At 55.7% G+C, this 66,887-nt stretch overlaps 5 protein-coding genes across 7 annotated transcripts; 4 read left to right on the forward strand and 1 right to left on the reverse strand.

Annotated features, from left to right (window-relative positions):
• Window positions 1-8,212: 8,212 nt before the first annotated feature.
• Window positions 8,213-9,522, reverse strand: CLDN2 (claudin 2). The gene has a single exon (XM_050310499.1). It carries the CDS (start codon window positions 9,359-9,361, stop codon window positions 8,672-8,674), a length of 690 nt encoding a protein of 229 aa, XP_050166456.1. The 5' UTR covers window positions 9,362-9,522; the 3' UTR covers window positions 8,213-8,671.
• Window positions 9,523-12,218: 2,696 nt separating this feature from the next.
• RIPPLY1 (ripply transcriptional repressor 1) lies at window positions 12,219-13,562 on the forward strand. The gene is made up of 4 exons (XM_050310502.1): window positions 12,219-12,364; window positions 12,594-12,669; window positions 13,188-13,258; window positions 13,337-13,562. Exons 1-4 carry the CDS (start codon window positions 12,219-12,221, stop codon window positions 13,560-13,562), a joined length of 519 nt encoding a protein of 172 aa, XP_050166459.1.
• A 308-nt stretch (window positions 13,563-13,870) lies between these two features.
• PRRG3 (proline rich and Gla domain 3) lies at window positions 13,871-24,296 on the forward strand. Its single transcript, XM_050310497.1, has 4 exons — window positions 13,871-13,929; window positions 17,094-17,135; window positions 20,960-21,120; window positions 21,639-24,296. Exons 2-4 carry the CDS (start codon window positions 17,129-17,131, stop codon window positions 22,176-22,178), a joined length of 708 nt encoding a protein of 235 aa, XP_050166454.1. The 5' UTR covers window positions 13,871-13,929; window positions 17,094-17,128; the 3' UTR covers window positions 22,179-24,296.
• An 877-nt stretch (window positions 24,297-25,173) lies between these two features.
• Window positions 25,174-35,939, forward strand: FATE1 (fetal and adult testis expressed 1). Of its 3 annotated transcripts, XM_050310496.1 has the most exons (8): window positions 25,176-25,235; window positions 27,225-27,520; window positions 28,058-28,224; window positions 28,980-29,068; window positions 29,956-30,111; window positions 32,477-32,555; window positions 33,031-33,198; window positions 34,671-35,939. In XM_050310496.1, the coding sequence occupies exons 2-7, from the start codon at window positions 27,325-27,327 to the stop codon at window positions 33,160-33,162; spliced, it is 819 nt and encodes a 272-aa protein (XP_050166453.1). In that variant the 5' UTR covers window positions 25,176-25,235; window positions 27,225-27,324; the 3' UTR covers window positions 33,163-33,198; window positions 34,671-35,939. The 3 variants fall into 3 exon arrangements, with proteins under 3 accessions (XP_050166452.1, XP_050166453.1, XP_050166451.1); XM_050310495.1 differs by lacking the exon at window positions 34,671-35,939 and having other exon boundaries at window positions 25,174-25,235; window positions 27,296-27,520; window positions 33,031-34,664; XM_050310494.1 differs by lacking the exon at window positions 34,671-35,939 and having other exon boundaries at window positions 33,031-34,664.
• Window positions 35,940-36,048: 109 nt separating this feature from the next.
• CNGA2 (cyclic nucleotide gated channel subunit alpha 2) lies at window positions 36,049-44,857 on the forward strand. Its single transcript, XM_050310504.1, has 7 exons — window positions 36,049-36,439; window positions 37,183-37,321; window positions 37,518-37,628; window positions 38,134-38,304; window positions 40,561-40,668; window positions 41,104-41,210; window positions 41,911-44,857. Exons 1-7 carry the CDS (start codon window positions 36,121-36,123, stop codon window positions 43,332-43,334), a joined length of 2,379 nt encoding a protein of 792 aa, XP_050166461.1. The 5' UTR covers window positions 36,049-36,120; the 3' UTR covers window positions 43,335-44,857.
• Window positions 44,858-66,887: the final 22,030 nt, after the last annotated feature.

Raw genomic sequence — 66,887 nt, forward strand, 5'->3', positions numbered from 1 at the left:
ACAGCATTGCTCCTTTGACCCAAACACTTCATTTTACCTGGAAAGGCACAAGACCATGAGACAGAAACTAGTGGCTCAGGTGGTATCACTGAACACGTGTAGAATATGTTGCCTGAGAGTCAGAGTTGAGCAACACAGTGATGTGAACAGAGAGTGCCCCATCCTGCGTGGGGAGGACTTTGCCACCCTCCAGGGCTGCACTTACACGTGTTACTGCAGAAGGGACCTGCACAGTTGCTAGTGGAAGTAGAAAGGATGTGTCTCTACAACTGTGTTTTTTTCTGCAGTCTGTAGGTGCTGTCTCTTTGTCTGCCATTTCTAATGTCCTGTCTGGTTGAATCCTGTTTCATTTTCAGCTCGTGTTTCTGGATCTCAGAGCTGTTTCTGTGACCTCTCTTGACATTTTCACATTGTGTGGTTTAGTGTGTTTTCAGGCCACTGCTGCAGGTGTTAAGACTTGAGCTTGAAGGCAGCTCCCTTATCGCCCTCCGTTCATGGTTTTCATTCATGTTTGGTTTTTTGCTTTGACATCTCTCCAACTGGTCCTCAAACCACAGGCCTACACCTCCACCTTATTTAGTTTTCAATAGAGCTGTTGAGGAGATTGAATCTGCACCAGGATGTCACAGCAAGACCAAGTTTTCCTTCATTCCTACATGCTTGCATGAGTTTTTATGGTCGCATGAAATACGGTTTCTGAAGTACAAAATAGCCAATGATCTCAGGGAGCAACCAGGATTCTGATCATTCTAGGAAGTTTCATCCCAAAAGCAAGTCATCCTTTGAAGCATCTCCCCTGGGTGGGTGAAGAGACAGACCTTTATTTTCTCCTCCAAAGCTGTTTCTAAAGCAGGAAATGTCCACACCTCCTTCAGACTCGGTCTCGGTGTTTTTCACGGCACATATGTGTTGAGCCAGTAATCTTAGCTGCTGCTCCTCCTCCTCCTTGCACCTTGTTTATTCCCTATTAGCTATTCTAGTTAGCTATTCTAGCTAGTTATAGCTATAATATAGCTGTTCAAGCAGTAACTATAATAGCTATCTATTCTAACTAGCTCTGGTTTCTGAACTTTATCCCTAATATACTTTACCTTACTTTTTTTAGGTTATTCACAGATATCCCTAATGTTTTTTCTGGTGTATGTGGAGCCCTTGGGCTGGAACCTGTCTCTGTGAGGGAGCTGTGGCACAGCCTGTACAACTCAGAGCTCCTCCTGGTTTATTCCTGCCACCCAGAGAAAGGAGAACATGTTTGTGTGATTGTCATGGTTAAACCCCATGGTTTAACCCTGGCAACTCAGCCCTACACAGCCCCTCACTCTCTCCCCCCACAGTGGGATGGGAGAGAGAACTGGAAAAGTAAGAGTGAGAAAACTTGTGGGTGAAGACAATTTATTAAGTAAAGCAAAAGCTGACCCAGCCCCATACCAGCCACTGTGAAGAAAATTAACTCTGGCCCAGCCAAACCCAGCCCAGTGATGTACAGAAAACAGACATTCAGACATTAGTGACAGGAAGGGGCTTTGCTGAATGAGGAGGTGTGAGCAAAGGGCAGCTTTGATGCAAGCATCCATCAGCACAGATCCAAGAACCTATGGAAGCATTCAACAGCCTGTGAACAGCTAGCAGGCTTCATATTCTCACCTTTCTGTGTCTGACATCACCAACAAGACAAAAATATGTGCTCCTAACAGCAATACATGGGTCTTTTGGCATTTCTTGTGCTGATTTGTTTTCCTCAGTGTGAGGAAATAACACACAAAGCAGTTCTGTGGTGGAGCATTTCCTAAATGGATGTAGCTTGGCAAACTGCACCTATTAATTTTCCTTAGATAAGCTGGTACCAGAGTACCTGGTTTCAAAACCTGGCACTTTTCTCCTGCATCTTTCCAAGCTCTCTCAACAGTGCCCGTGCCAGAAGGCTGCTGCCAGAGTAGTTTGGGGGGGGATTAAGTTGTGTAGTGGAGATAAACACTTATTGCAGGTGAGGAGGTCAGAAAAGCATCTTCAGAGATAAGGCTGTTTGGCAAAGCTTTCTCCTCCCAGAGCTCTCTGTATCCACCCTGCTGGTATCACGCTGTGCCCCCTGAAGTCCTGGGGCTGTAGCCAGCAGCCCTGGCAAGACTTGGTGGGGAACCCTTCGTGCCCAGCACTGTGTGAAGGGTGTGCAGGAGCAGGCAGCGGTGCAAGGAGCCAGGGAGGAGGAACATTGTGTTTCTCCTCAGCTCATGCTGCCGAAGGCATTGTGGTTCTCTTCATCCCACTGGCGAGCTGGAAGCTTTTGTCCTGCGTTTTGTGGGCAGCCTCTCTCTGCTTTGCAAAGATCTCCCATGGGAAAGGGCAGCTGCACTCAGGGACAGCTGAGGATAAACTTGTCTCTTCACATAAGACCAGGCTGCCTTTACACTGTGTTTTGCTCTGGTTATTTCCTTTTATACCTCATGAGGTTTTTGCTCAGTACTGAAGTTGGGTGGATTAGCTGCATCTGCCTGTGACCTGTGTGGTAATACTTACCTGTTTTCACTTGCAGAGTTACAAGGCACAAATCAGCCTGTGGGGCCCTAGTCACTCCAGCACACCTGGGAGATGGGATGTTTCAGCTTTGGGACAGGTCTGCCTGGGGAGGTGGGAGTTTAACGTGTGTTAGCAGGGTCCTGGCAGCTCCCTGGGCTGGGCTGTGGGGGCTTTGTGCTGGGAGCTGCTTTCCCCTTCCAGGGGCTTTGCTTTGCAGAGTGGTCCTTTCCTTGCCGAGGATGTCCCTGGTCCCGAAGCTCCTGCCTTCCTTGCCTTGAAAACAAGGAGTGGATTGTTTTTGCCCCGAAGTCTGTTCCCTGCCGCCTCCTCGGGGCAGTCTGTGCCTGCAGGGAGGTGGAGCGAGCAGCCTCGCACTGGCCAGCGGCCAGGCCTGGGGTGGAACACCCTGCCTGTTCACAGCCTGGAAACACCACGAAAATAAAGGGTGTTTGGGAAGAGCAGAAGGCTGATGAGAAGGTATTCAGTCGTGGGGGCGGTCAGATGATTCCCTGTGCTTTGTGAGATGTGTGCCTGGCTCCTGCGGCAGCTGGGGGAAAACCAGAGGCAAGCAGCCCAGCTCTCATCCATGTAAAAGTGTGCTGGAATAGCTCAAATGGCTCAGGAGTGTGATTGATGGCTGAGGACCCAGCCTGCCCTTAGCCCTGTAATGCCTGCAGACTCCCGGAGCTTTTCTACTCCTTGAGAAATACTAAAGGCTGGAATTGTGACCACCTCCTCAAAGGAAAGGACTAAAACTTTGGGTAATGGAAATACACCTCTCGGAGCAATCTTGGGAGCACCTGCCAGGTAGAGCTTGTGGTGAGGGACTTTGCTCCAGTGACCTGAGAAACCTAGGGAGACAGCTTTTCTGGGAAAGTGAGTTCAAGGCAGTCACGCTATTTGTGACGTGGGTCTTGTCCTGCTTTTAGCCTTTTTTAGCAGGCTGGACATCCCAGAAATACAGGGTGTTGCAAGTTCTGTGAAAAAAAGCAGCTGCCTTGAGAAAAGATTAGTTTGCCTGTGTGGGAAAAGCTTCATCAAAGCACACCCTGAAATCTGAGCAGAGATAAGAGGCAACCCCAGAGCTTCTTAAGCCCCCCTGGTTTCTCTGCTTAGGCCGTGACTTATTTCTTCCAGATTCCTGGTGCTTAGCAGAAAGCTTGGAGGGGCTCTGCTGTGTTTTTTTGGGGGTCTGTGTTTTCGGGGGTCTGAGTATCTTATAGGTATGACCTTAGGTTAGCATCTACCAAAATCTTGGTGCCTCCCAGTGTACCTGAAGCATGGAGATTAAAAGGCTGGCAGATTGGATTTCTTGGGGTGACTCTGTAGACTGGCTGTTGAGGCTGCAGATCCATTTGTCCATGTAAAGGTGTTTGGGATCCTCTGGTCTTCCTCTCTCCTGTCCAGTGTGGTGCTGTGTAACCCTCAGTTGGCACTGGAGCTGCCAAGGGTGCAGGACAATTTCTCTGCAGTTCCCTAGGCCAGTTCTTCAAGGCAGATCTTAGCTAGAGATGGAGTCTGTTTTCACCAATACTTCTGTAAAATCCCTGGAAGAGCTTCTGTTTATATAATTATAAAAGTGTGTCTTGCTCATGAAGCTCATTTTGCTCACTGAATTGGTGTAAGTTCTGCTACAAAGCCTGCTCTCTCTTCTACATTGAGTGTACTTGAGGTTTGCTAAGATCACTAACCTGAAGCTCCTCCAGTAGAGACTAGATTCAAATTACGGAACAATCTGACTGTGGTGTTAATATAATGCCTGGAAGATCAAAACTCCATGTCCTCTTCAGGGCTATCAGGTTTTCCGAGATAAACACCTTTTACAACCCTTCTGATAGATTTCTGAGCTGGTGTTCAAAGAGGAAGGTACCTTCCAGCAATCTCCTTCGGTGCAACCAAAGGCCTCTGTCCCCTGCACTGCCATGGAGTTCATTCCACCCTGTTTCCCTCATATCTTTCTCTAAAGACCAAAAGATCCTTTAACATGCCTTTAAACAGGTCTCTTCCAGGAGGCTGTGGAAAGCCAGGAGTTTGTGCACCGGTTTTTCCTGTGACTTGAAGGCATTTTCCGAGGAGGAGCTCGTTCCTCACCACCCCTCACCTCCACTGCAACGTCTCCCATGAAGAGCAGAGGAGCCAGGCACTGACAGTCCCATGGCAGTGTGCTGCCTGCTCTGACTGCAGACAGGGCCATCCCAAGGATTCAGGAGGGCAGGAAGCCTTTGGAGTGCAATTGCCAGCCGAGCATCGCGGGTGCCCTGAGGTGAATCCGGGAGGCTGTTTTTCGGGCTAGAGCGTGACCACCAGCAGGGATATCAGGTGGGGTCTGACACATGGCTGGGGCATGGCTAGGGCAGGGAGTGCATCTCCCATTCCCACTGGTGGGATTCAGGATTTGAAGTGCCTGAGAGCAGCCCCTCTTCACAGTGCATCCTCTGCTGCTCCTGAAAAGGCTGCTGTGAGGCCACGGGCAGTTTCCCACACCAGCCCTGCCCTGCTGCTGGACCAGGAGGCTCTGGCATGGCGTGGGAGGCAGCTGGGAGTGCTGGGAGTGTGCTGCAGCTGGGGACAGGGTGGAGGAATGTGCAGGCCCTTTCCAAGTGCCTTGGCCCATTAGGAACTTGGCCTGAATTTTCTTCCCCCTCCCGTCTCTCCTATACGAGCAATTCCCTGGGGCTGTGGGCAGAGACAGCCTCTCCCAGCACCTGGTCTGATACTCCTCAGAGGGCTTGCATGGATTCTTTGTTGCTGCCAGGCAGAAACAAGAAGCAGGCTGGGGATGCTGGGGGGAGCTGTGCTCTGCTTGCCTGGAGGGCTCCAGGGAGGCAGGAGGTGTGTGATCCCGATGGGTTTGAGACAAACCCGTGCCCTTCCACCCCTGGGCATCCCTTCCCAGTGCTCTGCATGAGAAGAGGCTCCATTTGCACAGGACAGTGGCCAGGCTCTGCTGGCTCCCTTGCCTGGTGGGCAAGGGATCGGTGATGGGCTGTGTCCTTCCCTCTTCAGAAGAAGCAGTCGTGACTTTTTGCATGTTCCTCATGACCAGCTGATGAGGTTGTAGGCCCTGACCCAAATTGGGGTGCTGGGCATTTATAGTGCCTCTAATTGCTTTTGAAGATAAGGGCACATTAGTATTTTATTGCTCCCTTTCTTCATCCCGGGCATCATCCAGAGCGAGAAGAAGAGAGGGGAAGGACTCTCTTCCTTGTGACAGGGGATTAGTCACTGCAGCCTGGCCTCTGGTGAGGGGCTGCAGGGCTCCCCACTCCACTGCACCATCCTACAAGGCGAGGGTTCCAGCCCAGGGTCTTGGCACAGCCCTTCCCCATCCAGCCCTCTTCCCACCCCTGCTTTCCCCTGGCTGCCCCTTCCCCTTGCATCCTGCCCGTTCCCTGAGGTGGGCTGTGCTCCTCTGTGGCTTTCCCGCAGGAAATCCTGGAGCACCCTCAGCTTTTCCCACTGAGCTGGTGAGGGGCAGGAGGCACTCTGAGGGGCTGGCTCTGTGCTGTGCTGCCTGGCTTGGAGCTGACCTGGGCCAGCCTGGGCTGCTGTCCTCTCTGGCCCTGGGCTGGGCCACATCCAGAGTACCCTCGAGGACCCGGTTTATCGATAACGGGGAGCGTGGCTATTGCGCGAGGCAGAGATAACCACTGCTACTGCATCCCTGCACACTCCCTTCCCCTCCCCATCCTCCCCTCCTGCTGCTTAAAGAAGTGGAAAATCCTTGTCAACCTGCCTTGCCCTGTAGCCAAGGTTCACATCTCTGAGTGCATTCACATTGAAGGCCAGGACAGCCGGAGGGGAGAGATGTTCCTCTCCCTGAGCCCACCCATGCCTAATGCAGGGGCTCCCCCTCGGCGGGGCTGGCAGCACGGGGACCTGGGGAAAAGCTCATCCCAGTTCCTGGAGCTCTTCAGCTCCTCTCCTGCTGTGCCACAGCCAGAGCTGACACGCTGCACCCACAGAACAGGGGTCTGGCATTGCACAGTTGAGAAAGAAACCTGAGGGGCTGTTGGGGACACCGGGGCCCGTTGCCCTGCACTCATCTATCCAAACCATGGGTGTTTCTGTACCTGAGCTCTGAGCTCTGCCTGCCTTTGCCTGTGCCTTTCCCCTTCAGGGAAGGCTGTGCAACTCCTTTGGAACCAGAAATCTTCCCTTCTGCTGCTTGAATTGAAATGTTAATAAACCCAGCACCAATCAAACTATGAACTGAGCATTTCAAATGCCCCTTTGTTTAATTAACGCAGCCTCTCCCTGCAGACAGAGGTGGGAGGCGAGGGCCAAGGACACAGTGCCCAGGAATTCCTCCTCTTCAAAGTGTGACCCCTCATACCAAGTATTTTCTTGCCTCCTCCCTGCGTCAGCTGCCCAGAAACAAAACCTTTATGGATGAAGGACCCTTAGAACTTGCAGCATCTCCTGGGAGGGCTGCAGCCCACAGGTTAAGCCCTTTGTGTGCCCCAGGACCCCCCTTTCCCCAGGGCAGCAATAAATAACCCTTGGTAATGGAAATGGGGTGATGGCCTTTGCCTTGAGATCCAGCCTGGTCCCCTCCAGTGAGCATCAGTGAGTCCCTGTGTGGCTCCCTGCTCACTGGGGAGGGGAGAAAGCATGACCCCCGTTATCAGGAGCGTGCTAAGCCCACAGCAAACATGATTTCACTGGTGCAAGGGTAACGGTGGTGACGTTTGAGTGGGGAACATGGTCCCTTCCTCTCTGGGACCTAATCTAAATTGCTTTATGAGGGGTCAGTAGGTAGACCGAAGCTTTTTCCTGGAAGACAGGGAGCCAGGGCAAGGGGTCCCTTCTGTGGCATGGCAGAGCAGGGTGCATCTGGCAGGGTACATTAGATATGTTAAAATGTCCTTGGTGGGCTGTGGGGCTGGGCTTCCCTGCACCTCCTCTCCCCTGGCACATGCCCATTATCCGCCAGTGCCACTGGCAGCCTGTGTGAACTGTTCTGCTGCTGCTCCTGGGCAGGGCTGCAGCCACAGGGCATTGTCCCACTGCTGCAGAAGGGTTGTGAGGAGCAGCCCTGGCTCCTGCCTGCCCATCCCTTGCACCTTTCTGATGTCTCACTGGTGGCATTTTCCTTCTAAAAACAGCCCCTGGAAGGACTTCAGGGCTTAGGAGCTGCCTGTGAGACCCCTCTGCAGCTGTGTTGGGGTGCTCAGTCTCCACCATGGCCAGCAGCTGCCTCTGGTGATTGCGTCCTGGGTGCCAGTGCTCATCCTGGGATGGAGATGTGGGAATGCCAGGGCTCTCCCACCTCCTGTGGCCTTCCATGTGCCACATGTGTCCAGGGGCAGGGAATCCCCCTGTGGGCACCCCAGTACCAGTGACACCTGCACCTTAGAAGCAAGAAGAGCGGAGCGGTGGGGGGAAGGCGTTGCCTGCCATTAGCCCTTAGGGAGTTCTGCTTGCCCCTGCTGATACCCTCACAGCAGTGGCACATGGCATGGTGCCCAGGGACAAACTCTGCAGGGCAGTGAACCTCCTCCCTCCCAACAGTGCTCCCACCTGCCTGGATTCCTGGGGGACAAATCCATGAGGTGTGGGGTGGGGGGAGGCAGGCAGGCCAGAGCAAGGGCCAGAAGCTCCAGGCAGGCAAGCATAGCCCCCACAGTCCACCCTGCTGGGGGAACTGCCAGGGCCCCTCCGTGCCAGAGCAAAGCTCAGATACAGTCTGGCTAGAAAGACAAATTTATTGCGACATCAGTTTGCAACCAGCACTCAACCCCCACCCCCCAGCAGCGACTCTGTGATGCCCTTGACCCTGCTGTGATGCCTCCACAGCCATGGGGCTGGTCCCTGGGGACACAAGCCCACCCCTCCCATCCAGATAGGTTCACTGGGGCTGCAGGCTGGGGTCCTGCTGTAGCAGGGGCTGTCTGCGGGCTGGCAGCATGGAGCAGGAAACAGAAGCCGGATTCAGGGTCCTTCAAAAACATAAGCCACCAGCTGGGATCTCCAAGCAGTCACAAGGCTCTGAGGATCCCCAGGGAGAGAGCAGGGTCGACCCCCCCCCAGCACGTGAGAGGGCTGAGCGCGGGTGATGCCGCCGTGTCCTCTCCTCTCACTGCGCTCCCTCGGTGCCAGCCCGGGCGCTCTGGGGAGCCGGGAGAGGTGCCAGCCTGGTTCCCACCTGCAGCCGCTACACGTATCCCGTCAGGTTGTAGGAGTTGACCTCACTCTTGGTCTTCTGCACCTGGCTGACAGAGGGCTGGGGGGTCTTGCTCACCAGCAGCTGAGGCTGGTAGGTGTAGGTGGCCGCTGGGTCCCGGGCAGGACAGGAGGTGCAGAGGATGAAGCCGCCGACGAGGGAGAGGAGGGAGGAGATGATGCCCAGGTAAAGAGCCTCCCCGAGCTCGAACTTCATGCTGTCGGGGAGCACGGGGTTGCGGAAATCCCGCAGCACCACGTGGATGTTCCACACCAGCGGGATGAAGCAGAGCAGCCCCCCGAGGATGAAGACGGCGCCGCCCGCCACCGCCACCCGGTCCTTGCCCGGCGAGCCCTGGTTGAAGACGGTGCACCTCATGCCCACCATGGCGAGCAGGCAGGCGAGGGAGGACACGGCGCAGGAGCTCACCATCAGGGCTTGGGCCGCCTGGATGTCGGCAGGCAGGTTGAGCAGGGAGCTGTAGATGTCGCACTGGGTGATGCCCGTGCTGTACGTGGCGCACTCCATCCACAGCCCCTTGGTGAAGCTCACGGCTGTCACGATGCTGGAGCCGATGTAGGAGCTGGTCTTCCAGCTGGGCAGCAGCGTGGCCGTCAGCGTGCCGACGTAGCCCAGGAAGGCCAAGGCGTAGCCCAGCAGCTGCAGCCCCATGGACACCATGGTGGGGGCCGGCTGTCACCTACCCGGGGCTCGCAGTTCCCTCCCCAGTTGCCTTCTGTGGGCTCACGTTCCCATGGCCCTGCGAGGAGCTCCGCTCGCAGCGCTGCAGCTCCACCCCGCTCCTGGGACCGCTGGTTTTGTGCAGGGTGGGAGCTGTGGGGAGTTACCTGCAGGAGTGGAAAGCAATCCCTCACAGATTAACGATTGACCCAAGCCTGTGGAGGAGTGCCAAGCGCCCTTTCACCTCCGCTATCTCCCCAGCCGGGCTTCAGACACAGAGCAGCGCTGCCCAGGAAGGGCGCCAAAGCCCTCCCCTGCGCTGACGCTGCGGGCAGGGATGGAGAGCCAGCTGCTGGTGGGGGAAAGTGCCCACACTCTTCCTGGAGGTCCCTTGCCTCCTGTGATGTCCCCAGCCGAGGAAGCCAAACACTGTTCTTTGGGACTTCAGGTGGTGACCCTGAGGCTTCCCCAGCTGAGGAAGTGGGATGGCACCTCGTCCCCATCTGCAGGGGCTCACCCAAGGCATCTGCAGTCACCCACAACCCACCCCAAGCTGCTGAGGCTCCACTGGGACGCTGGCATGTGGCCATCTGAGGTTGAACCATGGATATCAGCCTTTCCATGCTGCTGGGGACAACGATGGAGAGAAATGCATATGACAGTGACATGACACCTGCATCCCCGGGACAGCCTGGAGGTCCACGGAGGGCAGAATCACACCAGGGCAAAGCAGGCTGCCATTGCCTTGGGGATACTTCCAGGAAGCACCCCAGCTGAGCAGAGTGACCTGTCCCACGGAGGGGTGAGCACACCGGGGTGCAGCTCACGCTGGGTTTTTCCTGCCTGTGCCACCTCCTGCCCACAGCCCTGCACGCAGGTGTAGGTGTTGGTGGAGGTGGTGGAGCAGGTTGGTTTGTTTTTCCCTCTGCTTTGTTTCAAAATTCCTCCTCCTTTGGTGCCTTGCGAAACCAGACTGAGCCCACGCCGCCCTGGCACCACCGAGGCCAGTGGCCTCCCTGTCACCCCAGGAATGCTCCTGGCTGAGCGTGCTGCCACCCCCCAGGGCCTCTGCTCCGCTCCCCGTCCCCCCGCTGCCACCTCCGATGCTCGGCACCACCGTTTCCCAACTTTCTGCCTCCCCTCCTCTGCACTAACCGAGCCTTCCCACGCCATCCCAGGGGTGTTGCTGGAAAAGAAACACCTGGGGTGCCCAGGGTGCCAGGAAAAGGCCCAGGAGGGCTGTGCCAGGGCTCTGTGGTACTTACGGAGGTGCTGGAGGAGCAGTGCGGGACCGAGGGCGGCTGCAGCCGGGGGTCACCCAGGACTGGAGGCGACTGCTCAGAGCAGGGTGAGCAGCCGGGGAAGGGGGGGGAATCAGAGGCTGCAAGTTGTTTAGCTACAGCTTTGCAAAATCCACCTGCAAATCTCCGCCTGGATCAGAGGCTTATTGCAGATTGGAATTAAACCCTTTTGGCGTCGGGAAGGACTGGGGAGCTGGGATGCCTTGTTTTGCTTGTTGTTCGTGAATTATGAGGGTAGGTTTTGAGTGATTGGCTCGGGACTGACGCTTGCTGACACACTCCTGGCCAGCCTTAGTGGTTGGCAGGTGACTGTGTGCCACCATCCACGTGCCTGCTCTGGGCAGGGCTGCCCTTGTGGGGTTGGAGGGGCAGTGAAACACCAGCAGGTTCAACTTCACATGCCTCAGAGCAGGCCTGGGCTGTTGGTTCACTCTGCCTGGCCCTGCTTGTCCTCCACGGGGTTTGTTGTTGTAAGACTACTGGCCCAAATGAGGAGCAAATGGAGAAGGTAATGAGGGCTGTGCTGGCCCCATGCCCCCTCCTGCTCACCGGCTGCCACAGATGGAGAGGGGCAGGGAGGGCCCCTGGCGACAAATTGTGCTCAGAGCCAAGCAGGGTCCGGCCGGCGTTTGGACAGGGGTGTTTGGATGCTGATAGCAGAGCTACAACAGGGACCATTTGCTATTTTCTTTCCTCGTCCCAAACTGAAACACTGCCAGGAGCAGGAGGTGACCTGTCTGTCAGTGGCACTTTGCCTTGAGCGCTTGGGCAGGAGCAGTGGGCAGGGAGGGGATGTGGGGCAGTGCTGGGGGCAGGGAGTGGGGGACATCAGCCTTCCACCCTCATGTCGAGAAGCTTTTCTCTACCTCCCAGTGTGGTCTCAAAGCACCAAAGGAGAGGGCAGGAAGAATTCCCCACTGCCAACAGTGTGGGAATGGGACCTGGCAGCTCCTTGAGACAGTGGGCCATGGATGCCTGAGCAAGACCACTGCCCTGCCTCTGCCTGGGGTCCAGCCCTGCCACCTGTCTTCCCTCCCTGTCCTCTCTTGATTATCCCACCACCTGCCTCCTGGTTGCTCTGTTCTTGCCTCCAGTGCAGCCCATCCCACTGTCCTCATCATGCCCGTTTTAGTGTCCCCATCCCATGCCCACTGCACTGTCCCCATCTCATGCCCAACATGCAGTCCCATCCCATGCCCATTGCACCGTCCCCATCTCATGCCCATCATGCTGCCCCAACGCTCTCCATGCCTTCTCCACACCCCCTCCCTTAATGTAAATGGCTACAAAGAACACTTAATCATCCTTGTTAATTGTCTCTGCCCTCCCCTGTTCCCCCCCTGGGGATTTTCTCACAAATGGTGTCTAACTTTTCCCTTCTGTGTTTTGCTTTTCCACCAGAGATCGCAGCCCCTCCGCCCCCAGCCCCCCCTCAGTCCTCTGTTTACACAACTGGGACAAATTTCACACCGCAGGGACTGCTGTCCCCACACCCCCGAGTCCTTTGCTCCCCTGCCCCAAAGAATTTGTGAGTCACCGCCGAGGCAGGGCTATAAATGCGTCCTCACCGAGGGTCTGCAGCATCAGGAGGGACAGTGTCGCCTGCCATCATGCAAGCTGCTGCCTCTTGCCTGCCTCCCCACGGGCTCCGGGTGCCTGTGGCCACTGCTTGCCCAGCTCTGGGGCTGGAGCAAGGGGGAAGGTACTGCGCTGCCCGGGGGAGGGCAGGGGCTGGGTGGAAGGTGGGACGGTTCAGGCTCCAGCTGGGTTCGGGTGAAAGCTGCTCTGGTGGGGACCCCTCTGATCGCAGCGGCCACGGGTGGGACAGAGGGTGCTGGCACCCGGGCAGGAGCCGATCGGGTGGGTGGGACACTCTGGGGCGAAGCGGAGCAGGGTGGGCGGCTGTCGTGCTGAACGTGCTGTCTCCCCAGAGCCCTTCCTCTCTGGAGACCGTGGCTGCCCCGAGCCCAGGAGGGACCCGGGAGGTGGCAGGAGCAGACGGACCCTGTGAGTTGATTTCGACACTTCCCTGCTGTGTCTGTCCCCGTGTCCCACAGGCTGGGGTCCCTGTTAGACAAAAACCAGCCTCTCTCCCCGGAGTCCTTCCCCCCAGAGTCCCTGGCCCCCGGCACTGTTGCGCGATGGTGGTACCGTGCCCACCTCCCCGGTGCATCACCCCGATGCAGGGCCAGGCTGATCCCCCGGGGGGCCACAGCCAGCACAGCCTCCCCGCATCCTGAAAGGGCCGGCTGTTCCCAGCCCGGGCGGGCATTCCTCAAGGGGTTAGCGGGATGCCTGGGCACGAGCTCCGAGCACGGGGGGGAGATTACCCTGGCACAAAGCCTGCCTGGAGGCGGGGGAGGTAGATGCCAGCTTCCTTGGCGGGGGGGTGAGCGCCCCAACTCAGGGGGGATCTGCCGGGTCTGCGGGGTGTGGGGGAGAGCGCAGCCCCTGGTGCCAGCTGGGGGCGGGGCGAGCAGGCGCCCCCGGACAGGGACAGGGACCACCCGGCTGTGTGTCCGCAGGCTCAGAATCGGGACGCAGCGAGGGATGGCGGCCCCGACAAAGCGCTGTCTTTCTTCCGGCACCCGGTCAGGTAGGAGCCCGGCGCGGTGCCGCGGGGGGCGCGGGGGCGGCGGCGGGCGGGGGGCTCAGCCCGGCTCTCCCCGCACAGGCTCCTCTGGCCCAAGTCCAAGGCCTTTGACCACCTGTACGCCGTCGGGGAGAAGCTGCTGCAGAACTTCCCCGTGCAGGCCACCCTCTGCTTTTATGAGGACTCGGGCAGCGAGGAGGAGGAGGAGGAGGAGGAGGAAGAAGAAGAGGAGGAGGAGAAGGCAGGGGATGTGACAGCGGGTCGCTCGTCGCAGGCTGGCAGTTCCAGCCCCGGCAAGCCGTTGTGAGGCAGCAGGCAGGGGCAGGCGGACCCTGCAGCGAGCGCAGCGGGCACAGACCCCGCCCGGGGCTCTCCGCCCGCCCCCGGGGCCGAACCGGGGGCTGTGCGGGGACGGCGGATCGGCGATGGGACTACAGCTCCCAGCGGCCACCGCGGCACCGCCCCGCAGCCGCAGCGCCTTCTGATTGGCTGTCGGTACGAGCTGGGCGGGGACAGGAGCGTAGAGCCCCGCCCACCGCCAGCACCGGGGCTCCTATCGCAGGAGGGAGGCGGGGCGCGATTGGCCGAGGGGCGGCGAGGGGCGTGTCGGGGGCGGGGCCTCCCTGCCCGTCGGCGGGAGGGAGCGGCTGCGGCGCGCGCGGGGCCGCCATGAGGTACCGGCGGGGCGGGGGGGGCGGCACCGGGCACGGGAACCGGGCACGGGAACCGGGCATGGGGCGGCAGGGAACGGGCTGAGGCTGCCGAGGGTCTCTGGGCGCTCGGGGACGAGCAGAGCGGCGGAGCCGGGGGGAGACGTGTCGGTGGGGCGGCGGGGGTGTGGTGGGGCAGGGGCTCGCCCGGGGCTGGAAAGCCCCTGGGCAGGTGACCTGGGGGTCCCGTGTTGTGGGGTGACAGGTGAGCTGGGGGTCCCTGTTTTGGGGTGACAGGTGAGCTGGGGGTCCCGGCTGTGGGGTGACAGGTGAGCTGGGGGTCCCTGTTTTTGGGTGACAGGTGAGCTGGGGGTCCCTGTTTTGGGGTGACAGGTGAGCTGGGGGTCCGTGTTTTGGGGTGACAGGGGCGGCTCTGGAAGCCGAGGGCGATGGGAATAATTTGGGGCTGGGTTTGGGCACGCAGGGGCCGGGGCTGCCGGGGCAGCGGGCGCGGGGAGCGCGGTGGGATCTGGAGGCTGTTTTGGGAGGGCGAGGCTTCCCGTGGGGGATCCCACGGTGCCTGTCTGGTGTAGCTGGTGCTGCCTGTTCTCACGGTGGATCCTGGCACGGAAATCCCGCGGTGCTGGATCCAGCTGAGCCGCTGGCACCGCGGCTACGTGATGCCGGCGGAGTCAGCATCCTCCCTGCGCCGCGCGGCTCTGGGGGCTGTGGGTCCCCCTGCCCTGGACCTGTGCCCCCCCAGCCTGTCGAGGAGCTGCCATCCCGCAGTGGGGGGACCCCCAGCCCCTCTCGGGGGTCGGCACCACGCGTTGCACCGTGTTTTCCCGGCACGGTTTCCTCCTCTGGCGCCGGTGACGGGAGCGGGGGCGGAGATGGGGGAGCCTGGGGGAGACACAAATGTGCGACTGCAGCATCCTCGCTCCCGTGGCCGCATCCCTCGCGCCTCCTCACGGTTGCCTTGGCAACCTCCTATCGATGGGGTATTTATAGAGGATGGGAAGCCGGAGGGGGGGACCGGGAATGGGTGGGCGTCTGCCGGGTCAGCCTCCAGCTTCAGGCTTCTCTCAGCCTGCGTGGCTGTGTGGGGGCGGGAGGAATGCTGCTCCCCTTGGCGTCAGCGTGTGTGGTGCTCCAGCTTTTCCTGCTCGCAGGAGCCGGGGGAGGTGGTTAAGGAATTTGCACGTGGAAATAAAAATAAGTGTCTGGGGTGTGTGCCCTTCTCACCGGCATCGATTCTGCTTCTGGGCTTGTGTGGACCTGCCTTATTGTTTGCACACTGAGCTCTGACACTGGGACCATTGGCACAGATGCTTGGAAAAAAATGAAAGACTGTAAATTAAATGAAACAACGTTAAATTTGTTGCCTGATGAATGATGTGGGTTATGGAGCGGGGGATCCTGACAGATCCGGTCTTGAATATCCTCATTTCTGTGTCTCTGTCCTCCTGTCCATCAGAGGGGGGGAATGCCCATAACAATGCATGTTTGTGTGGGAACTGTGGCCAGTTCTCTGTGCTGTCCCTTCTTTTATCCAAAACCCTGGGGGTTTGGGTCTCTTTGCAAAAACTGGTGACAGTAAAAGCGGGTCAGGTGGTCCCTGCTCAGAGCTGACACAGCCTGCCAGGGAATGCATGGATCCAGGGGGGAATCCATGGATCCCGAGGTCAGTGGGAGAATGCATGGATCTGGGGACCTCTCCCATCCTCCAGAAGGGCTCAGAGAAGCAGGGCTGGGCTGTGGGGCACAGGGGGCAGCAGACCCCTCCTGTGTAGTCCTGGTGCTCTGCTGCTTTCCCTCGTTCTTTGCTTCAGCTCCAGACTGAAGTTTGCAATCTGAGCTTTTGCAAACTGTTGGGAGGAAGCTGCTTTCTCCCTCTGGAGACAGGTCCAGGCTTGCTTGCCCTCGTGCCACTTATGGTGTAGGAGCCCTGGAAACCATGGGAAAGCTGATGTTGGCAGAGAGAGGTGCTCCATTTACTGGAGGGTGGCTGTTGTGAGGTGTGGTGCTGCCTGCTGTGATGGTGTTTGGCACCAGCCCTTCTGTGTGTCTGGGTGCCTGACTTTTGTGTGGGAGGAGAGCTGTGTTTCCAGCCCTGCTGACCCATGGAGGGCTCTGTGCTGCCCCTGAACTCGCTCCAGCTGAGCAAACCCAAGGGCTTTTGGAATAACTGAGTGTCTGAAGTCCTGGACCTGAGACCAGCATGTGGTTTAGTTCCTGCTGTTTCTAACTGTGTTTGCTCCTTCATCCACAACAGATCACTGCAGGAGCTGGGGACTCCTGTCCCTCTGTCTCGTAACAGAGTTGTGGCTTTGCCACAGCAAGATGTCACACGAAGTGAGAGTTAGCCCAGGGTAGTCTGATCCATGGGGAACTGAGCACAGGGAGAAGGCAAAGCATGAAAAACAAGTAGGTGAAACTCCTGCAAGCAGAGAGGAGCATCCTCTCCTTCTGAAGGGCTTTGCTTCACCCTTGTGGGGTTTTGTTTACTATAGTTTTGCTCTTTTAAGCACAAAAGGTGCTTTTTCCAGCTGGAGAGCTGCTGTCCTGGGTGTGCAGGGAGCTCTGTCACTCTTACTGCTGCCCTTACAGAGGCCCAACAACCTTTAGGAGATGCATGTCCTTTTCTTCCATCTGTATAGTCAGCTTTATGGCAGTGGAGCAAACTGTATGGTCCTATTTATTGCAGAGTGTGGGTGGGAGTTGCAGAAGTGAGAACTGGCACGGCTGTGACATTGCTCTAAAACAGGATGACTGCTTTACCTGTATCCATCCATCTCTTGTGGAAGGGAAGAGCACCAGGCTGTTCCCAGCAGCTCCTGACACACAGGCCATCTTGTCTGCTGATGAGAAATGTGGTCTCTCCTTTGTCCAGTCCTTCCCTTCCTGCTTTGCACTGGGCTGCTTGGGCAGGGCCGGTGGGCAGGGCTGTGCCCCTCCCTGGGCTCCCAGCACTCCAGGAGCTGAGGGTCCCTGAGCCCCCCCAGCCATGCAATGAGTGGGGAGGCAGCTGGAGCCCTTGGCTCTCTGCTGGGGCACTGCTTGGCTGGGATCTGTCCTGGGTCCACCAGTCAGCACCCCGCTTTCTGCATGAATTCTGGGGGATGGAGGTCTTGGGCTTTAGGGGGTGATTTAATCTGTCAGTGACTGTCCTGTTTTCTCCCCTGCAGGTAGGCAGGAGCCCCCCGTGGCCGAGTGAGGCAGCATGGCAAGTAAGTGCTCCCCAGGCAAGATGGAGAGGTGGCAGTGGTGCTGGAGAGTTGAAGGGGGATGTTTGGCAGCCATCTCTCTGGGAGGGGGGGGCCTGTGCTTTTTTGGGGGGGTGTTATCCTCTATGGGGAGCTGTTAGCCCTGGATGAGGTCTGAGGTCCGGCCTGACTTGCGCTTCTCTCTCCCCTCTGCAAGGTGGGAGTCGAGAGGAGGTGCTGACGGTCTGACCCCTCTGGGAGCACCCGGAGGCCACAGCATTTCTTTGTGTGTGTGGTGCTTGCTGTGCAGGACGGGCCTCCCCGAGCGGCCCCTCCGCGGGGGCTGCCGGTCTGCGCTCACACCTCCCACCCAGCAGAGCTCCCCGTGGCCCACAGCTGCCACCCCCCAGTGCCCACCCAGGGGGACAGGCTGCCCTGGGGGCCCGGGTGCTGGTGGCACTGGGGCTCTGTGTTCCTGTGGACGGGCGGCTGCCGAGCTCGGCCCCAGCGGGAGCTCCCCGTGGCACCCCGGAGGAGTGCCCGGACAGCGGGCTGAGGGGGCAGGGTGGAGGATGGCGTGCGGTCTGTTCAGAGCCGGGCTCAACCCTCCCTCCTCGCTCTCCTGAGCAGCCTGTGCCGAGGCTGCGTGCAGAGGTGTGCTGGGAGCTCAAGGAGCACGGCTGTAGTGAGTGGAGAGACAGAGATCTGTCTGGGATCTCGGGATTTGCTCGGAGCGTCGCCGGAGCCAGCCGTGAAGGTGGAGGCAGTGTCCACGCTGGGGAGGAGGAGGAGGACCCCAGGGAGGACAGGTATGCCTTCTTTCATTGTGTGTGCTGTGCTGGGTGGGGGAGGGAGCAGAGATCTTCAGGCAGTGTTTTTAAAAGGCTGCTTTAATCTCTAGCTAATGAGGAGGGTGCCCAGCTGGGTCCCTGCCTTCGTGCACTGCTGCCTTTTCTCCCTCCCAGAGCTCAGGGACTGACTCACCAGCATTTCCTGGGTGTGGAAGGTGTCCCCTGTGGTGGCAGCGTCCCCTGCCAAGCAGTCCCTGTCATGGTGACCCTGACATGCAGGAGGGGATGTGGTGATGAGCCTGTTCCCCATCACACGCTGTGCAACAGCGAGCAGCCCCATCTGTCCCTCTGCAGGCACAGCTGTGTGTCCTTCTCCAGAGGAACAGCCCTGAGGGATCCCCCAAGCTGGGCAGCCAAGATATGGGGTGGTGTCCACCAGGAGCCATCAGCACCCCAGGAAAACCAGCAGGGATGAGGTGAACTCAGCCCTCTGTCCTGCTTCCCCTGCCTAAAACTCTGATCTTTCCTGAGCACCAGTTCTCCAGCTGGTGTGGGGAGACTTGGAGAGGCACAGGGGGTTCAGTACTGAGCCTGCTGGGCCTTGGGAAGTCCGCTCAGCCCTGGGGCTTGGGGACAGGACCTGCTCTGCTGTCTGCATCTCACGTCAGTTGGGGATCCAGGCTGGAGATGAGAGGTCTTGTTTCCTGAAGGCCTGTGGTTTTCCTGCTCTGGTCCCCAGGCACGTGGGAGCTCTTTGCACTTTCCTGTAACAGAGAGGAGGGAGCAGTGACTGAGTTCCTGCTCTCCTGCCATTTGTAGGAAGCTGCATGTGGGGAGAGACACACCCCTCTGTCAGAGCATGCTTAGAGTTGGGACACAGCTCGTGATTCCTGCCTGCCTGTGTGTCTGTTTTTATTTCCCACCGTAGTGGCCAGTTCAGCCCAGCAAAGCAGGGAAGGGGTCAAGTGACCGGTGTCTGCAGGGATGGAGAGCCCTGACAGTGGGATCTGCAGCCAAGCTTGTTGCTCCAGCATGTGCTGAGGAAGCTGGAAAGAGTCTCAGGCTCAAGTGCTGAGGAAGGGAGAGTTCACACCACAGCCTGACCAAGGTGGGAGGCAAAGGAGGTGAGGCCAGACTTCTCCAGCAAAGGATGGGACATTTGCAGAACGGGTGCTGTCTTTGTAAAATTTCATCTTCTTCTGGAAAGGCTCAAGAAGAGGTTGGCCTGGCAGCCTGCTTTCCCTCCAGCCAGGATAACCCTCCTCAACTGTGAAAGCCAAGGCAAGCTGATCCCTGCCCTTCTGTGAGATGCCTTCTGTGCCTCTTGAAAATGCTTTTTTCGGTTATCCTTGTAAAAAAAAAAAAAAAAAGGGTTTGCATAATAAAGTCGATTCTGAGGGAAGATCTGTGACTCACATCATTCATGCTGCTCTTCATTCACACCTCAGTGGTTTCAGCCTTCTGCAAACTCTCTCACTGAAGCAAGGCATTAATAAATCACGAGGGGAAAATGCACCTACACAGCACCAAAGGAGCACAGTGCCTCCAAGCCCAGGATGGTGTGGCACAGCAGGAGTTGCTTCTCACACCATGATCTTGTCCCTGTTGCTATTTGCAAATGCTCTCACAAACACCTTGCTGTATTGTTTAGGAGCAGGATACATGGAAGGTAAAGCAGAAGGAAACCTGCCTTTCTCCCTGGCAAAAGGCTCCTAGGGAAAGAATTTGGTAGATTCCCACTGACTGTTGTGTTTGATCTTCACTGAGCTCCTTGCTGAAGGAGTGTTTCTGTGTTAGCACCAAGCTAACACACTCCATGTGTCCCCTGCCTCCTTTTCCTGCATCTTTGGTGCTGCTGCTCTGTGAATTGGTTCACCTTGTTGATCCGATGGAAGACTGAGCCTGAGGGTGAAGGAGGTAAACATGTTCCCGTGGATCAGCCAGCTGAACCGATTCCTCTCCCTCAAGGGAAGCAGCGTGATTTTGTGGCCTGGTGGGAAGAGATGGAGTCAGCCTGCAGCTGAGTGTGTTGGGCTGCACTGTGGAAACATCCACTCATGAAATGTGCGCATGGGATGTTTGGATCCTGAAAGGATCATGTTTTGTGTCAAGGTTCTGCTTTCCTGGCGGCAGCTTGTCTGCCTCCTGTGCTGCTGCAGGTCCTGGTAGGTGCCTGCCTCCTGCACCCCATGGGGGTCTCCTTCCTGCAGAATATGTGGGGAGAGGCTTTGACGTCTCTCTTGCAGGCAGGAAGGTGCTCTTCCTGCTCACTCTGGCTTCCTGACTGCATGCTCTGTGGGAACACCTGAGGAGTCCCCCAGGCTTTGGGAGCAGAGGAAGGTTTGTGAGGCCTCTGCCCCAAAACACAGTAGGGATGAGAATGTGATGTGAGGAGAGGCTGTTCAGGCCCCTCTCAGTACCTGAGTCATGACCCCCTGTGCTGTCCCCATGTGCTGGGGATGTTTGCTCCTGTTGGCCTGGGAGAAGACACGGTGGTTTCTCTAGGACCTGAACAGAGTCCTTGAAGCCACCTGAGCCTGCATGACCCCTCAGCAGCAGGGCCAGCAGCTCCCAGCAGGCTGTCGTGCAGTGAGCTGTGTGCTGTGAGTCCCTGTCGTGCCTTGGCAGAGCCCTGGCTCTCCACCCCAGCCCTGCAGGGTCTCCCTCGCCTGGTGGGATCTCCCTTGCAGCAAAGAGGCAGAAAGGTGAAGTTCATCAAGGGCAGGAGGTTGAAAACAAGTATTTTTGGAGCCTTCTGTCTCTTCTCCAGTCGCCCTGTGTGGCTGCAGCTGCTGCTTCCAGATGTCTCTAGCACCTCAGCCCCGATGGAAGGACTCCTGGTGCCATACATCTCTGGGCAGACCCCAGGAGCCCTGTGCCCCTCTGGGTGTGCTCTCCCACAGTGGGCACTCTGCCGTGCCACCTGATCTGCAACCCCGGGCTTTTGGTGCTGGGAGTGCCCATAGCACCAGGAAGCCAGGTGGGGGAGCCTGGCTGGGCAGAGGCCAGGTCTGGGGTTGTCCTCTGCTCAGCGTGTCTCTGCCTTGTGTGTTGCAGTGTTCTTGGGGGCCAGGAACGCCCACTCGGTCCTGAAACGCTTTCCCAGAGCCAATGGCTTCCTGGAGGAGATCCGCCAGGGCACCATCGAGCGGGAGTGCATCGAGGAGGTCTGCAGCTACGAGGAGGTCAAGGAGGTGTTCGAGAACAAGGAGAAGACGGTGAGTTTGTCCTGCCCTGCTCCCCAGTGGATGTGTGAGGGCTCGCACTTCAGCAAGCTGGAGACAGAGAAGGAAAGCACAGGGGGAACAGCCTCTCCTGCTCCCTTTGTCCTTCTCTGTCTGCAGGCAGCATGCTGCGGCCTCACTTTCCAGCATGGCTTTCCCTCCCCACACCATTGCCTTCGCTGGGCCAGGGCACCCTGCCCACAGCTGCAGGTCGAGCTGGCACTCCCATGGCACCTGGGAAATCTGTGCTGCTGTCCCTGACTCTCCAGGCTGGGGTTGGTGTGAGCTAAATTTCTCCTTGCTTGGTGTGGGGGCTGTTGCCCGCTGTTGAGGGATGTTCCCATGACCTTCTTTGTTGGTTCCCACAGCACCTCAGGTGAAAGTGGTGGGGGACATCCGAAAAGCTGCCCCTTTTGTGGGCCTGGGGAAGGCAGTGATTATTGCTGGTGGCGGTCAGGGGGTGCTTCTCCCACCTGCAGCATGTGATGGTTGTTTCTCTGCTCCCGCCACAGATGGAGTTTTGGAAGGGCTACACCAACTCTGTCTACTCTGTCAAGGACCCTGGGCACAGCACGGAGCGCTCTGACGCCATGTACGTGGTGGTGCCCCTGCTGGGAGTGGCCCTTCTGATAGTCATCGCCCTCTTCATCATCTGGAGGTGCCAGCTTCAAAAGGCCACCCGCCACCGCCCTTCCTACGCCCAGAACCGCTACCTGGCCAGCCGGACGGGACGCAGCCTGCCCAGGGTCATGGTGTACCGGGAGCGCTCCCACAGCCAGGGGGAAACCCAGTACCAGCGGGAAGCCAGCACCCGGGGGGCTGGAGACGGCAGAGCTGGGGGCACCCCCCCTCAGCAAGACAACACCCTCTGCCCGCCAGAGCACTCGGCCTCCATCCTCTCCAGACTGTCCAGCGCCACCCCCCCGCCTTCCTACGAGGAGGTGACGGGCCACCCCGAGAGCAGCAGTGGGGAGGAGACCAGCGTCTCCTACAGTGACCCGCCGCCCAAGTACGAAGAGATCGTGGCCACTGCCCCTGCCGCGGGCAAATAGCGGGTCTGCCTCCCCCCTGCCTCTCCACACACTCACACCCACCTGCCCACCCTCCCTTCGCCGTGCCTGGGACCCCCTCCCGGTGTCCGTCGGGCCCCCCCGCCTCACCTGTACGAGCCGGTGCCATCACACAATAGCCTTACCCTCCTAACCAAAAACAGCTGTCCCAGGTGGGGTGAGGCAGGGCTGTGGGGGTGGCTGTGCAGCCAGCCAGCCATCTCCTGCCCCTCACTCCCCGCTCACGTAAGTGCTGTAGCAGCCAGAGCCGAGCAGCAGCTTGTTCCTGGCTCAACGCAGGGGTCTCCTCATGGTGCATTTGATCCCCTCACCTCCCCCTCGAGCAGACATAACATTTCCCATGATCAGAACAGCCTCGCTGCCTCCCTGGGCTGCTGCTCAGCCTCACCCCATGTCCCCACTGCCCTGTTCTGATCGGGAGCTGGGGGTGCAGGATGGGTGTGGCAAACTTCTGTCCATCCCCACAGTTGGTGTCCACGCTCTGTGTTTGGGGAGATGGTTCTTCCCCCGTGTGGATTTGTTGCCAAGTGGGATTGGGGAGCCTGGTCCATACTCTGGTGCCTGTAGCAATATTTGCTGTCTGGAGATCAGGGAGGAGCAGTAAGGAAGGTGCTCTCCTAGATCCCTTTGGAAAGGGGGGAAGGCTCATGGTGGTCTTGTACCTGAGGTAAGTGGCTTTGGAGCAGCAGAGTCTTTTCCTGATGCTCTCTGCTTTCCCCCTCTGGGGTGCTGGGCAGCTGGAGGTCTGGCTATGGCAGAGCTGGCCAAGAGGGTCATCTCTGATCCCAAGCCAATCATGGTCCCATGGCTTTAAATGGTGAGGATGCTCCTCTCTCCTGGAGCGTGGCCTGCCTGGTGTCTGTCCCAGAGGTGGCATTGTGGCACAGGGAACCTGTGGACAGGCCAAACCTCCCCTCTCCCTACTCCAAACCACTCTGCCCTGCCTGACCCCTCTCCTTGGGGTTCTTTCTCCTCCAGATCAGGTAAAGGGGAATATGAGGCCCCAGTCTCCTGGTTCCTCTGGTGGGCAGAGTGCTCAGTGGCCAGGGCTGTGGATGGGGGGCTTGCTGACAGGAGTGGCAGCCACAAGACCATGCCTCAACCTGGCCATGCCAGTTGGGAGCAGGGCCAAGCCCTGCCTGGGTGATGGTGGAGCCAGGGCAAGGCAGAGCTGGGTGCTTTGCTGTGGGACCAGAGTATCCCTTTTTCCTGGGCCTTTGGGGTCCAAACGGGGCTGCCCTTTCCCAGTCACGTCTGATAGATTAAAACGGAGGTTGTGCTCACCAACCCCCCCAAAAACTCACAGCACTGCCACCACTTGGTGTTCACCCCAGCACCAGCGTCTCCACCAGCACCAAAAGGCTATTGTCCATCCATAGGTGGCCTGCATCCTGCTCGGTCCCAGCGATGCTCTCACAGCAGGTGCCCTCAGCCCAGAGCTGAGGCTTGCCCAGCGTGGCTTTCCTGGGGCAAGACATGCTGGCACCTTGTCTGTCCCCTCCCCAACCTTAGCAAATCGAGGTTATGGGGAGACCAGAGCCTGGAAAAGACCGGAGGGAGGCAGCAGGGTGCTCTGCATCCTCTGTCTCTGATGCTCAGTCATTATCCCCGCAGTTTGTACTCTGTAAAACTTCGTATATTTCTGTGCAAAAAAAAAAAAAAAAAAAAAAAGGTATTTATTAAAAAACCCTCACTGTCTTAACGGCACAGGGTGGCTTTTTCCCACAGAGGGTGTCGTGGTTTAAACCCAACTGTCAACTCAGCCCCACTCATCCACACAGCCCCCCCCTCGGTGGGATGGGGGAGAGAATCAGAACAGTAAAAGTGAGAAAACTCGTGGGTTGGGATAAAGGCAGTTTCAAGATTAAAGCTCTGCGTGCAAGGAAGGCAGGAGAAGGAATCCATTCACCACTTCCCATGGGCTGGCAGGTGCTCGGCCCTTCCCAGGACACCAGGGCTCCATCACACGTAACGGTGACTCGGGAAGGCAAATGCCATCACTCCAAACATCCCTCCCTTCCTTCTCCCCCAGCACAGGGGAAATGTCTCACTGGGCACAGCTGGATTTCCATCTCGGGGCGTGCTGGGGCTCAGCTCTGTAAGGCAGCGGTGGCAGCTGTGGGACAATGACACCAGTACCCTCCACTACGGCACAGGACAGTCCCCAGGGAGGATGGGAGGGTCTCTGGAGAAGGAATGTGTGCTGCTGTGGGGCTGGGAATGAATCCCATACATCCAGCCAGAGCCCTGGACTTCCCTGGGCGTGTGTGCACCTCTGAGGGAGAGCTGGAGGGTATCCGACCAGCGGGCAGGTTTTCCAGAGGGTTTTCCTAAGGTCTTTGAGGGGGACTGAGGTGCACAGGTTGCCCTGCTGTTCCTCTGTGTGCTCCTAAACCCCTTAGATAATCCCCTTTAAATAGCAAGACTAGGGCAGCGGGGGATTTATTTTAAGTCCTTTCAAACCCAGATTTTACGGTCAGGTCTTGGACCCTGTCCCCATTCAGAAGTGTTTAAAACTGCCTTTAATCCCAAACGGATCATTTTATCGGCGCGGAGAGGCAGAGATTAGCTCCGACACAGCTCGGCACAGCCCGGGCTCCGGGCCGGGGGCTGCAGGGGCTGCGGGGGCTGCGGGGGCTGCGGGGGCTGCAGGGGCTGCGGGCTGGGCACGGGTTTGCCCGCAAACGTCGCGGGGGTCTCGTGTGAGCGAGGACGGGGACGTGGTGAAGGTCCTGGGTTTGCTTCTGCCCCCGGCAAGAGCGATGTCACCCCTCCAGCGCACGGCTGAGCTGTGCTGGGGACAGCGGGGCACACGGAGGGTGCGGGGAGGGATTGCTGCCCGCGGGGGAGGCGACACCGGGATGAGCCGCAGCTCGTTAATTATCGGCTGCGGCTTTAAGCGCGGAGGGGAGGGTTCAATCCTGGGGGGTTAGTCTGGTTACCCGGGGGGGCCGGGCTGTCCCGGCCGGCACCGCCCCGTCCCGGCAGCGGGCGCGGCTGTTTACAGGTCCCACAAGTTGCGTTGGTCTGCGAAAAAAAGTAAGTTCCCTCCGCCCCGCCTCGCCTCCCTTGTCCCCCCGCAAAGCCGGTGGGTGCTGCTCTGCGGGCAGCCCCGGACAGAGGGAGCCGCTGGAGCGTCCCCCGGGGCCGGGATGTCCCCCCGAGGAGGGCGTGGGACCACCCCCCCTGCGCCCGCCCTGGTCGGGACCCCTCCCGCGTGTCCCGTGTCCCCTCCCGTGTGTCCCCAGCCCCTCGCCCCGCGTGGGGGTCAGAGCCCAGGTGCGCGGAGCCCATCCCGGGGAGCGGCGGGCTCACCCCGAGCCGGGGGACGAAGCCCTTCCCGTCCCGGTGAGCCCCTCTCTGCCGGGACGAGGCGCATCCCCGAGCCGGAGGGCAGGGCTGAGAGCAACCCCACTGCTCCCTCCAGCGCCCCATCCCGAGGGGTGGAGGGGGGCCCTGGACCACGCTGGTAAACCTGCCTGCCTTGTTTGGGGTGTCCTGGGCTGGGGAGGGACAGAGAGAGGGAGGTTGTAGAGTTTCCTTCCCCGGGGCAGGGTTTCCTGGCTTTCAGGACTTAAACCTACTCAGGCTTAGTGAGCCGGAAATCCCTGTCACTGCAGATCCAAGGAGAAGTGCCAAAGCAGAGGCTGAGCCTGTGCCGGTGAGCAGGGGGTGTGCTTGGCAAGAGCTAGAAAAAAGCCCTGAAGAAAGTTAAAGGAGGAAATCCAGCCACTTAAGCATTTTGTTCTTATGGGTTTTGACAGCTATTTTTTTTTTTCCTTTTCTTAATAGCTTAGTCTCTCAGAGCCTGCTTCTCACCCCTTGCCATCCCTCTGCTCCTTGGGAGCTGCAGTGGTTTCACAGGTGATTAGAAAATGAACCCATCTGCCGTCTCCAGATTTACTGTTATTAATATATGCTGGTTTCCCAGAGAGCAGGCTGAGAGAGCAACACAGGGTGTTCACCAAAAACGTGAAGGAGAAGCCCACAGAAGGTGTGGACCATGGGCTGGGTGTCTGATGAAGTTTTCCCTTATGGGACTGACACCCCTTTGGGACCAGCCCAGGAACTGCTGTCCTGTTCTCAAGTGGGGGGGTTCCTGCAAAAATCCACCTAATCTTTAAGGTTTTGGGGAGAAGCAGGGACTGTGTGTGTCACCCATGGCAGTGTTGGTGCTGGGGAAGGTGTGGGGCAGTCAGGGGCTGCTGGGCCCCCCCACACCGTGTTTCCAGCAGTGCCTCTGGAGCAGACCCCGTGCAGGGACAGGGATGGTGTGCCAGCATGGCTGGAAGCAGGGCACCATCGCCACTGATGCTGGGCAAATGTCTGTCTGTAATTAAAAGGTTTTTAATGACACAGGAGGAGAGAGCAGCACAAGGCAGGTGATCACTGGAAGTGCTGGTTATTGCAGGTGTGGAGCTGGTTCTGCCACCCTCCTGTACCTCGCTCTCATCCAGCTGCACCTCGTTTGGCTTTGGAGAGGGAAACCTCTCCTTCCTGGAGCTATTTGGGCTGGGCTGGAGCAGGCACAGGATAGAGATTTTGACCTACAAGCAAAGTGGGGGGAATGGGGTGTGGCCCTGGGAATGCCACAGTGAAAGTGTGTGCAGAGAGTTTAGTGCTCAGTTTTTCCTGAGGTAATCTGGGAGCTCATCACCAAAAAGTGTGTTTTGCTTTTAGAAAACTTCATTTTTCCTCAAAGGTATGTGAAACATGAAAATGTGATCCCAGCCCTCCAAAAGTCTTTAGTTCTGGATGGAATGTTGTTTTTTCACTGTTTTTCGGGGTGTACTGAGCTACTTTTCTCTCACATGTGCTGAGCACTCTCCTTGCTGTCAGTTGAGAGCAGTAAGTGCTAAGTTCATAGCTGGCTCCCAGGACACCTGCAGTGGCCCTGCAGCCTTGTTTTCACCCGTTGGGCTTCCTGGGACACCCCATTCTCCCAGACAGCTCCCACAGTGCCTGTCTTCTGGGTTGTTTCTGCCTGTATTTTTACTGTCTTACAGCACACGTGTTGTCCCTGTGCAGGTGCCAGTTTGGAAGAGCTGCCCCTGTTGCCACTTCTGCTCAGCTTTCTTTCCCTCTGTGTGAAACCCCAGGGTGCTGGAGGCGTCAGAGATCAGCAAAGATGTGGCCACAGTGGGGACTGGACCTGAACCGAGTCCGCTGTGACCTGCACTTCACAGAAGCCATCAACCAAAGGATGCAGGTCCCCAACAGGCTGAAGGTGGCAGAGAGCTGCAGCTCTGTGGAAAAGGAGCGAGTGAGAGAGGATGTTCCTCCTTCCTTTCGGATGCACATCCCTGATAGGATTTCTCTTGCAGGTGAAGTCCTTGGGCTGTCTGGTTTTGGGGTGGCTGAAGGTTGGTGGGGCACTACAACATCCTAGGGGGTAGGATCCCTTTATAAATACCCCAGTCATTTGCTTTGCAAGGGGAGAGGAGCACAAAATGCAGTCAGCTCTCTTCTGGAAGGCAGGACAGGGTGGTGGAGAGGTGCTTGGGAAAAGGTGGGCAAAGATAACCAACAGAAGGCAGGAGGGGTCTTAGTTCCAAAAGGTGAGGGGCAAAATGTGGAGGCATCTCCCTCCACGTCTCTTAGAGTTCCCTCTTGGCCTCAGTTGGGCTCCCTGCTTTGGGGTGCAGGACATTTGACCCTGTCTTTGAAAACCAGCACAGAGCCCTTGCTGTCCTGAAGCAGTGGGTGTGCCTGCCTGGGCTGTGCTGCTGCTCACAGCTGCAGGACAAGGTTTTTCTGTGTTTGATACTCGACACAGGCTTGTCTCTCCTGCATGGGTGCATCTCTCTTCTCTCCTGGGGCCATTCAGGTTGGCTTAATTCTTCTCTCTCTCCTTTCCGTAGAAATATCAGATGCCAGTTTGAGGCCAGACCCTCTGAACCAGCAAAGGAAGGTCCCCTCTGTTGTGGTGCACATGTCCCCGGACCCCTCAGCGCCGCCCACCCCCCTGGGGGAGCTCCCCTTCCTGCACACACCCGGCAGGTCGAGCGCCCAGAGACGCAGACGAGCGGTACTGTACTGGCAGGGCCCGGGGCTGCCTCTGGGGGGGAACGGGGGCAATCCCAGCTCTGGGTTTTTCCAGAGCTCTGTTGTCACCCCAAGCCAGAATTCATCTTCCAGAGCGCTGCCTCCTCCCAGGAGTGAGGGTGTAGGGATGGTGGGATCCCTCTCTGTCCCGTAACCAGTACACACCCGTGTGCTGGGATGTTGGTTCAGCCAGATCTCCTTCTGCATTTTGTGGGCAGGAGGTAGGCTGAGCTAGGTGCAGTTCCCCCACAACCTTCTTCTGCTACTCTTGAAGTCCCTTTTCAACCTCTTCTTCTCCTCCGTGAAGTACAAGGCAGAGCTGGTTTATCACTGCAGTGTAAAGGGTTCTGGGGTCAGAGCTGAAAGCAGATTTTACCCTTGGGGGAAACTAATTCAAAGAGAGGTCCCTGGCAGGGGCAGGCAAAAGCTTGGTTTGGCTTCTGGAGCTGTTGCTCTGCCTTCTCAAGGGCTTTCGCCTCCCTGAAATTCAGGAGCTGTTCCTGGATGCGTTATGTGCAGGACTTTTGATCTGGTTGGAGTCCAGATCAGCAGGCTCCTTGCTGGTGAGCCTCCCTCTGCTCCCAGCATGTCTGCTCACCTGCACCAGCACCACTTCACCAGGCTGGGGCTCATGTAGTGCTCCCACCACTGAGTACCCTCCCTGAGCAGCCAGGCAGGGCACTGGGGACTGCCCTGGGCAGGTCTCTGTGCTGATGTGGTTGTGTTTGATCCCAACAGGGCCACCACAGCAGCAGGTTCCGGCGGGACAGGATCTCAAGTGACTGTGCCCAGCTGGCCTTGCACAGCCCGGGACAGCAGCATGAGTGGTGAGTGTGAGCCCAGAGCCATCCAGGGTGGGTGGGGATCATCATCTCCTGCCCCTTGTGCTGCTTTGGAGCTCTCTGGTGCCCTGAGGGGATTGGGAAGATCCGGATCAGAGCAAGGCAAATCCTACTCTTGCTTGAGGGGAACATGGCCCCTGCTGTCAGAGAGGTTTGTGCCAGGCAATGTTGGTCCCCAGGGTGATGAGCTCTCTGCTGAGATGCACATGGGACAGCATGTCCCCTCTCACAGCAGGCTGACAGTGCTGTTGGTCCTGACCACGGGGCCAAGAGGACCTTGCTGCCCGCTCTGCCTTGTCCTGGTCCCTCTGGCTCTGCCCATCTTCCTCTGGGTGCCTTGCAACGTGCTCTCTTCCTCCAGCACCAGCATGGCAGAGGGCTGGGGCAGGAGACCACTGGAAATGGGGCACCAGGGCTTAACCAGTTTTCTGCAGGGATTGATGAAATTTGCAGTGCCCTGCAGACAGGGTGGGCCAGGAGCAAACTTGCTTGTGGGTAGTAACACAGTGATAGTGATCCTCTCTTATGGTCTTGGGCTCTGGAGTCTCTCCAGTGGAGAAATTGTCTTTAAGCTAATCCCAGAGCAGATCCACCTTTCCCCCTAGAAGCCCAGGGTTGTCCTGGGTGGCATGAGAGCTGCCTTCTGCAACCCCTGTGAGAGCAGCATGTCCCACAGCCGTGGCTGGCTTTGGAGGAATCTGGGGGCTGCAGGAGAGGGTTCTCCCACCTGGTGACATCGGGGTCTGGGTGACAATGGCACTGCCCAGAGGTGCCTGGAGCTGCTGAAGGGATGAAGGGCAGTGCCTGATGCCAGGCTGTGCCCAGTTGCACGAGGCCAGGGAGTAACAGCAGTGATTCTGTGTGCACCCCAGGCTGGACTCGGGCCCCCTGCCCGCTCGCAGTGCCCCTCTGCCCCTCCTGGCAGGGGCAGGCAGGATCTACTCCATGCACAACATCGTCCAGACCATGTACCTCCTGGGCCAGGTGCTCTTCCACCGTGTCCAGGACTTCCTGCAAGGCCCATCCAGGTGACTTTGGCGTGTCCTGAGGTAGCTCCCTGTCCTTCTGCAAGGCCTGGCCTTTGCTCGTGCTGAGATGTGAGCCAGGCACGGTGGTCCTGCATGGCTGCCTTTGGGCTCTGCTTCTTGCCTGTCCTGTCTGCCAGCTCTGGGTGCACCCCACTAACCCAGCCAGGCTCGTGTCTCCTGCTGAGCTTAACACCAGTGCCCTGGGCGCCCTGAGTGATCTGACCCCACCTGTGACATTGCTGGGAGTTTCTCTTCACTGCTCACACATTTTTGGGGATGCCTTGATAGCCTGATGGAGAGAAATGTGTGAAGGGAATCCAAATCCAGACCAGCCTGAGCCAGGCCCTGTCCCTGAGAGATCCTCTCCTGCAGGGTCCCAGCACCCTTGGCTGTATCTTGGTCATTCTTAATTAGGTTTTCCACGAACTCATCCCACAGCCAGTGCCCCTGGCCAGGGGCACTGGCTGTGGGATGAGTTCGTGGAAAACCTAATTAAGGTGTGTGCCTCTGTGCTCACTGGAGCAGGTGTGCAATGACATCAGTCCCTCCAGAGGTGCTGGAGTAACGATCTCCACCACCCTTATCCGTGCCAGTGCAGTAAATTTAACATGTTTGAAGACATCCTTGCAGCCTTAAGGTGTCCCCACTGCTCTAAGACTGCTGAGCACCTGAGGAAACATCTAAGTACTTCTAATTCTCCTTGAGTAAAGCCTCCAGGCAGAAGGGGAGGAGAGTGAGCATCCATCATTGCATCCATCAGCAAGTGGCACATCCTGCCTTGCCTCCCCAGCTGGCCTCTCTGCTTGCCAGTGACACAGAGTGATGTCCCTGCTTTTAAGCACCCTAGGCTGAGACTGTCTCCAAACTCTCTTTAATTTCTTAATGAAGTCTGGGCACGCCAACAGATCTGGTTAGTGGCTACATAAAGCCTCCTCCCATCAGCAGGGGAGGACATTTAGGCCGTGGTAGCCTGAGAACTGCTGAAGTGCAGTGGGGTGACTCCCAGGTCTCGGTCTCCCTTTGAAACCAGCCACCTTCCAACACCTCTTCTTTGCATCCCTTCAGGTGCAGGCAATACCTCTCCCATATGTCAACTTTGTGCCTCTGTGCAACAGTAAAAATAAATAAAAAAAGGCCCTGCTGACTTGCTTGTCCTCAAATTTTAGTAAGGAAAAGTCTGGTCTCAAACAGAGACTGGAATATTTGCCTGCCAGTGACCTCTTGAAGGGTATGAGTCATCAAAAGGTAATTTCTTGTTTCTATTCTAAAGGTTGTTCACCTGTATCAAGTGGGGTTTTGAGTCAAAAGCTGCAGGACGTGTCCTTTTTCCATGGTTCTGTGCTGGGGGAAATTGTATTTGCTTTCTGTTGTGACTGGCATTTTACACTGCAGCTGCATTATATGGAGGTGTTATCTCACAAATGTATTTTCAGTCAGAGATTCACTGAATCTCCACGTTCTCTTCCACCTTGTCTTCAGTGAGATCCACATTTCAGGTGGGAATAAACACCCTCTCCTCCCCAGGGTCTCCAAGGAGCAGGGTTAGATGCTTGTTAAGCCCTGTGGGATCAGTGAGTGCCTGTGTGTTGCTGGTGCACAGGGGAGTTTTGGTTATGGAACAGCTGATTTTGGGCTAGCCTGTGGTGACAGGGACAGCAGACCCAACATGGCAATTCTGATTTTTCTCACTGTTGGATTTACTTTAGTTTGTGGCTCGGTGCTGTAGGCCCTGCAGGGAGGCTGTGTCCCCAGGGAATCCCAGCACAGCAGCTCATCCCAGAGGCAGCCCCTGTGTTTCCAGGGGTGGAAGAAAGTGGTGAATGTTTGGGTTGCTTGTTTATGTTTCAAGTTGCAGGTGACGTTTGCTATAAGAGCAAGAAGTGGTAGTTCCCTCCACCCGTGGGTCCTCACCTGCTGCTGTAAATGAGATCATCCCTCCATCTTGGCCCTGTCATGCATATTTACCTGTCTGGCTCTAAAGATGGCTCTGAGATCCAACCCTCAGTGAATTCCTGGGACTGTAGAGAATGGATGCTTGGTAGATAAGTTTTCTCTCTGTTGGACTTGTAAAGCAATACAGGCATGTGTTCTCCCTGTCACCTGTCATGGCATGTACCGTGTGTTTTGTTGTGATCCCTTTGGGTGCGTGGTGGAGGGGTCTGAACATGCATGGTGGGGGTTAAGGAGAGCTGAGCAGATGCTGTGCAGGTGCTGTTTGCTTTCTCCTGGTGCTGCATCCCGACAGCCCAGCCCGGGCACACCCGCTCTGCCTGCACGGCTGGCTCCCCGTGGCAGTGCCTGTGGGGGGACAGCTGCACCCCTCCAGCAGTGCTGATCCACCTGCATCTCTGCTTCCCTTTCCCAGCTCCCAGGAGCCTGGTTCAGCCGCGGAGAGCGCCTTGGAGGAGGCCGGGGTGACTGAGGTGGCAGCCATGAGAAAGCAGGTGAGACTGGGGGTGGGGAAGGGCTGCAGATGTTTCCTGGGAAAGCCATGGGAGGGTGGGTGGGTGAGGAGGCTCCAGGGGTCTGTTTCTCAGTCCCGATGGGCTGGTGCTGTCATGCTGGTCCTACCTAATGGAGAAGCAGGAGAGGACTTACACGTGTGTTGACCCATTGAGCTCCTACCCCCAGGGCTGTAGGGCTGCAGGAGACAGACAGACCCCTCTGTCTGTGGGCAGGTAGAGGGGCTCAGGTGCTCCTCTGATGGGAAGGACCTTCTCCTGAAGCATCTGCTGCAGACCTGAGGCACTGCTGCCCATTCTCCCCCACAAAGATAGCTCTCTCTTTAGCAAAGGAGGGCCTGAAGAAGCCAGCAGCTCCCATCCCTCCATCCTGTGCTGTCTCGTGCCTCTGGGACACCCAGCCGGTGTCCTGTGCTTTGCTGCAGGGCTGACCCTGGCCCCACTGCTTCCCTTGCAGCTGGCCAGGATCTCGGGGAGGCTCCGTGTGCTGGAGGAGCAGTGCCACGCCTGGCAGCAGAAGGAGGCCCTGGTCTACTCTGTGATGATCTCTGCCTGCCTCATCAACACGTGGCTCTGGCTGAGAAGATGACTGACCATGCCTGAGCTCCCTGCTCGCCCTGGCAGGGTGGGTGAGGGCAGGGAGGGGATCCTTTCTCGTGTACTTGCCAGCAGTAAAACTACGTGTTTGTTCTTAACTTGACCTGCTTTTTGCACTGTGGGCCCTTGAGGATCCGTGTCCTTCAGGCCCCGATGACAGTGAAGGTGCCATCCCTCTGTAGAACCAGAGGTGGGTGAGGGAGATGGAGCTGGAGGAGCCAGGAGCTCCCATCCCTGCAGCTGCTGCTGTGGCACCACCCCTGTCAGCTCCCATCTTGCTGGAGGCAGTTCAGCAGTGGGTCTGCAGATGCTCAGATCCAGGGTGACTGTGAGAGTGTTGCTGACATCTGGGCTCATCCAGGAGCTTGGCTCTTTCCCAAAGAGATTTACATGGGAAAATCCCCATGGTGACCCTGTGGATTATAAGACCTCCTACCAAACAGTGACAGCACCAGACAGGTCATGGAAAATCACCCATGAGCAGCAGTAGGTATTTTTTGGGTTTCCAGTGCTGGGTTTCCTCTCCTGGGTCTGCTGCCAAGCTGTAACTTCAGCAGTGTTACAAGAACACAGGTGAAGGAAATTCCTGACCCACATGCTCCTTAGCCATGAACAAGCCCAGTTCAACAGCTTTGCTGTTTCTTTCCTTCTGTGGAGTTCAGTAACACTTGGATCTGAGGTGACTTTGAGACAATTCTGGTCGCTCATCCAGCGCATCTGCTGGAGTTGTGCCTGCAGGCTCTGGGGACAGCTTTTAGCAAGGCTTAACAGGACCTGTCTGTGCCACCTATAAGTAATTATAGCTGGATCTACAGGTCATCCAGATGTCCCAATAGCTTATTTACAGACGTGGATGCTTGGCTGTTTTCTGCTTGAAACTGCATCAGGCATCTGTGACTGTAAATCTGGCAGCTGGACACTGACTAATAAATAACTGTCCCACAGGTAATTGCAGGTCTGAACCTGTGGCTGATTGCTGAGCTGAGGAGAGTGCTGGGATTTATTGCAGAGGAGAGGCAGGATGGTGTGGTGGGCTTGGCTTGTGCCGTGCTGTGGCAGGGGGTGGGGAAGGGACAGGAGCACTGGTGGTTCAGGGATGTGGTCAGGGTCACCACAGGACCTTACACAACAGGTGTATTATATAAGGGGGCTACTTCTGTGTGAATCATGCCAGGAAATAAGGTAAGTTTTTGGTCTGGTTTCTCTTCTTTGAGAGATGCAAACATGTTTTGGAGGAAGCTTGAGTTTGGGGGTTTTTTTTAAGCTGTATTTTAGGGTGAGAAGGACTGATCCTTTGTGAAGGCTCACCTTCAAAGTGTGGCTTGAAGATGTTTGGAGGATAGGTGGTCAAACTATACAGGCTATTTATTGTCAGGTTGTGGAGAAATACGACATGACTTTTATGTAAGGCATAAATTCTGCTGTAAATCTGGAAACACTGACCACAAAATGCGTATTTTAATAAACTCTGTGTGTTCTGGATATGTTTTTTTTTACCAGCCATGGAGTCTGATTCTGCTATTCCCGTGGACAGGTAAGGTTTATTCCCTTGGCAGCAGGACTGTGACCTGGTGCTGGATGTCTCAGCCCAGCTAGGGGAGGGATCTGGAGAAGAGCTGTCTCTGTTGGGATGTGATGCTTTTATTCCCTTTCTTTCCTCCCTGCCTTCTCCCCCTGGCTGTGTCCCAGGGCAGCCCACGTGGCAGGGCTGGGTGTCTCCAAGGGTCAGAGCCACAGCGACGTGCACAGCAAATAAAGCGTCTTGTGCAAGGCGGTGCTCGAGGGAGCTGTGAGGGAGCAGCTCCTGGAGTTCCCCTGTTCCTTTTGAAGGCAGCTGCAAACAGGGAGCAAAAGGAGAGCTGGAAGGTGGGCTCGTGTCGCTGCCAGTGCTCCTGGTGAGCTGTGTCCAGTGCTGGGGTCTGTGGTGTGGGGACAAGAGAAGGGGGACGTGACCTTTGCTGCTCACCCAGGAACCTCCCAGCACTGCCAGCAGCCCTGGCCAAGGCTGAGAATTTGTTTCTGCTTTTGGACTCCCTGCTATCTGGGTACTCAGTGAGATCAGAACCAGTGGAATTTAAGGCTTTGAAGGGAAAAGAAAAGGTAAAGCTTGGATAGCAAAGGGAGAAGTGACTCCTGGTGCTGGTGCTTTCAGATCAGCCCTGCGGAAGGTGCAGGACTCGGTGTGCATGTCAGGGATGGATCCAGCCTTGGCCACTGCAAGATCCTGGAGGAAGTGGGTAAAAATTAACCCCTTCCTTATTGCCTTGGTGATGCAAAGTTTTTGCTAACTGGTTATTAGAGTGGCTTTTTGAGCAAAGTAAGAGGGCAGAAATTGGTGAAAGATGAGTTTCATGATCACCTTCAAACTCTACAGCTCCCTTTGATGGGACTCCAGAGCAGCATTTTTGGTCTCCTGCTCCCTGAGCATGAGAAGAGGCAAGTGGATGTGAGGGTGTTAAAGTGTGGCTACTTCTGCCCATTTTCCATCATAGCAGTAGCTGTGGTACAACCTCCAAAGCAGGAAAATAGCCACAGTCTTTGTTTTTCCCTGGGGCAGAGGGCTGGGAGGGGAGCAGGAGCAGACACAGCTGCCTGGGAAGCACTCCAGGTGCCATCCCCTCGTGTGGCAGGACCTGAGCCCATCTGGGGTCAGGGCTGTGCCTGTCCCAGGGTGGGCAGTGACCCTTCACCGAGGTTTGCTGGGGACTCGGGAGTCTCTGAGCTGCTCAGGGTGGCTGCGACCTCCAGCCGGGCTCTGCCCTGGGGGCTGTCTGGGGTCCCTCCGGCCACTGAGAAGGTGAGGGGTGCGGGGAGAGGGGAACGCGTGGGTAGGGGAATGGAGCATCTCCGAGCAGCACATTCCCCTCCTCCCCTTCGGTCCCCAGACACAGAGCTGCTGTTAACTCCCCTGCAGTGCTCGGGGCGCCCAGGATGCTCAGGGGACGGGTGTATGTGCGTGTGTGCGCCTTCCCCGAGCACAGCCGGGGCCGCGCTGCCACCTCGGGTGCTGCCCGGCCACCTCTTCTGCCTGCCCGGGCAGGAGTGCAGGCAGCTCCCCCTGCGCTGCCTCGGCTTTGCAGCCCAACGCGTGTGTGAAAAGCCCGATCGCTCCGGAGGCAGCCCGGGACGCTGCCGGGGCCGGGGATGCTCCCCTGCCAGCCCCGCTAGCCCGGCCGAGGCAGCAGCGCGGCGTGGAAACCTTCGGGGGACCCCAGGACAGCAAGTGGGCAGCGGTGGCCCCGCGGCTGTGGCACTGCTGCCCCTGGGAGGTGAGGAAAGGGAGGGGTGGGGCAGGAGAGACAAAGAAAGGGAGGGGGAGTCAGGGAAGGGAAGGCAAGGGAGGGGTGGGGTAAGCAAGGAAAGGAAAGGGAAGGGAGGAGGAGGCAGGGAAAACAAGGCAAGGAGAGGGATGGATAGGCAAGACAGGGGGTAATAAAGGCAAGGCAAGTAAAGGTAAGTCATGGGGAGGGGTAGGCAAGGAAAGGAATGGTAAGGAAACAAGGCAAGGGAGAGGTAGGTAGGTCAAGGGAAGGAAAAAAGAGGGGTACACCTGGTTGGCAAGGAATGGGAAGGGGAGGGATTCCCCCTGGAATCTCAGTGGTAGGCAAGGGAAGGGAGGGGAGAGAATGCAAGGCAAGGGCAGACTAGGACATGCAAGGGACTGGAGGGGTAGGAGAAGCAAGGCAGTGAAAGGGGAGGCAAGTCACGGCAAGGCAAGAGTGGAATGAAAGGGATGACAAAGCAAGGGATGAGATGTTTCTCTGGCAGTGGATGAGGAGCCTGAATGATGAGGAGAAGAGCTTTCATGGGCCACAGGCAGATGTGGAATCTCAGGGGCAGCAAAATGCCCTGCAGGACTCTCACTGCAGCATCAGCCATGGCTGGTGGGAGGAAACATGGTGTGGGCACATTCCGTGGCATTTGACCCTCTCTTTCTGTACCGTGCTGTATCTCTGTGCTCAAACCACGTGGTGTGTCCCACACGTCCTGTGCCTGTTTTCTGCTCTTGCAGGTCCCTGTGGTACCCTCACAGTGATGATGACAGCGAAGAGTAATGGCCTGCAGAGCTCACCAGCCACGCACCCCCCCGGCCCACCCACCCGAACCCCAGCACAGGGGGCCATGGGGGGGACAGGGCTCAGCTCCAGGAGGTCAGGCTGGTCCCTGCTGTGGTTGAGGGAGGCAGTGGGGGGACAAGGGAGGAAAAAGGCCAGCTTGGTGTGTCTGCTGAGACCTGGCACGGGCAGGGCTGCGACGCCCAACCCCTGCTGCCAGCTCCCTCCATTCACCTGGCTATGGCAGGTGATGGCACAGGGTGGTTGTGACACCCCTTTTCCCCCACTGCAGGACCTGCTCAATCCAGGATGACACCTCCTCAGAGCTGTGGAGAGGAGCTCTCCTGGAAGGGGAGGAGCAGACAGCTGCCTCTGCTTTCCGAGGCCGGGGAGCCTTGGCCAGGTACCCGTGTGTGCCACTGGCCCGGGGTGAGCCCGAGCCTTTTGTGCCTGGCTTTCACACTGGGGCCTTGCAGGGGGTCGGGATCCCCTCCTGATGGGTGGCATTCAAGGATGCAGGGACCAGCAGCTGTGAATGGTGCCACACTGGCCATGGAGGGGGTTGTGGTACAGGACAGCTTCACCCCACTGGGGCCCCAGGAGGGCTCAGGGGCTCCTTTCCCTTGCAGGCAGCCTCCCTCTGCCCCAGTCACCCACAGATTCCTCATGTTCATGTGGGAATGGCATCAGGACTAGGGGAGAAACTGTGGAACTCTACCAGGGTGGTCCCTCTTGCTCGTATCCTTTTGGTCCCACATCATCACTACAAGGGGGAAAAAGAAAATTTTGGGCTTGAGAGTGAGCTGTGAGAGTTTTCTTCTCAGCTGTAGCCCCCCCAATGGCTCTCAAGCTTTGCTTTCTCCTTGCTCCACAGACAGCTCCTGACTCTGCCTCTCTCCCCTGCCCAGGATAGTCCGGCTGGTGCTGGTGCTGAGGGACTGGGCCAACAAGAGCCTGCACGAGGAGCAGCAGAGGCCAGACCCCTTCCTGGAGCGATTCCAGGGCCCTGAGCTCCTGGCAGTGGCTGCAGGAGCTGGAGATGAGCCAGAGGACGAGGAGACCGAGAAGCTCAACAAGAGGTAGGGTCCCTTTCCTGTGTCCCCAGCCCTCCTTGGCTGGAGCAGCTGTCCATGGGGCTCAGGGGCTCCCAGTGGTGGAGGTGGATGGGGATGGCAAAGGGGGAGGTGGGAGGCAGGGTTGGGGAGGATCCTTCCTGCCCTCTCCAGCCCCTGTCTTGGCAGCCAGCCTGGCTTTGCTGGGCTGTTTTGCTGGCACACAGGACCTGGTGGTCTGTCCCCATGGGGTCTTCTGTCCTCTGGTCCATGGCCTGGCAGGAAACACACCTGGCATGGCCTGTGACAGGTAGCAGACCTCCCCAGCTCCAGAGCAGTTCCACTGGGTTGTGTTTGGACACCTGTGCCTGTGGGGAGCTGGACACCAGCCCAGGGATGCAGGATCTCCACCCTGCAGCCACTGCAATCCCACCCAGGAGCCACAACAAACACGTGGGATTTGCCAGTCTCGTTCATCATCTGCAGGATGAAAGGAGATGAAGGGAATGTGTTTGCTGCCTGTGCCCCTTTCCCTGCTCCCCCCTTCCCCCTCCAGGAACAGCTTTGTGAAAAGGCTCTTTCAAATCCAGCCTTTTCATCTCCTCAGCTCACACTCCTGGTGAAAAGCAATAACCTGGCTTTTCTTCTGCTGACTAATTAGAGGGCAAAGCTCACGGACTGCTCTGGACCCTACCATTATACATGGTAATTACAACACCAAGAAATAATTGTTTTCTGCAGGAGAAAAATATCTGAGCCTTGTATCTGGGTCTTTACTAGTAATGGCAGAAAAAAGAACATTCTGCCCTGTGAGGTTAAGGGGAGTTTGTTAATAACCAGGAGGAGCTGAAGTGTGAAAGGGCTGCTCAGTGCCAGTTTGAGTCCTGGGGATGAGATGGGAACTTCTGCAGTTTTCTAGGTCTTCAGCTCCATAAGTAAGAAGAGCCTCAGATCTGGTGACCCCAAATGTGAGCTGCTGTTCGTGGCTGTAGCAGGCTCCAGGGCTGCAGGCCTGAGTGCAAAGCCTTTGGGAAGAGGCAGATGATTATTCCCTTTTCCTGGTTTAACCGTGAGCCCTGTTTTTTTCAGCACTGGCTCTGCTGTCAGCATAATGTCAGTGACTCTGGCCGCTTGTCATGGGTGATTTAAAGCTGAGATTACATCAGCACTGTTATTGAGGTTATTAGTGCTTGTGGGTGCTGCAGCTGTCCAGGCTGGCTGCAGGTGAGTCTGTGCTTCCCCTGCGGCAGCGCTGCATGTCCTAGGGAGCAGAGTCCCTTTCTCAAAACCCCAAATATTTCAGTCACACTTTCTTGGCAAAAAAATAAGCACTTTTAATGGGCAGGCTGGACCCCCTGCCTGTCTGTGGCTGGCTGTGAAGGACCACTGCTGGTCCCCGTGCTCCAGGCACCGTGGGTGCTGCTGCCTGTGCTGCTGGGGAAGGAGACTTCAAGGCAGAGGCTTTGCCTTTGAAGCTGTCAGAAGCCATGGGGTGTGCACGGGGAACCTGTTGGCAAGTGGGCTGTTTTTTTTCCTATCACTGGAGGGAGTGTTGCGTGTTCAAAAGCTGGAAGGGAGGGCAGGAGGGAGGGGGACAGCTAAACCTATCAGCCCAGCCACAGAGTTTCTCTTCCCCAGCTTCTGCAGTGAGATCTGGCGACTGGAGCACACACATCTTATCTCCAAGCCCCAAGACGAACAGGATCAAACACTTGGGAGCAGTTCAAAGGCTGGAGCCAGGGCTGTGCAGGCTGCAGGCACGGTGGTGGCAGCCTCACCATGCCAGCTGCCCCCGGGGCTGCTGCTCTGGGCCTTGGGCATCCCCTCCTGGTGCTGCCACTGATCTGCAGCACACTTTCCTTACTGCTCTAATTTATCTTCTTTTAGGATCTGCCTGGCACCAGTCCGTGCCTCATCTGGGAGAGGCAATGTCATGTCACAAGAAGTTTTCTGATCACCCTCTCCCGTACATCTGTTGCTGGCTCTGCCACTGGGGTTCTGTGTCATGTAGGACGCCTGCTTTGCCTTACAGTTTCCTCTTCTGGTACATTAATGAGTCCAGATTTAGGGATAAAGGAGCTTAAACAGTGTTGGACATTTTTGTTCAGCACTGCTGGGATCGGGTTTAGCTCATAGATAGACTGGCATTCAGGCTGCAGCAATGTTTGAGCCAGTGCAGTGCAAGGGATGAAGGATGTGGCTCAGATGGTTCCCTCCAACCCTGTTTTCTATCTTTAGCCTTTTATTCATGCATTGCCAGCTCTGGCCTCTCTGTGCTTCCAGGAGGAAATGGCATCTCTTTGTGGTGGACCCTGCTGGGGACTGGTATTACCGTTGGCTGGCTGTGATTGCAGTTCCTGTCCTCTACAACTGGTGCTTGCTCGTAGCCAGGTGAGCTGGGGGGTCTCGCTCTTCCTAAGCCTCCTGTTCCACCTGGCTCAAGTGGCTCAGCCAGGATCAGACAACTGACACTGTTGGGGCTGGGGCTGGTGGAAACCAAAGGGAAAGGGACCCTCTGCTATCACCGTGAGTTCTGCAGTGCAAAGTCAGAGCCTCTGTCCTCTGGCCCTGAATGGAAAGGACCATGATTTCAGGGTAAAGCTGCAAGTGGTATTTGGGAGATGGTTTCAAGACTTTTCTGTACCTACATCAAGGGAGGGCAGATTTTTCAGAGGAGGCAGTTTCAATTCCTAGATGAGGGGTGGCCAGTGGCCAAGCTCTATTGCGGAGTCAGGCTCCTCAGAATCAGCCTGTATTCAGCTGTAATACTTAGAGACAGTGTGGAGATTTTTTGGTCTGGCACCCTGTTTTATGACCTTCCTCCAGGGCTTGCTTCACTGACCTGCAAGAGACCTACGTTGTCCTCTGGCTGGTGTTAGATTACATCTCAGATGCTCTCTACGTCGGGGACACCGTGATCCGCCTGCGCACAGGTAAGCCCAGGCAACTCACAGCATCCTGACTGGTGAGTGCTTTGCTTTAATCCCTTAAAAGTGGAGATGGGCTGCAAGGGAGAGGCCTAATCTGCAGTTCTGTTCGAGGAAGGGTTTTGTCTACCTTGGCACTCACTGGTACGAAGCAGTCTCCAGAGAAAGAATCTAATTAAAAGATCTGAGAAATGGAGTATGTTTCAGAATGAAAGATTAATCATCCCAGCTTTCAGCTTCACCTTTGAATAATTGTACAAAATTACCTGCATTACTATTAGTATTCAGGCGTAGTTGGAAGGTCCGTGTCTCTGATTTTGCATCAGTTCAGCTAATGAATTATCTACGGGGGAAAATGGTAGAATTTAATGTTCTCGGAATGCCGCTGTTGGCTGTACGTTTTCTGTCGGAACTGCAATAATTCATGACCTGCAGGATGGAAGTCTTTGTGTCCCCATTTTTTTTCATGGCAACAGACTAAATCCCTGAGGGATATCTTTAGGTGGCTTTTGACAGATGAAGGGCTTTGGTGATAACAAAAGCGTGTAAACTGAGCAGAGCAGGTGGAACTGGTAATATTTGGATGACCCTGTGTATTTATGCACACAAGCGCACAACATACCATAAACTGTTGCTCAAGTGCTTACAAAACACACAGAAGAGCCAAACATAAGCCAAGATAATCGTATCATTTGCTTCTCTTTAGGGTTTTTGGAACAGGGCCTCCTGGTTAAGGACTTGAAGAAGTTACGGGATAACTACATCCACACCCTCCAGTTCAAGCTGGACGTTGCGTCTGTCCTGCCCACAGACCTGGCATACTTTGCAGTGGGATGGCACTGCCCTGAGTTACGTTTCAACAGGCTGCTGCACTTCTCCCGTATGTTTGAGTTCTTCGATAGGACTGAGACCAGAACCAGCCACCCCAACATCTTCCGCATCAGCAACTTGGTTCTTTACATCCTGGTCATCATCCACTGGAATGCTTGCATTTATTATGCCATCTCCAAGGCCATAGGCTTTGGAGAGGACACCTGGGTCTATCCCAATGTCACAGACCCTGAATACGGGCATCTGACCCGGGGCTACGTCTACTGTCTGTACTGGTCTACGCTGACCTTGACCACCATCGGAGAGACCCCTCCCCCTGTGCGGGATGAAGAGTACCTCTTTGTGATCTTCGACTTCCTCATCGGGGTGCTCATCTTTGCCACCATCGTGGGAAACGTGGGATCCATGATATCCAACATGAATGCCACCAGGGCGGAGTTCCAGGCAAAGATCGACGCCATCAAGCACTACATGCAGTTCCGCAAGGTGAGCAAGGACTTGGAAACCAAAGTCATCAAGTGGTTTGACTACCTGTGGACCAACCAGAAGGCAGTGGACGAGCGGGAAGTCCTCAAGAATCTCCCCGATAAGTTAAGGGCAGAGATTGCCATCAACGTTCACCTGGAGACACTGAAGAAGGTGAGGATTTTCCAGGACTGTGAGGCAGGACTGCTGGTGGAGCTGGTGCTGAAGCTTCACCCTCAGGTGTTCAGCCCGGGGGATTACGTTTGCCGCAAAGGGGACATTGGGAAAGAGATGTACATCATCAAGGAGGGGAAGCTGGCTGTGGTGGGGGATGATGGAACGACACAGTATGCTCTGCTCACTGCAGGAGGCTGCTTTGGTGAGATCAGCATCCTCAACATCAAAGGGAGCAAAATGGGCAACAGGCGCACGGCCAACATCCGTAGCCTGGGCTACTCCGATCTCTTCTGCCTGTCAAAGGAAGATCTCATGGAAGCAGTCACAGAGTATCCTGATGCCAGAAAGGTTTTGGAGGAGCGTGGCCGGGAGATACTGATCAAGGAAGGGCTGCTGGATGAGTCAGCTGCAGAGGAAAGCACAGAAGGGAAGAGCATGGAGGAGAGGCTGGACAGGGTGGCCTCGAACCTGGACACGCTGCACACCCGCTTTGGCCGGCTCCTGACAGAGTACAATGACGCCCAGATGAAGCTCAAGCAGCGCATCAGTGCTCTGGAGTCCAAGATGAGGCAGCAGGAACTGGAGGACTTCTTCTCTGATAGCTCAGACAGTCTGCTTGAGGATGAGGAGAAAGCTTCAGCTGGTGGGATGCACTGAGGGGGAGCAGGGGTGAGCTGGATGACGTCTGCCTTGCACTGAGACAGTGTTTGCTGTTTCACAAGGCAGATCCTGTGGCTGCCTTGCCAAGGATTTCTCTCAGGTCCTTAGTGTTGCTGCTCCCACTGCCTAGATGGCAGCTCCTGAGATGGCTCCTAATCAGGGGATTGTCCGGGCTGTTCCTCTGTCCTATCCCTTTTTTCGTTGCCTTAATCTGAGACCTTGGACTTGGGTCACTAAAAAGAGGAGAATGGTTGATGCCACAGCTGACATTTCCTTCCAGCTCCTACAAAAGGTCTGTGCCCATCACACCTCCTTCCTCGTGTTTGCCTTAATGGAGGGTGGGACACGAACCTGGCAGGGAGGGGTACCTGGATGAGAGAGACCAAGACACAAGCCAGATATTTACAAATGCTTTTTGTGTTCAACCTTTATAACTCGCTTTGGTAATTAATCCCCACTGAGCGTCTGTGAACGCCCAGTCTGCACAGAGAGATCCTTACCTTCCACATACCAAAACTCAGCTGAGACTGGCTGAACTGTACCTCCTATGTCTGCAAAAGGAGAGGATTTCTAGGTCACTGTCACTGCCCAGATCATCACCACCCATGCTGAGGCTGGACACCGAGCTGGCAGGGCCTGCAGCTGCTGCCTCCTGATGCAGGAGGAGGACAAGGACTGTCTTTCCCCTCTGTCTGATGACAGCCAGATGTGCCAGGGAGGGTTTGACTGAAATGTTTTTAAGGAACAAAGCCGTGGTGGGAGCCAACTGTGCCCGTATTTGCTTTGCTGTGGGTAGCTCAGAGAGAGCACAGAACACATTTATTTTCTTAGGCAGGAGGTTTTCTTGTACTCAGTGGGAGTTTTGGGGCTCTGCAGGCCAGCTGCCTCCAGGAGGCGAAATGAGTGGCAGAGCCACGGGGACACGTGTGAGGGTGGAAACGTGGCACCACTGTGTGTGCCAGCAAAGCCCCTCCTGCAGCCCTGTGGGCTCCACGGGGTGAGCAGCTTGATGGTGAGGGGTGCAGTGCAGGAACAGCCCCCAAAACCTGCAAGCAGCAGCAACTTCAGCACAAGCAGCAGTGCCACCCATGCCTCAGGGTACCGGGCAGCTGCTGGGACTGGAGGATGCAACCTCTTTTCTTGCTGCTGACCCATGTGTTGGCATGTGGGCCACCCGTGTGGGGTGGGCTAGGGCTGGTTTCCAACAGGAGAATGTTTGGTGGAGGAGGGAATTCATGTGCTGGGTCAAATCGAGCTGAGAGTTTGGCTAAAGTAATGGGATGACACACAGGGAATCATCAACTCAGAAAGCTGGAAAACAGGTTATTTCCTTTGTCCTTTCTTTTGCCTCCAGTGTGAGACTGCCTCTCTTCATTTCATATGAACATTTTCCATTTAAAAACAATGGCCTTGCTTTTTGGGATTGGTGGGGTAGGAACAGTTATGTTATCAAAATTAGAATTTGGGGTAAGATAAGAAGGGTTTTTTTTTTGTTATCTCTAAATTAAATTGTAGATTTTCTGTGGGTGTTTGTTTGTTTGTTTTTCCCCTTTACATTTATTGCCAAGACGCTTTTCATTGAAGCCGGGGTGGTTTCAGTCCTGCTTTTCCCCTACAGCGCCACGAGCCCTGGCTCGCAGCTTCCCCCTGTCCGGTGAGTTATCGCCCCTGAGTTTGCCGATGGCTCTTTGCGGAGCCCCCCAGGATCCCCCCCGTTCCCCCCGCACCCCCGGCCCAGCGCTGCGGGCGCAGAGGCGGGAGCGGCCGGCAGAGAGCGCTGTGGGCCGCGGAACCGCAGCCTTCGTGCGGGACCCTCCGGGTGTGCGGGACCCTCCGGGTGTGCGGGACCCTCCGGGTGTGCGGGACCCTCGGGATGTGCGGGACCCTCCGGGTGTGCGGGACCCTCCGGGTGTGCGGGACTGTCCGGGCGTGCGGGACCCTCGGGATGTGCGGGACCCTCCGGGTGGGATCCCCTGTGCGGGACTCTCGGGGCGTGCGGGACCCTCCTGATGTGCGGGATTCTTGGGGTGTGCAGGACACTGCGGGTGGGATCTTCCGTGCGGGACCCTCCGGACGAGACCCCCTGTGCGGAGTCCTCCCTGGGGGTGGGGGGGACTCTCTGTGCGTTACCCTCTGGCTGTGCGGGACCCTCCGGGCAGGCGAAGAACCCTCTGTGCGGGACCTTCTGTGCGGGACCCCGTGGGCGGGCGGGGGGACCTTTCGTGCGGGGCCCTCTCAGAGTGCGGGCGGAGGGGTCGTAGCCTTCGCCAACACGACCCAAAGTTTTCCCCGAAGCTTCTTCCACCCAGACCCGCGCCCCGCTCCGTGGGCTTTGCCTCATTTGCGGGGCTGGCCGGGGCACAGCGGATCCTGTGCTCCTGCCCGGGTCGGGAGCCGCTGGCAGCTTTGGGCTGTCTGGCTTATTCCTGCGGACGGGGAGAAAAAAGAATCAAGCCCCCTCCCTCCCCCTCGGCTTTAATCCGAGATAATAATGCACTCGGGAAATTTTAAGCCTTCAGACAAATGACCCCAGGGGATGGCTTTGTGAATTCAGAGCAGATCCCGCTTGTTTCCTCAAGGCGGCAAGCCAGGAAATCGTGGATTGATGAACCGCTTGACGGGCCTGCTAATGAAATTAGCCGCAGCTCCATGATTCTTTCGGTGAGCGGGACGGGCAGATGTTGGAGGGAAGCACACAATGGCACAGCTGCACTTGCAGGCTGCCTGAATTCCCGGCAGAGCGGACACGGGGCTCGGCAGATACAGCTTTGGCTGCTGCCCATTTCACAGGTGGCTTTACCTTTCCCTGCTCAGGCTCTCCTGGAGATGGGGAGCAGAGGGTTGCCAAAGGCTGCTCCTCGGGGCTGGCATCCAGAAGGAAAACCCAAGGGTGCCCTCTGTAAGGGTCTGCTCAGTGCCCTGCAGTGACTTGCCCACACACCACAACACACTGAACTGCTTTGTCCTTATGTTATTAATTGTTTCCTTCTTTTAGATCTCTCCCATTGCCAAAAATAATCCCTTGAACAACAGAAGCTTTCTCAGCTGTGGGTTGTGGATGGGAGGCGTCAAATTTGGAGCAAATATATTGAAATTCAGAGAGCTTATACCAAGGGGGCAATGTGTGTGCTCCACCAGGCAGCCACCCACCCACCCAGAGCCCTTGAGGCCCCCTGACTTCTGCAGCAGATGCTTTCTGCTACCAAAGGGTGCATCTTCAGGCCTCTCCTGCTTCTACCAGAGCTGCAGGAAAAGAGCTGGGATGCTCAGGTGAATCAGCCATAAATGTGCTGTGTGATACTGGGCTTCTCTCACCTCTGAGCATCGTTTCTAGGAATGAAATAATCATCCCTGGATGATACCCAGAAAAAGCTCTCTCATCGACCTCTGGGAAGTGCAAGTGCCCATTTCACAGCTGGGGAAAATGGATAGCACTCGCCAGGACACAGCAGTGGTAGCTCCTGCCTCCCAGAAGCCTGCTTTTTGTTTTTCTCAAGATGTTCATGAACAGGCCATTTTGGTGGTAGTGAGCAAGCCCCAAAATAACCTCTTCTTAGGCTGTGGACAGCAGGGCTGGACACTGCAGCATGGGACATCAGCTGGCTTTGCCCATTCTCCAGAGGGAAGTTGGGCCAGCAAGCTGCAAGCAAGGTTTGTGTGAGGTTGGACCAGAGGATTTTGGGATTTCAGAGTGGCTTTGAGCCTGAGGTCTGGCATGAAGCCTGAAGTCCTGCAGCACAGCAGGCTCAGCCAGGTGAGATCTGCTGTGGTGTGTACAGTGCTGGGGGAAAGGTGGGGATGGTTGGCCCGTGGCTCACCAGGAGCCCAGATGCCTGTGGTTCTGGTGTGTGCCGTGGCAGGAGCAGCAGCACAGCTGCTCTTGGTGCTGCTGCTCTGCCCCACAGTGCTGTGCCTCTGGGATAGTTGCTCTGTGCTGCTGAGATGGGGTCTGGCTGTCCAGTCTTGCTCTGTCTTGTGTCTCTCCTATGGACTAGCTGGACCAGAGTCTCTTGAAAATCAGGAAAGTTTGGAGGCAACTCCAAGCTCTCCAGCATGGGCCTCTTTGAGAACTCCCTAGATGGCTTCTCCTCCCCCAGCTCCTGCCTCCTCTGCACCCAGGGGAACCGAGGACAGCGAGTGGTGCTGGTGCTGCCATCCCAGGAGTGAGGCACTGCATGCAGGGGGCTGCTGCAAGCGAGATTCCACCCGTTCTCCAGGGGCTGGGATGTGGAGGTGGTGTAGAAGGTCACCAGCCTCCCATGCAGCTGTTTCCTGGAGGGGGAATGGCTTGCTCATGCTGATTTGGATTCAACAGCTCTGAAATCAAAGCACTGCCTGCTTCTCCTGCAGGTATGAGTGGGGCTCCAGAGAAAAGGTTCTGTGCTCAGCTTGTTCTCGTGGTCCACGGGTGATGGTGGATGTGCCGTGTCCTGGGGCTGCTCCTGGGAAAGGGCTGCAGCTCCCACCCACCCACACAGGAGCTGCTGCCACAGGGGGTGTGGTGGGGCTGGGCAAGGTGTGTTTTCTTTGCAGCTCCTGATGAGCATCTGAGGACCTTTTACGAGGTGTGATCTGCCCTTTGGAGGGGAAGGGTGGTGCTGAGCACCCAGCACCCCATCCAGGCTGGTGGGGTGCTCTATCACCCTGTCTTGGCGTGGGCCCTCAGCGTGGTGTGGGGGCCATATCACCATCCCCATGAGCACATTTCCCACCCACGAGGGGCAGAACCAAAGTGGAGGAATGCACCCCTCTTGTGGGTGGCAGGAGGCTGCAGACCTGCACACCATGCAGGTCCAGGCCAGCCTGTCTGTGAGCTCCCCTTCTTTCCTGGTGCTGCCTCCTCTTGGGTTAAACAGGCAGAAGTCCCCAATCCGAAGTACTTGGGTTCCTGAACCCAAGCCTATGTTGCCATGACAGCAGCTCATGGTGATGGCGAGCAGGAGGTGAAGCCACCTCCAGCATCTCCCTTGGAGGGCTGGATGGAAGATCCTGGGTGCCTTCCCAACACTCTGACCCCTGGGTTGGTGGTCCATGGGGGAAAGGCTCAAGCTGAGAGGGTGTTCAGTAACTCAGCTGGTGCAAGGTGGGGTTTGGGAGAGCCCAGCAGACTCTTCCCACTGCTGGGAGAGCAGAGTTCAGACAAGCTGTGCCTGGGCAGTGCAGGGGGTGGGAGCCAGGCAGGGTTGCAGATCTGAGCTGGTTCCTCCATGCAGCTGGTTTGGGGTGAGAGCCTGCAGAGCCAGGGTCTGCAAGGAGGGGTGTTTGTAGACTGCAGGTCTTCTTCCCTCTCCTTCCTCTGTGACTTCAGTCATCCTTGTACCCTCCCTGCCCCAAGTGACACGTTTCTGCTGGAACTGTTCCTGAGCATTGCCTTTTGGTCCTGGCCACATGTCACATTACATCTTCTGGACTAGAGATGGAGGGGAAATACAGAAGAGGATTTAGGTTTATCCCTCTTGGAGCCAGATAAAGTCTGTTACAGAGAGTGAATCCTTCTGCCTGCTTGCCTGGATGGATTACCTGCAGTTGTAGCAGGACCTTTGATCCCCTCCAGTGCTGTGATCTCCGTGTGTGGTGTGGGATGGTGGCAGGGGCGTGCTGGTGGAGTGGCCACTGGCTCTCTCTGTGCCTGGCTGTGCTTCAGGAAGAGCTGCCTGCTTGGCAAGGCAGGATGGCCTGAAGAGCTTGGGCACATCAGGCTGCCCTCTAGGGAAAACAGGCTGGAAGAAGTGAGAAAAAGGAGCCCAAGTGTGTGGGTGAAGATCCCCCCATGAGGTGGGTGCAAACCTTGCTGAGGAAGCTGTCAGGGCAGTTTTGAAGGTAAGAAATTTTGAAGATACTCTGGCCCTTCTCTCTGAGGGTTTTGGAGCATATTCAGAGCAAAAGTAATTTCCTGCAGGTTCCTCCTTGCTCTGAGTCCTCAGAAGGGGATGCTGCACGTGGGTACCCTGTTCCCTTCGTACTCTAGGTCGTGGTGTTGTTTGCTTGGTGTGTGAGGTCAGAGGGATGAGGAGCAAGCCTTCAGGCACAGTTTCTGGCCCTTTTCTGATCCCTTGAGGACCACTGTTGGTGGCTCTACAAGACAGAGGGGTGGGGAGATGGTGGCATGGGGAGTGCAGAGCAAGAGAGTGGCAGTTTCTCCCCTCATGGGTGGCTGTGGGTGCTCCTGGGTCTATTCACAGCTCTGTCTACAAACTCCTCACTTGGCTCATCTCTTGAGACACAAAGTTTCTACCCCTGTTGAGAAGTGAGGATGCAGCTGCCACCGTCCCCTCCAGACAGACCCACACTGGGCAGGCAGAGGCAACTCCAGCTCCTTTCTTGTCATGAGCATCTTCCTCGCCTATCTAGAATCACAGAATGGCCTGAGTTGGAAGGCACCTTAAAGACTATTTAGTTCTAACCCCCTGCCATGTACAGAGATGCCTTTCACTAGGCCAGGTTGCTCAGAGCTTCATCCCCCATGGCCTTGAACACTTCCAGGGATGGGGCATCCACAACTCCTCTGGTGCCAGTGCCTCACCACCCTCACAGGAGGAATTTCTCCCTAATATCTAATCTGAACCTGCTGTCTTCCAGTTTGAATACATTCCCATGAACTGTGTGTCTCTGCTGAGAGAAAGCTGGCCATGGCAGAGAGCTGAGACCCTGCTGGTGGCCTCCATCTCCCATCCCCACGGACAGGCAGCGATAGACGCCGACTCTGGCTTTACAAACCCTCTCGTGGCAGGGAGGGTTTGGTGGAGTGTGCAGAGCAGATGAGCTGGAAGTTGTCTGGATTTGCTGGCCCCAGGCACCCTCTGAGTCCTGTGTGTACCTGAGTCACAAAGACAGCCTCTTCTGTGTGTGTTTGCGTGTGGCTTTGCAGATGGGAAGGTCAGAGGGCTCTGCGAGCGGTAACCTTTGAGTGCGCCGTGCCATCGCTGCAGAAACACATCCCTACTGTGCTTTTCCCCCTGTTCAGAAGCTTTGTCTGCCTGCCACCAGCTAGTCTTAAAAAGAAAAGGGGCATGTCGAACAGGGGTTCACATGGAGCTGATGTAATGGGAGTCTTGGAGATTTTTCTGGTAACGAAAAGAACCGGCGTCTTAGGGACGGTGTGTGGTGCAAGCAGGGTGGTTGGAGCAGCTGTCATTTGCTGCAGACACCTGCCTGCAGCACTGCAGTCTTGCTGTCCCCTGTTCTTCTTCCAGGCTCCTCAATCCCCCTTTCCCCCTGTGACTCGGTCCGGGTAGTCTTGAATGCCACAGGAATCGATACTTTTAATTAGCTGCCATTTCTCATTTCTGCTTTATTGCTTGGGTAAGCAAATTAAAAGGGAGCCTGTTGTGGGGAAATGTTACCCTGGGTGGGCTGTAAGGACAGGCTGTTTCTTGCCCCTGGGAGGACTGAGATGCTGCCAGACACAGGGGTAGGGGCTGAGAGGGAGTTGCAGGGGGAGCATGCAAAGGAGATGGAGAACAGCTTGGCTTATTTGGGGTGCTGGGGGAAGCTGGGCAAAGTGTCCCTTCTTAAGATGGGGGATCTGGGGCTATCCAGCTCTCTGCCAGGTGGCCAAACTTCTCTGTGTCCCTCCACCTCGTTTTCATGGTGGGCAAAGCCTCTGGACTGAGAAGGTGCAGCTGGCACAGGCACACAGAGGGGTTTTGCCAGGGCTGAGCAGCCCCACACTGGGGCAGAATTTGGGGGGCTGTCAGGCCCAGGCAAGTCTTTAGAATGGTGTCTGTTCTATCTGCCCCCAGAAGCATCCTGGAGGAGGCTGCAGGAGGTGAAGCAAACAGGGCTGGACCCTCTTGCTCGAGGTTGGTGTCCTGGGGGCTCTCTCTCAGCCCCACAGCATCCTCCCAGCCCTGCCCAGACCCACCTTAGTGCTGTGTGGAGAGCTGAGAGGTGCTAGCTCTGACTAGATCTCTGTGAAAGGGGTGCTGTTGAGCTACCAGGGGATGGCAGTTCCCTGTACTCCACCCACCCTAGGAGGCAGGGCAGGACAGGGATGTGTTAGCTGAGCTGGAGGGTGTTACCTACCAAAAACCAAACACGCCTTCTCGTGCCAAGCCCCAGAATGTATTGTTTGCCTAATTAAAAATTTTAACAATATAACCAAAAATGCAATGAACAGTTGTTTTTGTTATTAGTCCAGTTAAAACGCTGCTAACACTGACAGCCCATCGATTGTGCAATCAATACCTAACAAATGCCATCAGCTGCTGCAGTTAAGGCTGCTCTGCAAGTCAGAGCCCGTGTTCCCCCTGGTGTTGGGCTCCCCTGGGGTGCCTCGGGGTGCAGGCAGTGTGGGTAAGGAGCCATCACCCTCCCCAGCTCTTTGCCAGGAGCACTGAGCCCCTCACCATGGGGGTTTCCTCCTCTTGGAGTCCACTGGGGACTGTTTTTATGTGTTTTCCAACAGGCCTTTACACTTACCTCTTTCTTCATTCATCTGTGAGGTCACACTGCATCTGACTTGACTAAACCTGTTACCTTGCACATCCAGGTGACAGCTCCTTGTCTGATGCTTCTGTTACCCCCGAGGGGGGTTTTGCTCAGCTCCCAGGTTTGCACTGCCATCCATGAGATGTGTGTGTGTGTGTGTGTGGGTCCCACATCACCCGTGCCCACAGCTTCAGGGCTCGGGCTCACAGTGCTGCCTCTGCAGCTTATTCTGGAGCCTTTGGTGGTTCACCCTCCCTCAGCCTTTAAATCATTTATTTATCAGACTCTCCCAGGGAATCTCACTCCCATTCAACCCCCCGTGATCCCTGCGTATCTGGACACTCCTGAATTTGGGAGTGTATCCTGCTACCTGGATAATGTCTGCTTTGAGATTTCCTGCGTCTCCCTGGCAGCAACACGGACTGGTAAGAGCTCTCCTGTGCCAAGTTCCACCCTTGTGCTGGTGCTCCCTGGTTTCTGGTGCTGTGCTGGCCTTGGAGGGAAAACTCCATTAGGAAAACAGAGAAACGTTGAATGTAAAACCTTGAGGCAAAACGTGGTCTGACAGATCCCTTGGCTTGTCAGAGCCTCTGACTGATGGGCGCCAGTGGGCTGCTGTCTTTAGGAGTGACCTTTAGTGAAAGACAAATTGAGAGAAAATGTCTCATAAAAAAAAAACAAACAACAAACAACCAACCAAACCAGCAGTTTATGGAAATCTTTCTACTGCAGAGCAATGGCAAAGGTTCCCTGTAAGTTGGCCTTGGCTTGATTACTTTCTGTCAGACACAAAGGGCGTCGCTGGTGCTTTCTGGGGGAGCTCAGGTTGAGGCACCTGTGTGCAGGGAGCAGTTGGAGGTCTCACCTTTTCCATTCTCCAGCACCTCCAAAGGTCCTGATGGAGCAAATGGCAAAGCCTGGGGCCTCCCATCCCCACAGTACTTCACTGCCTGCTTAAACCCATGGCCTTCCTTCCCAGCTTGTTCTCTCTTTTTGGAGTGGCTCAGCTTTATGCTGCAGATCTTCAAAGAGTCAATGAATTGTATTGATGTTGCTAATGCTCTCTGTAAATTCAGAGAAATTACCAGATGAATATTTGATGAGCCTAATTAAGGCTGATTAACTTCCTCCCCTCTCTTCTCCTCCCTTCCCTTCCCCTCCTCTCCCTTCTGCAGGATGGATGAGCATTTGGGTCCCTAAAAACATCCTGTCCCCGAAGGATGTCCCCATGTCTTCTGGTGCTCACAGACCAGCCATGGCCCATGTTGGAACATCTTTTCAACCAAACAAGCCAGCCTGAGAAGTCCCTGAAACCACAGGTTGGTGGAGGCTGGGAGCATGGGGCAAGTGTCTCTGCCTCCTTCCTCTGTTCCTGTTCTTATCCCAGTTTTCTCCTAGGGCCTGTTGTAAAGCCACAGATTTCTGTGCTGCTGGTTCTGCACTGGTGAGATTTAAGGCTGCTGCAGCAGTTGGGTCAGACCAGCACTGGCACTTCTGGGGAGTCCTGGAAGGATTTCCCCACCCTGTGGGGGCTGTGTTTGTAAGGAAAGCTGGAGGTTACTTGTGACAACGTTGGCATTTAGCACAGCCTGAGCTGGGAGAGCAGGAGAGGGAAGAGCTGCTGGGACCATTCCAGTGAAGGTGAGATGTCTGGGAAAGTAAGACTCATGTCCTGAGGCTGTAGAGCTCTTCCACTCCAGCACACAGCAGCACTGGAGGTGCCAACAAGCTTACAGTGGGAAAAGTGCAACAGTGAGCTGCTTGGTGGCTGATGAGGGAGGAGGAGAGATTGCACTTGAACATTGCAGGATCTGGCTCCTCTTGCCCAGCTCTGCTGATGGAGATGGAGCAAGGAGACATGAGAAGAGAAAATCTGGTGACAGCCTGACTCCTGCTGGAGGTGCTGGAAGTGCCCATTGCTGTGTAGCCTGCTGGAGCCTGGATGGAACATCCCTCTGGTGGTTTTTCCCTCATCTCTCTCATTTGTGATAGAAGGGCAAAACATGGTCTTTGCACCAGTGTCTCACTTGTTGGTTGCCCAAGCAGGGGCAATGTGGTAGCTCAGGCAGAGAAATGGAGAATTTCTGTCCCTGAGCTGCTATGGGCCATGAGGTTTAGCCCCAGGGTTTCTAAGGCACGAGTCCTTTGTGACTCAGGACTCATCTACAGTGCTCTGGATGCCATCCTGCAGGAGAGTGTTCAGTGGAACCCCCTAAATTTTCCTAGAAATAATTGCCACGATGTTTATCTGCCCCCACTCCACAGAGGGCTGTCAGGTTTGGCAGTTCCCTTGGCCATATTTTCATGGAGCTGCATGTTCCCCCTTCAGCCTCTATCAGTGCTCCTGGGAGCAGTCAAGTCACACTCCTTTGGCAGGTTCAGGATTCGGGCATTCCGTGGTATTTTCTGAGTCCCAGAAGTAGTGCTGGCCTTTCTTCTGGATTTGCAGGTGAGCCCACCCTCTGCTTATGTCCCTGCCTGGCTTTGCCTGGAGGGCAGGCTGCTGTACAGTCACGACCCATCCTCAGGGGAGCTGTTATAGAACACAAGGGACACTTGCTGAGGGTCCAGCCCTACCTTCTGCCCAGGGTCTGGGTTCCATCCCCACCTTGCTCACCAACGTAGCTGTGGTGATTGTTGATGAGTCTGAGCCTGTGTTAATGCTCCCAGCCCCGTTCCTCAGCAGAGGGGAAGAGATTCCAGCTGCCAACCTTCGTGACAGATGGATGTCCCAGCGGTTTTGCGTGTCACTCTCGATACGCCCTGTGCACAGAAGACATGGGCTTGGTGATGTCCAGAGAAGGGACCTCCAGCATGCCTTGGTCCCACAGAAAATCAGGAAAATCTGGGCCAGATGCTTTGGGAGGGTTTCAGCCCTGCCCAGCCCTGGGGAGGAGTGGAGGGGGCAATCCAGGCATCCATCAGCTTAACCCCTGTGAGAGTGGCTGTCTGCTGCGTAGGGAGGAACTTTATCTCCCTGCTCTGAGACAGAAAATCCTTCTCCTTCACCTTGTTCTGCCTGCCACAGCATGGCACACATTAAGGATAATGAGTTAACGAGCCAGAGTAAGTGATAGGGCTTTGTTCTTGGCCCCTCTTTTTCCCCGGTTCACCTTTAGAGACATGAAAGGTGAAAACAAAACAAGGAGCAGCTCGGAGGGCACACCTTCATCCTCCCTCTTTTCTCGGTCTTTTTTTTTTTTTTCCCCTCCATTCATCTGCCTTTCCCTGTTCCTTGCGCTGCCCTGATCCATCAGCCGGCGTGGGGAGCTGACACGGCTGACACAGACGCCCTTATCTGCAAGGGTATGGCCGGTGTTTTGGATTCAGAGGCAGCGTTAGGAGCGAGGTTGTGACTAATCTCCCGCGATAAGGTGTGTCACAGCAGGAGCTGCAGGGCAGAAGGTCCGGCATCCCAGCTCCGGTGGCTGCTGCCCGGCTTTTATTTAACTCCCTCCCAGGCGCAGCCGAGGGGATGCTCCAGCCCTGCAAAAAGGGGTTTTCTTCTCGACAGAAGGCAGGCTGCTCATCTCCCAGCCCCTGTGCTGCTTCCCTGCCTGGTGTCCCTCCTCACCAGGGAAGGGGAAACGCCGAAAAAAGGGGCTGACATGAGCTACACATTGTAAAACAGGACAGGTGTGCTGCAGTAAATCGAGTGACAGGCAGAAATAAGCACAAAAGAATTAGATGGATAGATAGGAATGAGGGATCAATAAACCGAGACTAAAGATAGCAAGGGAGATGCACTGAGGGCTGTTGACAGAGAAATAGATGTTGCAGCCAGAAAGATCCTCGAATGAGAGAAACGTCAAATGGGAGGGATGAAGCTTAGGGAAGGGTCATGTTAAGTGCACTTTCACTGCTGGGCCAGGATTAGCCCAGACAATGCCTGTTTAATGCTGCTTTTTTCCTCTCCTTGTTTTAAACCCCCTGAGTGGTGGGATGGGAGCAGCTCCACCAGCCCCAGTCACAACTGCTGGGTTCAGACCTCCGTGTTAGAGGCAGATCATTGCATGTTTTGAAATAAGCCTCTGTCAGGCACCAGCTTAGCCAGGGAAAGGCTGCTTGGAGCAATGTCAGGGAGAATAACTGCTGCTCTCCAGGTCTCCTGATCAAAATCTGTGTGCTCCATAGCCACATTCCACATTTACATCAAACTTAGCCCTCATTGAGACCAGATTTTTTTGGGAAAGGAAAAAGGTGTAGAACGAGCAGCACTGGGGTGCTGATGTACAAGTGTGTCCTGGAGGACACAGCCTGACAGAGGGATGTTAATGGGAGGGGATTTTGGGTAAGGAGTAACAGCTTCCAGGTGTTGATCCCTGGCAGGTTGACTTGTTGCATTAAGCCTGGATTTGGCTGTTTTGTTTTGTTTTTCACCAGTTTAACGACCAGTGAGCTTGTTACAGAGTTCCTGAGGCACTCTGTAATACCTGTCCTTAAGGGATCCTGTTCCTCAGGTTCCCAGCACAGCTCTCTGCCTAAAAGCCTTCTGAGTCTGAGAAAGCCTCATACTCTGAAACTGCTTTGCTTCTTAAGGGCTGGTGTGAGAAACGAGCAGAAGAGTTCAGCAGCTTCGTAGCAGCTGTTAATTTCCTCTTGTTTTATTAATTAGGCAAGCTACTCCCCCTCTCCATCCTCCTATCTGGGCATTTGATTAAACCCTGCAAAACTACTGAAGGCAATGGAAGTCCACCCCTTCTCTTTATGGTCCTGGGAGGCTCAGGAAGAGTGGGCATCCTCCTCCAGGGGCTGGGTTAGGGGCATCTTCTCTGGCTTTGCAGGCTCCTTTCTCAGTCATCTTCTCCACAGCTGAAGACTCAGAGCCTCCAGTCCTGGAGCCTCCCTGCTGGAGAGGTGACTGGACATGGATGGGGACAAGTGACAGTGTGCTGTGCTCTGCAGGGGTGGGATCCACTCCATCTCCCTGTAGCTGGCTGGGAGGGTGAGAAATGGTGAAGTGACCAGCACTGGTGAGTCCCCTGTGGCAAGGGATGGGGGAACGGGGTACCAAAATCCTCTGCCATGGAGTGTTTACAGAGATGCTTGGGGGAGATAAAGGGAGGTGCTGTGTGTCCTTCACTGCCAAAGCTGGGAAAGCTGGGGAAGTCTGCAGTTCCTGTTGTCCACTGGAGGCTTGGGCACCTTCCCAGAACATGCCAGTGTCTCGTGGTCACTGCCCTGGAGCCCTGCACCCCAGCTGGTGCCTCTGCAAACCTAACAGGGCTGAAAAGCAAGGAGGGTTTGGAGGGGGGTTCATCCTCTACAAACCTGACCTGAAAACAGAGAGGGCCAGACCATGAACCCAGAGCCTGAGGGGACTGATTTATCCGGGGATGGCTCACAGACCACCTGCAGGAAGGTGTCTCTGTTCAGTGGGAAGAGCAGGGGACGGGATGTGCTGCGAGAGGGGAGTGAGGCTGTGCTGCTGGGAGCTGCCTCCCTCCCCAGCCAGCCGCGGTTTACCAGGCACAGCCCTTCCCCGGGGAAGTGTCGGTGCTCGGAGCGCTTTGTTCGACAGCCCGGCGGTGATCAGCGTGATGGAGCCATTTATCAGCCCCCATGCATATTTAATGCCGGGCTGGTGAGCAGAGGTGGAGTGGTGTTTGCAGACAGGCGAGCTGGGGAGCTCTGCCGTGGCCGTTAACGGTCCTGCATTAATTATGATAGGATAAATAATTCACAGGGCTAATAACAAAGGCTTGTTTTTAACTGTTATGGAAATCTCAGCTTGCTCCTGGGAGGGGGGTATGAGAAAGCAATGTCTGGCTCTGCTTCTGAGCCAAGAGAACAGCAGAGCACAGGGGAGGTGCTGAGGATGCTCTGCTGGCTGGTGACATTTGGGGGGATCTGTACTCCTGGCTGTCCCACCCACAACCCAGGGACATCTTGGCTCTTCCCAGAACCTGTCAGTGTGTATGGAAAGCCGGGGGGGGGGCGGTGAGGGCAGGAGGCATCAGCTTCTCCTGTGGGCCCAGGCAGGTGTTTTCCTGCTGCTCATGCTGGGGAGTAGGATGGCAGTCAGCTCCTTCCCCAGCACTCCCCGCTCAGGCCCTGCACTGCACATCTCTGCCTCTCAGAGATGCTCCTCCACAACCCTGCTCCTGCCCTCCCATCCAACCCCTTCTCCCATTTGGTGCCAAAAGTTGTCTGATTCTGCTCTCTATTTAACCTTGTCAGGCAGAAAGCGTGTGGATGGACCCTGGACTCTGCAAGGGCATCACTACTACATGAATCCTCCTCTGCTGCTTGGCACCTACCTGGCAGCTTTGGAGTTTGTCCCACCTGGATCTCTTCTGTTTTTTCTTCAGGTAGTTCATTCCTCCCTTCCTCCTCCCTGTAACTTGTTCTTTTACTTCCTCAGACATTAATATGGATGTTTTCTGCTATTGTCCTTCAGCTTAAATAGCTTTCCCCCCCTCCTTGGTGTTTGGCCTCCAGATGTATTTATAGAGAAAAAAAAAATCACATCACTGCCAGTTTGCTTTATCAAGACTGAGCAAGGCTCTGTTCTTCTACACTGCTTTTATACCGTGTGTCCTCTGTTCAGCAGCTCACTCAGGTGTCCTTCTCTGCTCTTTTTAACCTTCTTGAGTGTGGATAGCCTTCTGATGAGTGACTCTGGGCAAATAAGTTCACTTTTCCTGCCTTGGCTTCCCTAACTGTAGAGAGGAGACAGTGACCCCATCCTGTGGGGTGAGTTAGGTGCTACAGGAGGTATAGGAGCTTTCTCCTTCCAAGCCTGGGTCTTTTAGGGGAGATAATTTCAATACCCTGTGAATTTACATCTCAACAGAAGCATAAACAGAAGAGATATGGGACATCAGTCCTGTTCCAGACCATTGCAGGCAGCTCAGAATAGCTGAGTAATCCAAATGAGCATCCAGAGTGGGCTGAAGGGTGATAACTCACCCACATATCACCAAACATATCCTGACAGGAACCAAAAACCGAGGGGAAAAGTCATGACAAAAATGTTTTCCAGGGAAAACAACATCAGCTGGCAACTTGTGTGATGCCACCATCTGTTGATGCTGAAGGATTTTCTTGAGGGTCTAACCAGTGCCCCCTGACTGCTGGGAATGGCATTGCAACATCTCCCCTGGAGCTGCATTTCTCTCTTCTGGGGTCCCATCACACTCAGAGTTCACCAAGGCTGTTTAACTTTTGGCTGGTTTTGGGTTCTCCCCCTCCCTGCACGTTCCTGCTTTGGTCACCACGTCCCACAGAGCACCAGCACTGAGACCAGAGAGGTGGGACTACTTTATTCCCTTCTTTGCCTTCCTCTTTCAAGGCAGTTATCACATTAACCTCAGAGGATAAACACACAATGTATTTTACCCCTTATTCTTTTGTGTCTGTGCTGTTGATCCTCCTTTCTTTCTACTCCTGCCTTGCAGCCCCTTCTGCTGGGATGGCACAACGAGCAGAGTGCAACTACAAATGGATAAATAAACAAACTGCCCTGGCCTGTCCCATCCAAGACAAGAGACATTTCAGAGGAGTCCAGGACAGCCTGAAGCACCGACTCTGTTGACACAGAAGAATGCAGCAGATTTCACCTGGAAAGTGGCTGTTTCAAGAGAGGAGGGCAGCACAGCTCAGAAGTGCTTATGTCTGGAGAGTGGCTGTTTGCACAGGGGAATAGCAAGCTCACCTTGCTGCTGGAGCACAAAACAAATGTTTGCCCAGGTAAGTGCAGATCCCAAGCTCAGGTTTTGCCTTGGGTGTGTAGCTTTGGAGCGCACACACAGGGAGGCAGTGTCTGAGCGAGCCTTGCAGGTTGGAATTGTCTTGCTCTGGATGTCTGGAGGCAAACCAGCAGCTCCTCGACCGCTCCCGGTCTCTCCTCAGGCACCTGCTATGCTGATGGAGCGGGGTGAAGGACTGGCTCTGGTCTGCTGCAGTCACAACCAAAGCAGGGCTGAGGCTGACAGGACTCAATCTCATTTCTCAAGATTAAAAGCCACACAGTATACCCCGGTGAATAATTTCTTTCAACACCTTTATTAGACAAATTCTCCTTCCCTCTCTTATACTTGCTCCAAGAGGACATGGGTAAGAAAGCTGCTGACTGATTTTCTCTCCTCTCCATTTTAATCAAATGAATACATTCTCACATCACCAAATTCCTACCTCGTTTTCCCAAGTCCTTGGAGGACGTTTTGGGGCTGGCACCTGGGCTAAATCACAGTGCTCCCCTTGCACCTGTGGGAGGTGGCAGCTCAGTCCTCTCTGTACTCAACAATGGTAAGACAAGGCCAGGGGGTCTCTGATAGCTGAAGAAGACACACCCCCTTCTTCCCTCTGTGCTCCTACATCACAGTGCAGCTCCTGCACCGGCCATGGCAGAGAACAGCTCGTGGCTGAAAGCTTTTCTCACAGTACTGGTGGGGAGGAAAAGAGGAAGAGACTGGAAAATGGGGAGGCTTGTGACTTGTGGTGGGCTGGCAGATGTGTGGGGTAAGGACAGGACCCACAACAGTGTGGATGCATCCCAGGGAGATGCTCTACTGATGATGAAAGGGCTCCTGTTGGGAGTGTTGTGACAGGGTGGACAGATTCCCCGTTGCATTGCAGCCATTGTTTGAATTTCAGAGCGAGCATTAGTTTTTAGAGATTAGATATTAGGAAAAAATTTCTTTACTGTGATGATGATGAAGCACTAGAACAGGTTGCCCAGAGAAATTGTGGGTGCCCTAACCCTGGAAGTGTTCAAGACCAGGATGGATGAGGCTTGGAGCAACCTGGTCCAATGGAAGGTGACCCTGCCCATGGCAGAGGGGTTTGAATGAGATCATCTTTAAGGTCTTTTCGAACCCAAACCATTGTGTGATTCATTCTATGATTTTGGGCCGTTAACAGGAAAGGAATCAGAGTCAGCTCTTTTCTATCATGGGAGATAACAGCAGCCAAAGGTACCACACACAGCTCCATGAGAGCTGGGTGGTGCTGCAAGGCAGCCTGGCATCTCCTTGGTCCTAAACGTGGCAATGGCTTCCAGCAGCTGAAAGCCCCTTCTCCGCTCTGCCAGAAGCCTCTCCCCTTCATGGCAGTGCCAGGGAGGCAGGTGGGTGCTGGCAGGCAGAGGAGCAGTGCAGAGCTGGGGGGTTCTGCCCCAGCCGCCGGGTCAGCGTGCGCGGGCTCTTGTTGTGGCACCCGTCGGGGATCAGCCGGTTGCCAGCCGGCTGTGAGGAGGGCTGCTGTTGTGGTTCCCGTGCTGGAGCCCGTGGGCTGGAGAGGAGGAGGCAAACCAAAATATTTATACCGTAAAATGTGCACTTTTTTTTTTTTTTTTTCCGAGCTGAAGCTTGGGCAGCATCCCAGCCCCTCCATATGGACTTGTAGACATTGCTTACCTGATTTCTTTCGCTCTTGGGGAGAGCGTGTTGTGGCTGCTTGGTTTGCAGAGGGGGAGGCAGGCAGCTCCCATGGCATCCATCTGCAGATATGGCTGCTCCTCCCCTGTCCCCTCGTGCCCCAGTGTCCCTTGCTGGAGGCTGGGGCTTCCTTCCTTGCTGTTGGTGCTGGTCTGTGGGAGGTGGGCAGTCAGCCACCTCCCCAGGCTCGGGGAGAGGCTCCTGGGTTTGCTGTTTCTGGCTGAGTTCACGTTCCCCAAAGTCCTTGCCATGAAAGTCCTACCCACTGGGCATGTCTGCTGGTCCACCAGCAGCACAAGGACCTTGAGGGCCGGTGGGATGGAGGGGAGGACACATGCAGGGTGCAGGTAGAGCAGTGTGCGTGTGTGCAGGGCCTGTGTGATGCAGAGAGAGATGAGCAGCTCAGAGAGTGGGCAGAGGAAAGGACCTTCTCAGGATCTGACCCTCTCCAGCCCTGGGGCCGTGGGGCTGTCCTCTTTCCCGTGGCTGGGACAAGGGGCACAGCAGCAGCTGGGCTGGAAATGCAGTGTCCTTTATCAAAGCTGTGGGAGCAGGGATGTGTGGGTCTGCTGGTGAGTGCCACTGCACAGGACCAGTGCGATGCCCTCGGTCCCTGAGCCTTTTGGAGCACCCTGCCTGTGGGCTGGAGGGCGGGCAGGAGGCAGTCCCTGTCCCAGGGAGCAGCAGCCGGCGTGGGGGGGCTCATTTTGGGATTGCGCTGCGGAACGGCGATGTCAAATCTTCCAGCCTGTCCCCTGGAGATGGTCCCTCTCATCCTCTCTCTGACAAGATTTAAGATGGTCACGGATAACTGGCTTTCATTATCGCTGTGCTCATAAATCCTCCTGTTATCCTCTTTCGGGCAGGTTCCTGCCGTCACCTCTCTCTGGCTCCAGCCCGGGGTAACCTCCCCCTGCTCCCCTCGTCCTGTGGTCCCTGCACATTCCTGCTTCCCCCCACTTCCACCTGCCATTAACTGTTGTGCACTTGGTATCTCGTCCCACCCACCCACTTCTCCTTCAACAGGGTCAAACTCTTTAGGGCTGGCAGGGTAATTTTCCCTGTTGTTGCTCATATGGTTTTCCATTGCTCTTCCACCCTTCTGTCTTAACATCCAACACCAAAGAATTCCCTGGTCTCACAGTTCCCATCCTTCTGGGGCTGTTTAGCCAGGCAGGGCATGATTCAGCCCTTCATCACACCTTGAGGTTTTAGATGACATCTGTTACTTTATTTTAATTCCCAACTCAGTTTTGACATGTTTTTGGCTCTGGCTGCCCAGTGGTATTGATTGGACTTTTTATGGAGGGAGTGCTCTTTCTGTCTTTAGTTCTCATGCAAGACACATTTCTGTGATGCAAAGAGCTATACAATTAAAACAGAGAGGGAAAGAAAGAAGGAAGGAAGGAAAGGAAGAAAGAAGGAAAGAAAGGAAGGAAGAAAGAAGAAAGGGAGAAAGAAGGCAAGAAAGGGAGAAAGAAGGCAAGGAAGGGAGAAAGAAGGCAAGAAAGAAAGAGAGGCCTCTCCACATACACCAGACCTTATGTCCTGCTCCTCTAATTGCCTGTGAGCAGAGATAGCAAATGAAAATTCTTCAAGGCTTCTTATTTCATTTTTAAGAGCATTGCTTTTTGCAGACCTCTGGCCCCAAACACAGGCTGATAAAGGGTTTCTTTTGGGTATATAGAGAAGACCATAATGATTTCATCATCCCTTGAGAGCATGGTAACCCCAGTCCTTTCTTTTCTCTGGGAAGGGGAATGGTGTGGATTAGTGATGGGAGTTTTACTGTCACAGGGGCTGGCTGGCTGCAAAGAGTATTACAGATTTGTGTAGGGGAAGACCCTGATTTCAGTTTCTAGACCTTGGGATTTAAAGGTGGCAGTAAAACCCCTGCAGCCCTTCCAACAGCCAGCTTTGGCAGATCAGCTCTGATCACAGGGCTGATGCACCTCGGCTACTGCTTGGCCTTGTGAGGAGGAGGGGAGGGTGCTGGGGGGGTCCTTCCCTCTTGGGACACTCTGGAGAACATGTAGAGTGGTGGGACCCCTCACCTCTGATATGCCTGTGGAGCTTGTCCCCAGCAGAGCAGCTGGGTCACCAGTTTGCAGCCGGTTTTAATGGTTAGCTCTGAGGGTGGGATGGGGATGTGCGGGGCTGCCTGGCCGTGGCTGACCCTGTGGGTGCTCCTCCAGACAAGGACCTGCCAGATTTAAAAGAGGGGGTGAAGGAGGCACTGAAGGGGTCAAATTGAAAGACAGTACAGTAGAAAAAGCCAGAAAATACCGACAGCTTTATGGTGGCAGCCAGGGCTCTACTGGCACTGTCTGATAGCTACAGACCATAGCAGGGCCCCAGAGCTCGGGGGTCACTGGGGTGAAAGAGCCCCAAATTGAGGAGAGACCAGTGGGGGAAATGCAGAGAGCTGTGACCAATACTTTGGGATGCTGCCCTGGGAGCAAGGCCAGTCCTGGCAGAAAGTGTGGGGCCACTGATGCCCAAAATGCAGCTGAGGATGGGAGCCAATGAAGGGAAGAGCTGCTGAGCATCAGATTCAGTGCAACCAGTTGAAGGAAATCCCAGGAGCTGTTGTGGGGCAGACACCTCTACCTGGCCTTGATGGGAAGCACAGAGTCTCATCCACTTGGCTCACAGCTCTCCTGCCAAAATATTTGCGTCTGGGGCATGGACACCTGCCAGCCGAATTCAGGCTGGCCTGAAGAGCTCTCTGTAGTGGCCAAACAGCCGCAGGAGATGGAGCTGGGCCTGCTCACCATCTGTCTGAGGTAGTGGCAGGGCTGTGACGCCAGAGCTGAGTGCTGTGCCTGCGCTGGGGCGGCCGGGGCGGAGTCCCCAGGGGGGTGTCCCACCCCAGTCGGCTGTGCCAGACCTCCAGGCAGCAGGGAGGTCCCATCCCACGCCTGCAGCACGGGCAGAGGCAGCACCATCTGGCACTGCTGCTTCCCTCGGCCGCCGCCAGCTGAGCGGGGGCTGGTTGGGATGCCAGGCTGGAAACGGAGAGGAGTCCTGCACTCCGTGGGCGCCAGTTGGGAAGGAAAGCACTGATCCTGGGCCAGTTTTCTGGTCCATTTGGTTTCTCTGTGGCTTGATGGGGACATTAAATGGCAGGCATCACATGCCAAGCTTGGGCATCTCATCCCTGCGTGGAGAGGCCAGTGACGAGCAGTTCTCAGGCACGGACACCGTGATAACCATTAGCAGAGCTGGCTGTAGTTGTAGAGAGGAGTTTCCCTGCAGTGAAAACCAGTGTTCCCCACAGGAGCTCACTGTCCAGCCCTTCCCCAGTCCTGGCCTGGGTTTTTCGGGCTTGAGACAGAGGATTTGATTTGTGGACTGCAGCAGCTGCTTCTGCAGACAGACTCTGCCTTGCTGAGCTCCAGGTGGGCCATCCCCTTTGGCTGCACACCCTCAGGGTGATGGTGAGTATCCCAGGGACAGCAGAGCAAGGACTGCAAGTCTCTGGTCCACCCCAGTCCAGCCCCAAGATCTCTCTGCTCCCAGCAAACCAATTTTAAACAAGGTATGTTTTCCCTCTACACTTGCCTATTCATTGTCTGGATTTCAAGTAAGATCACTTCAGGTTTTAAGCAGAGTTTTGTAAATTAATCTCACAAAAAAATTTGCAAGAGAAAGCCTTGTTTCTGCAAGGCTCTACCTTGCATTTGTTAGAAGATGAGTGGCAGCAGCTGTCACTGAATAATCATTCTCATTAACTCATCTTTGTACCTTTCTTTTGCCTGATGAAACCCTCTCTCTAAAACACAGCTTGAGGGCTGCTCAAAAACAAAGCAGACAAACAAGGAGAGACAGAACCAGTGAGGCTGGAAACTCATCCACCTCCTCATCCCACAGAGACAATTTAGAGGGAGAACCTGCCTCAGTTCCTGGTCCTTGCTGGGTCCAAGAGGACAGACAATGCCAGTTCCACAAGCTCCTGGGAATGGCTGAGGTCACTGCTTTTCCCATCCCTTCATCCTTCCACCCCTGCCAGTGAGTCCAGCAGGGAACTCGTTAACACTGCCCCTGTGCTGGCCTGCTTCCAAAAACTGCCCATGTCACCTGGGGCTGCTTTTCTAAGACAGCTCTTGTAAATCAATTCATTTTCAGGCTATGCTGTTTTGTGATGCTTTTTGCAATCCCGTAACCCAAAGCCGCTGGAAGGGCACTCTTAGACTCTGGTCCCAGCTGTGGGTCAGCAGGTCAGGGTTGTAGCCTTGGTTATGAGATTGGTGTCAGTGGCACAAATGATGAGGGATTCCAAGGCCCACTGACTCCTCCTGCAGACTGCAGGGACCAGCTGCTTGGCCATGCTTAGAGATGCCACCAAGAGAGCAAGCGTGAGAAAATAACTGCAAGTCAAGGGTTTCAAGCTCAAACCTCAGAGTTAGCTCCTGGATCCAGGTTTTAGTATACCCAGTGTGGCACTGGGGTCTGTCAGGCAACTGGAGCTCACACAGACTGGCTGGGACCTCTCCCTGCCCCCGTGTCCTGACTTCATAACAGCCCTTCTTTGCCTCCTGCCATCCCCAAACCCTGCCCTGAGCTGCTCCAACATTCAAAGGAGGGAGCTGCATGTGATCTGCTTCCATCTCTGTTTGCAAACAGAGAAATGCCCAAAGAATCAGATGCAGGGGGAGACCAGGGCAGGAAGGAGCAGTCCTTCCTCTGAGGAAGGCTCCAGGGGCCACGAGCAGGAGGTAACAGAGAGGCACCGGGTTGGGCAGGGAAGGTGAGGCAGTGGGTGTTTCTGGCTGTGAGCCACTGATGCAAAGTTCAGGGCTGAAGGAGGTGTGGTCACATGAGATGGAGTGAGCAAAGGGACATATGTAGGTGTCAGAGGGATCCCTGTGAGATCTTTGACAGCAGCTCTGAGGTGTCCCTGGCTGTGCCCCTTGGCCAGCCCTCAGCCTCTCAGAGGAGCAGGATCCCTGAGAGCCCATCGTGAGATGAGGAGCTCTCTGCCTCCTCCTGCTCTTCCCACAGCATTTCTCTGGGACACTGACCAGTTCTGACTGTTATTTGACCAATGGCCTCGTGCTGACAAGGAGCATACGGCCGGGGAGGGAGCAGAGGGGGAAGCCATAGATTATCCTTAATTGACTAGAACAGACGAGGCTGACCTTCAGAGAACAAGGCCATGAATCTTCACACGATGGATTGAGTGCCATGTGGATTTACTGTCCTCTGGCTTTAAAGCTCCACCAACCCTCTCCTGCTCATGCAAGAGAAGCAGAAGGGCCAGGGGGATCTGCTGGGCAAAGCCCTGATTTACAGGTTTTCTCCCAGCCACAAGTCATGAGCTTACACGACCTTTCAGTCACGTTTTCCCTTGCAAGCTAAAGGACAAGAGGGGCAGCAGACAGATAGACGTGGAGCAGCAATGGATGGAGGGACACAGCTTTCACCAGTGTTTTCTGTAACCTTCTCTGGAGAAAGGAAATCTCTGTAAGACCAGGAGCATCGTTAAAGAGCTCCAGAGGAACCTGTTATTTTTCTTGGTATTAGTGCCTTTATAATTCAGTTTCAGTGAAGACAATATACCTTCCAAAAAGGCACGACAAGCTCAACAGGAAGATCTGTGAAGCCTTGAGTTGTTTAAGGGAAAGTACCCTACAAACTTGCAGTGCCATCACTGAGGCAGCAAGGACCAGTGCCAGCTAAGAACCAAGAGAAGAAGATACAAGTGAAAAAAAGAGAAGAAAAAAACCAACCAACAAGA

This window comes from Myiozetetes cayanensis, unplaced genomic scaffold (assembly GCF_022539395.1).
Source record: "Myiozetetes cayanensis isolate MyiCay16 unplaced genomic scaffold, myiCay2020 scf15, whole genome shotgun sequence".
NCBI lineage: Eukaryota > Metazoa > Chordata > Aves > Passeriformes > Tyrannidae > Myiozetetes > Myiozetetes cayanensis.

Excerpts from the sequence above, each read along its gene's own strand:
- CLDN2 (XM_050310499.1), bottom strand. The coding sequence starts at position 9,361 with ATGGTGTCCATGGGGCTGCAGCTGCTGGGCTACGCCTTGGCCTTCCTG.
- RIPPLY1 (XM_050310502.1), top strand. The coding sequence starts at position 12,219 with ATGCGTCCTCACCGAGGGTCTGCAGCATCAGGAGGGACAGTGTCGCCT. Across the intron at positions 12,670-13,187 it reads GGCAGGAGCAGACGGACCCT|GCTCAGAATCGGGACGCAGC; the intron begins GTGAGTTGATTT and ends GTGTGTCCGCAG. Across the intron at positions 13,259-13,336 it reads TTCTTCCGGCACCCGGTCAG|GCTCCTCTGGCCCAAGTCCA; the intron begins GTAGGAGCCCGG and ends CTCCCCGCACAG.
- PRRG3 (XM_050310497.1), top strand. Across the intron at positions 21,121-21,638 it reads TCGAGAACAAGGAGAAGACG|ATGGAGTTTTGGAAGGGCTA; the intron begins GTGAGTTTGTCC and ends CTCCCGCCACAG.
- FATE1 (XM_050310495.1), top strand. The coding sequence starts at position 27,325 with ATGTGGCCACAGTGGGGACTGGACCTGAACCGAGTCCGCTGTGACCTG. Across the intron at positions 28,225-28,979 it reads CCCAGAGACGCAGACGAGCG|GGCCACCACAGCAGCAGGTT; the intron begins GTACTGTACTGG and ends TGATCCCAACAG. Across the intron at positions 30,112-32,476 it reads TTCCTGCAAGGCCCATCCAG|CTCCCAGGAGCCTGGTTCAG; the intron begins GTGACTTTGGCG and ends TCCCTTTCCCAG.
- CNGA2 (XM_050310504.1), top strand. The coding sequence starts at position 36,121 with ATGTGCGTGTGTGCGCCTTCCCCGAGCACAGCCGGGGCCGCGCTGCCA. Across the intron at positions 37,322-37,517 it reads ACAGGGCTCAGCTCCAGGAG|GACCTGCTCAATCCAGGATG; the intron begins GTCAGGCTGGTC and ends CCCCCACTGCAG. Across the intron at positions 37,629-38,133 it reads GGCCGGGGAGCCTTGGCCAG|GATAGTCCGGCTGGTGCTGG; the intron begins GTACCCGTGTGT and ends TCCCCTGCCCAG.